Genomic DNA, 71258 nt, shown 5'->3' on the forward strand with positions numbered 1-71258 from the left:
CTACTGCGTGGTTGCTAGTGGGTGGTGGTGGTGGAAAACATTTATCTACAGATACACTTCAGGAGGTTCTGCACGAGCTGACCCAGGGGGGGCCAGCCCTTAAAAGTACTAGGTGGAGGTCCCTAGTTAGGGACCCCAGTAGCGTCGGCCGCCGCCCGGGCTCACGCGCCCAAGGCCCGTTGGGCCTGCAGGTCAGAGCAGCCGAGCAGGGTCGCCTCCCAGTCCTCCCGGGTTGGGTTGGGGTGAGGGGAGATAGCAGGGTTGGAGGGGCAGGCCCACACCATGTGATAGATCTCCGAAGACTTCTCCGCACAGTGCGGACAGCTGCCCGAGAAAGAAGGGTCGAAGTGTTTGAGAGCTGCCGGAACCGAAGCTAAGTAGCATTGGGCTCGTTCAGTACTTCGGAGGGAGTGGGTAGCCCGCCCTCGCCTTCAGCGGCAACGCTTATCCCACTAACCCTCACGAGTCGAACTCGTGCTGCCATCGCTCGTCGCGCTTCTGAAACTATTAATTTGAGCAGTAGCTGCGTAGGATCACAACAGTGTCCTCCTCTTCACCAAGAGCACTTAAAGAGACCCACAAGAACTTGCAGCTAAGCGTTTTGGAGAAGAAAACACCACACAATGTAGATATCGTGCCGCATTGTCTGCAGCAGTCTGCAGGAATCTGCGAAGCACGGCAAGGTGTGCGAGAAAGCTGGGGAAGTCTGATCCTACCCGTCCTTGACGTCACTACCCCAGCAGCTCAGTTAGTGGGCCCAGTATTGGAAATATATTGCCATAATGCCGGAGCTACTAAGGACCTGAGTGGAACCAGCCATTTCCGATATTGGGCCGATTAGCTGCGCTGCTTGGGTATCTACTTCCTCGCCTACTCGGCACAGAGCGCTTAAAGGCTTAAACGCAGTCGCGTTTTCAATCCACTATTACGCTACTGTTTCTTCGCGGCTCATTACTCAAATTACCGTTTAGCCAGCTGTGATGCCAAGAAGTGCGACAATTTCAGCATGCTGCGTGTCCACAAAGCCCCTAAGGTAACTAGAAGTGCTTGTTCTCCAATCTTGTCGCCTCACACGTACGGCACATTGCTATAGCTTTCCCCTTCTCTGTTTCCGCATCAACTAGAGTTTCCCTTCTCACACCACATACTTATCGCTATAATCGTTTGGTAGTGGAAAGATCTCGGCCGCGGCGGCTGAATTTCTTGAAGGCGAAATTCTAGAGGCCCGTGTGCTGTGCGATGTCAGTGCACGTTAAAGAACCCCAGGTGGTCGAAATTTCCGGAGCTCTTCACTACGGCGTCTCTCATAGCCTCAGTCGCTTTGGGACGTTAAACCCCAATAAACCAAACCAAACCATTTGGTAGTGCTCGTAGCATGCTCTGTATCCAAGCCCAGCTTCCCAGGGTGCAATGGCGCAAAAAGAAAGCGCAAAAATTTTCCGCTGGCCAGGAGGTGGCCATCAGCAAAGGCATCGACGAGGCGTGCTCATCTGCCACAAGACAATTTGGGATGCAGTGAACTGCTGCGTCCAGCGTGCGCATGAGTTGTGCGACCAAGACAGGCAAAACCAGAGCTTGCGATGAAATCGTCACCGCAGGACCTTTTATATAGTGGCCAGTATCGCCTACAGCACCTACCAAACGGAGCTAAATATTCCCAATACGTCCTTCTCGGTCTTCTACGAGACCCGTCTTCTGGGCACTTGTGGGCCGTGGAAGAAACAGGTGCGCGTTGTCAAGGTTGACATAATCGGTTGGAGTATATTCTTTAAAAAAATGGTCTGTAGACAGTCTGTAGACTTCTCATAGTGTCTATTGCCTTCTTATAGATATTTATTTTTGCCTATTCATGGTCAATAGACTGTCCATGGCATCTGTATTGCCTATAGAGTGTTCTCTAGGATTTCTCTATAGAGAGTCTATAGACTATATATACACAGAAGTCTATGGAGTGCCTAAAAAATGTTTGCAAGAGATAGTAGGTGGCTGTTGCCCGTTTTGAAGGCTCCCGCAACGCACATTGTGAGCACACTATAAGCGCTAGGTATGCTGTCCTCGGCATACAATGTGGCAGGTAAGCCCGTTGGCATCCGACGGTTGTGACCTAGCTCTGATGTTGCTACAACGGAAAAAAATACGAAGAAATCACGGGGCCCCTTCGACTTCTTTACGACGTTCAACTCTACTAGGCATGTGTGACGTGGTAGCTGGAACCACCGATTCGGGAAGCCCAGCATCAGTTTACATCCCGGCACAAGCTAGCTCTATAAAGCAATGTTTGAACGGGCCCAACACATGTCTTAACTATCGATTAGGTCCCACAGCTTTTCTAATGTAAGTGTTCTCATAAGATGTTTAATATCTGCATAAAAACCATAATTGAGATAGTTGCAAGTTACAAATATGGGTATGTGACGTGCTATTGGATCTGTATTAATTGCGACCCAATTATCACTCGTGATGTTGATCAGCGCATGACAAATTAGCGTGCTGGAACTGCAAGCTGCACTTGTGGGCTGTTATGAGCTTGCATAAGTTATACGACTCTTATTGCAAGGCGTAATAGCTAGCTTCATCAAAGAGGTCTATATTAGAATCAGTGAAAATTATATTATGGTGGCTTTTTAATGCGCAAAATTTGCTCTAACTGAATGAAAATTTGAAAGAAAAAATTTAATGGGAGCACTTTGATGATCTAAATTGCGCAGAGGCGAAAGCGTTAACCACTTCTGGCACTGCCATGCACAGTGTGTGCGTTTACTGGGTATCATAAACATTCAACTAATTATCAGTAATCAACTGATTATCTTGAAACTAATTAACTGGTTATAATTCACTAATTAGCCATGATTAAATATTAACTAATTATAATTTACTGTTCATACACCTACTACTACACCAATAACTATCATTACTGACTTTTCAAGTAACTATTCTTAATATCATACTCATGATTGACAGGTGTTAGTCATGAGCCATGACTCGTGAGCCGGTGAGTCATGAGCCATAAAAGGCTTTCGCCTTAAAAGTGAAGGCAAACCACACCAATTATGGCGCAGTCAATCTTTACGAAAAGCCTCTCATTGCGTGATCACTAACAGTAGCAGTTGACAGAACATTATATACTATACTATCATTAACAAAAAAGCAGCACCGCCTCCTAGTGTGCACATGAACACCGTGGTCAAGAAGACAGCTTGTAGGCTGGTGCGGGAAGTGATTCAGTTCCCTTCAGCCACGATGCACAAACAGTGATCAGATCATTGCGAGAAACAGTAGCAATGAGTGAGTTATTTTTCGGAGACTGTGCACATTGCAATGAAACACTGATAACTCGTCCTCATCGTTCGTTAGCTGATCAATTCGACACTAAACAGCACGACAAAAAGGAAGTGCTCTACGAGGTGAAGTTAGAGACAATGACACATACTGAGCAAGACACGCCAGGCCATCCTCGCAACTAATTTGCGAAACAGCCGAGTTTTCAGATTTTCCCATAAAGATTCTCCCCTCCAATAGCCACGCAAATTTCCTGTCTTTAGCAAACTGCGCTTGACATGGCTTTCCCAGCAGCACCTTGTTCTCTGCACGCAGATGCTCACTGATGTTTTGCTGGAAGCATTATGTGTTTGTTGTATGCTGCTTTATAAATTCTCTATGAAATGTTCTTTTAGTGCTGTATTTGTAGTCGCAGCATTTTGAATTCCCCAAGTTCAAAGTTTGTATTTTTTGTCCTGAAAATTGCACTGTTTCCGAACGTAAGGCTTTAGGGACCTAGTCAGGTACACAGTACATTTTGCCCCAAATCCTTTAGCACAAAAAGCTAAGAAAAATAGAAATAAAATAAAATGTACATCGGGTCACTCTTTCCAGAATCCAGGAAACTACTGTCGACCCTAGTCTGGATAGCTGGTGAGAAAAACTGAAATCGCGCAGCACGTGTAGCAAAACGTATCACAAGATTCGCCTCTTCGTTGTTCTTTGAGTGCACGCCACACACGTCGTCTTTGTTGTCGTCAGAGATGGTGGTTCCCAAGAAAGTAGCAAACTTCCCCACACACCGGCGCAGGTCCTCATTTTTGACCACTGCAATACCCTTAACCGCAATGTTTTGGTTGCTCGTGTTTGGTTTTAGTTCAATCATCTCATTTTTTTTGCTCTTTCCACACCTGCCGAGTTTCTTGCCGGCATTGAGAACACTGTATATTAACTTCAGCCAACTCTCATTCACATCCTTCTTGCATTGCTCAAAGCTCATAAAGCCCATAGATTCGTTTACATTCTAAATCAGCATCTCGGATCCGATTCATCGCTGGTGTCCACGTGACACAAACGGGCAGTAAAGAGGAATACAGAGATGCAATTGCCATTTGCCTTCAAAAGCAGGAGATAAACGAATGAAACTGTTTATTGGGTGTCAAAGAAAAAAAAACAGCAGGGAACGGATCGAGTTAATTTAGAAACGCTGCAGCACTGTTTGCTGCCAATGCAGCCGGGCAGTGTCTGCATAGCATTACAAAAATAAGTTAATTTTGCAACAATGCGAGGTTGATTACCAAGTGCATGGTTTGCAGAAAGCTGATACGTTTGTTTCACTCACATATTGCAAACATTTTCAACACTGCCGTTTCATCACACACACACACGCACATGAACTCAGCAATGATCTGCACAACGGAATACAATGCACACACAGACATATAATACCATTATAAACGCTTTCCTAACAAATTCAGGAACCAAAATAAGAAGCAAAAATTTATAAGGGACAACAGTGCCGAGCTAAAATCTGAAGAGAATGATAACTTTACCTTCGCTTAAGAAAAAACAAAGCATAGGAAGAATTGTAATGCGCTTACCCAATGAGACATCTCCAGAATATATGTGGTGAAAAACAAAAGGTTTCAAATCAAATGCAAATATCGCTGCTGATCACAACACAATTTTTCGCATTTTTAACACCATCAGTGTCTGGTGAACAAATGGTATATTTGCTTCCACGCAAAGGACGCACAAAAATATGCACTCAATACAATTTTAAGCATTGTTAACATGAACACACAATGCATGAGCATATGTTTCCATTTGAATTCAGCCGATATTGCATCCTAAACAGATGAGCACGATCTGGCAGCAGTTATTTAAAACTGTTTTTGACTGTGCAGTAACATTCGTGCGAAAAATGTCACATACTCCTGCTAAGGGCAGTTTAAATCACAGACATCAGAAACCTTGAGGTATTTTGCGATGGCAACCAAGCACTCGAAATTGAGCTCGTCTATTTGAGTGCCTTCACCTGCATGACACTCCAGTTTGCGAGATACAATCTTGTTGATGAAGAGATAGTTGTTCCAGATAAACCTCCTTGCCGCCTGAACAGCAGTTTTTGCCTCTGTTTCACTCATCCCTGAGGTTGACTTGACACACGAAATTAGGGATGCCTTTGACTCGAGAAGCTCAAATGCTTCGGCGCACGGTTTTCCGACATCCTGCCTCAGCACAAAACTAGCAGCACGGTGGAGGGACGACACATTACGCTGGATAGCTAACCTGATGGCTGGAGTTATGCAGCCAACGTTCACTTCAGTGATGAAAAGATTCTGAAGTAGTGCTTGGGATATGACATCAAGGCTGTCAGGAGTCAGCCCACGTGGGCATGACAAGACCAGCTTATGAAGGTTTTCGTTTGTCGTGAGAAGTGTCGCAAGCTGCTCTGCAGATTCGGTGCTCATCTCATAGCACACTAGTGCCAGGTCTGTCAGAGATTTGTTCAACAAAAGCCCTTGTAAAGCCATCACAGCGAAACCTTCTTGTCTGCGAGGAGCACACAGGAAAAGAAACCTCAAGGACTCATTTTCCTCAAGCATTTGGCGCAGGCTTGCAACATGCGCTGATGTGCTGCTCCATAGGTACACTGTTAAGTCTTTCACACATTGACTTGAAGCCAGTGCAGAGCACAGAGCCGCGAATGACTCTTTCGATAACTCATTGGTGTGAAGTTGCAGCTCGGTGGGGCACAGCAACGGTTCTGACATGGCAGAAATGAGGCCTTCTCTGTCCATTTCTATCCAAGGAAGCTGCACACGACCGTACCACTGATTTCTGGCCAGGTCGATAGACAAAGCCTCCCTGCGAGAGACAAAGAAATCACAAAAAAATGCAAACTTACGGACAGCCTGTTCGCACATCAAGTCCGGATGCTATCACATGTTCGGGCGCGCGTTAGAGCGAGCATGACATGTAAAAATTGTTTGTAACCCACCAGCCCCGTTTCTTTAAAGGGCAACTGCATGGGTTCAGAAATCGACAAGCTTGAAAGGGTCGAATGTGCGAAACTTGCAGGTAAAGCTTGCGAAGTCCTTTTGGGCTAGCATGTGAAATGGCGACGTAATCGCCTATTCAAATCGCGACGGCCATCAAGCTTCTCCGCAGCACACAATCGCAAGTCATTTATTTATTTATTTATTTACAATACTCCTAAGGGCCCTCGTGCAAGGGTATTACATAGGGGGGGGGGGGGCGATACAAGCATAAAAATATGGCACAGGCATTTGAAACAAAATACACGTAATAATGAATTAAAACTAGTAATGTACACAAATAACACAACAAACAACGCAGAATAAAATAATTATAAATGCGCAAAGGTACCGTACAGTTCAAACGCATAAACTCCTGCTTTGAAGGAAAAAAAAAACATGAAGGCAAAGCCCGCTGAACGTTGCTTGGCAGCATCCAACAAGGCACGGCAGGGTGTGGCTGACGGCAGGGTAATTGAAAATCATACCCTCCGTGACGTCACACTGAACTTCCCAGCACTGCTCTGCTGCTTTGAGGAGAAGACCAAAATTCAATCGTCGATTAGGCCAGTGTTTTAAAAGCTTGTGCAAAAAATTTGGCATGCTTTATCTATAGCCTCTATAGGCTTGAATCCATTAATATCGCCAAATTCGCAAAAAGTAGTGCAGTTGTCCTTTAAGAAAGGGCAAGTCACACTGCACCCAGTATTGAAACTGAAGGCAATGCATATCACACCATACATACAATAAATGGGCAAGACATTACATAGCCTAAAGGGCTTTCAGGCTTAAGCGCATGGCGCAATACCTTAAACATTATATTCAAAGAAAATTTTACTAAAAACCTCGCAGTTACATTCTGTTCAGGAGTCATGTGCGAAACACGGTGACAGCTCTACTCCTATAGACCTTTCCAAAAAGGGCTCCCTGGACGCTGCCATATTGTTCCCTGGACTGCAGTGGGCACCTCCCGCTAGCACGGTGGAAGCGGCGAAACGCCTCCTCTCTGGACTGCTAGAAACCGGTTCCGCCGCCGGAAACAATATGGCAGCGCCCAGGTTGGAAAGGTGTATACACACTTACCTATCAATAAGCAGTGGCAGCTCACCGAACTTTATAAAATTAATTACAAATGACAGATAACTTTCCACTTCTAATGGAGTGTCTCTGAAATTTAAATTATCATATGCGAAAGGTACGCATTGGTTTTGAACAATTACCATAGTAGAGGAGTCCTTATATTTTGATTAGCTTTGTACATGCGGCAAATTTGATCAGGGCAGAAATTACTGCACATGCGCAATTTTACGCAACACTCTTTTAATGAAATGGCTGCGCTGCAGTGGAGAATCGAACTTCTGGTCAACACTGTGGGAGAAACTTAATTTAAAAATCACCCTTTTAATAGCCGGAAAAAGGTATCATTTTATAACTGCAGTTCCTGCAACGGAAGTAGAGAAGCGCAGATGTTTAAAAAGATGCATATTCTAATGCATGCTTCTTCCAGAATAATTTCTATCACTTGGCGTCGAAAAGCTCGAGGTGGCCAGAATTACTGGGCAGTGCTCCACCATGGTGTGCCTCATAGTCAATGTGTCACTTAGGGACCTTAAACCTCATCATCATTAGCAGCCTGGCTACGCCCACTGCAGGGCAAAGGCCTCTCCCACGTTTATCGAATTAACCCTGTTCTTTGGCAGTTGCGGCACCCTATCCCAGCAAACTTCCTAGCGGTGGCGGAGGGCTATAGAACCGGGCGGTCACTAACAATACTTACGGACTCTCAAACAGCCTGCCGAAATTACATGAATGGCAGGATAGGTCGTCACGCGCTCCGTATACTCCTCGCAGCAAGTGACAGAATTAAAAACCGGGAAGAACAAAACGACAAGATCCGACACAAAATTGTGTGGGTACCGGGGCACACGGGGGTGGCAGGGAACCGGGAGGCCGACAGGATAGCTCGAGGATACATTACTTTCCGAGCTTCCGACGAGACCGCGGAACTCGCGCCAGCACCCAGGGAATACTCGGCCATACTACAAAACTATAGAGGCAGAAGAATGCGATATCCCCAACCGCACAAATCTCTCAGCAGAGAGGAAGCTGTCACTTGGAGACAATTACAAACAGGCTGTTTCCCAAACCTACATATACTAAACAAAATGCACCCTACGATATACACGAACAAATGTCCCTGGTGCGACGAAAAACCTACTCTATACCACATCACATGGGCCTGCCAAAACATAGACGTGGTCCCCAAAATACAAAACCCGAGTGCGGAGCAGTGGGAGACTCTGCTGTCCAGCGACCGCTGCGAAGACCAACAAGGTCTGGTGCAGCGAGCTCAACGGGCGGCAGTGGCCAGCGGAGCCCTGGACTGAGGGCAACCGACCACTGATTAGAGGCGGACGACTTCGACAGAGAAGGCTCCTGGGGGTAGAACCAAGACGTCTCTGAAGATGCCCCCAAACCGCATGAAAAACAATTAGTGCATATAAAGTTTTCCCTTCCCTTTTCCCTTCCTTAGTTTCATCCGCCCACCTAACTTCCTGCACCCTCTGCTATGCTTGCCTTCTCTTGGAATCGACTCTGTTACCCTTAAGGACCAGTAGTTATCTTGCATCTTGCAGCAGTTATCTTGGCTGCGCTCGGGTGGATGCCAATGAGTAATTACTCCCTTATTACAAATTTACTCCACCTTGGGAGATTCCCCTAAACATTTGACCAACACTGTTCCCACTTCGAGTTATTGATCAATTCGCTCTCGCCCTACCATAAGCTTGCCGTCCCGGTTAGCTCAGTTGGTAGAGCGACTGCTCCGGTGAAGCGGTGGTCCTGGTTCGAACCCCGGACCAGGACTAATTTTTCTTTTACTACGAAGTTTCTGAGAAAGCTGTACAGCTTTCCTTTGTAGCCGCATGACTATGCTTGGGTGGATGCCAATGAGTAATCACTCCCTTATTATCTTGCATTCGCGTTACATGCCCTGCCCAAGCCCATTTCTTCCTCTTGATTTCGACTAGGATGTCATTAAACCGCGTTTGTTCCCTCACCCACTCTGCCCACTTCCGGTCTCTTAACGTCACGCCTACCATTTTCCTTCTCATAGTTCGCTGCGTTTTCCTTAACTTAAGCTGAACCCTTTTCGTTAGCCTCCACGTTTCTGCCCTGTAGATGAGTACTGGCAAGATACAAGTGTTGTATGCCAACCTGATGCCACCAAAATTATCGTAATCCTACCTACGTCCACTGCATGACAAAGCCCTTCCCCATGTCTCTAATTAAACCTCTCCTTTGCAGCTGGCGCCACTTATCGTCGCAGACTTCCTAATATCATCCATCCGCGTTGCTTTCTCCTGCCTCCTGCTACGGTTGCCTACTCTTCGAATCCAATCTGTTACCTTTGAGGACCAGCGGTTATCTTGCCTTCGCATTATGTGCTCTCCCCCTGCGCTTTTCTTCTTAATTTCCAATAGGATACCATTAAGTTGCGTTTGTTTTCTCTCCCGCATTGCACTCTTCCATAGCTCGCTGCGCTGTACTCAACATAATTTCGAACACCATGTATCTTTCCACACACAATACTTACTACACAGCGCAGCATCGAAAAAGAAGACCAGCCGGGAGCATGCCTCGCACAGAAATTCATACACAAGTTAAATGCAGTTGAACTTTGAGCGTTTTTTTTTTTTTTTCAGATTTTGCGCTGCCATGTTAGGAGTGTGGCCCTTAAACGAGCGAAGGCTTTAATCATTTGTATACGGCATTTATCTGAACTCAATAAGGAAGTAATTACTCATTCGTATCTGCCCAAGCGCAGCCATAAAGCTACGAAGGAAAGCAACACAGCTTTCTCATAAACCTCATAGTTAAAGAAAAATTCTTCCTTGTCCAGACCAGGATAAATCTGTCTTTAACTGGAGAAAGCTGTATAGCTTTCCTTTGTAGCCGTATGGCTGCGCTTGGGTGGATGCGAATGAGTAATTACTGCCTTATTACAAATCCTTGGGGGATTCCGCTAAATAATTGATCAAGTTAAATATTTTAATGCGAAATATTACTAAGCTATGTCGGCGGGGTCGTGCCACCAAAAGGTGTCCACTAAACGCGTCCACAGCAGTTGTGACGTTCTCAGACGAGGTAGCATCAAACGAGTGGTTGTAATCGAGAGAGGATGATGTGAGGATGCTGCGTAAAAAAATAATTATGTTGACACGATGATTAGTTAATTAATTAGAGCCTAAAATGTCGGAAAAAACCTCGAAATAGTGCGGACGTCAATATAGTGAGTGGACGGGAAAACAGCCATGGACGGCAAAATAGTGCAATAATAGGCAGAGGAGTGAAAATAAAGTTTGAAATGAATTAAAATGTATTTGATGAGTGATAATTAATCGAACAATAAAGTTTCATTGACATAGATTAATTTGTTAATTATCAGCAAAAACCATTGGACGGTTGAATAGGCTGGACGGGGATATAGTAAGTGGGTGGGAAAGCAACTAATGCGCCAAATCTGAAACACCAAAATGGTTGATTGAGGTAAAAGAAGGTATAATTCGAGTAAATAAATCTATCTTTAATTAAAGCTTAGGATAATTACGCTATTTAACAAAAAATGCTAAAGAGAGGCGACAAGTGCAGAGAAGGCGTCAATGCTTTCGCATTTGCCCCATGTGGGTCGCCTGAATTTTTTTCCGCGCTCTCCCCATATCCCATTTATGTAAATGATCTTTACCAAATTTTCCTCTTAACGTTGGGATTCTTAAAAATTGCTGGTGTTAACACGCAGACAGTAATAAGTATCTTAATAAAAGCTTCCAACTCACTGCTCACTTGAGGCCAAACAGCAGCCGATCTTCAAAAAGCGCAACGAAGTGTTTTCTTTTAAGCTGCTGCAGAGAACTTGCACAGCAGAAAATGTCATGTTGCACGTAGACACATCAAGGCATTCTAGTGTCTCATTATCTCGAAGACCATCAGATAGTTGTCGAGCAAGAACATTGTCAATACTGCAGCTTTCAAGATTCAGTGAACGAAGGCTGCGATTTTTTGACAACAATGATTCAAGGAGAGCACTCTCTGGTGGCTTCAGGTCCGAGCCAGTGATCGTCAGGCACCTCAACGAACTGTTGTTTCGAAGCTCCCTCAGGACAATTCCCAAGGGATACTCAAATATTTGTGGATTAAGCGCTTCGAGAGATGGACTTTCCAAAAAGAGGTCGAAGTCTTCATTTGATGCAGTTGGGCAACCATCACTTGCAGTCCATTCCGCCAGAATCAGTGTGTGCAAGGTCTGTGTTGACCGCAACAACCTTATACAGTCTCGCAACCCAGCACGGTTCAAAGCAAGACCTAATACTAGCTGCTGGAGGTTTTCACACTTCGAAATGCCACTCATAAGAATGTCGGAAGGGAGGGAAGAAATGACTGCTGTTCTCACGTCTACTGACTTTACCGAACTAGAATTGGCCATGAGAATTTGAGCCAACCTTAATGCTAACCTATTGTTCACTTGCGCAAAATTTCCAACTCTAAGCGCTTCCAGCTGCTTTATAGGATATAAATTGTCGAGAACTAAGACTAAGTCCAAGACCGACTCAAAACCTGGATCTCCTTTTATGAAAATGTGATGCAAATTACAAGCACGCTGAAGGATGGATTCAGGAACTGAGGTGACAAGCGGATGTGAATATCCTTGCCCAACGCTGATTGCTTGAATACAACCGTGTTTCTTCGGTAGCCAAAAGAGGAAAAAAGTTCCGCTGTAGTATAAATCATTCCTCTTCTCCAAGACTCCAGAGGGATCTCCTGCTTCAGTGCACAGTTGCAGCTTTCCTGCCTGCCACTCCCTGAGGTTGAGTTGTAGGGGATTCAAGATGCTGTTCCAGTTTTCGAGTTCGTCACACAGCCAACAGCTGCTCTCCGAGGCTGAGCACTCGCGCTCAAGATCCAACTTCGGAAACTGTTGTCCCCAGTATTGCTCGTCCATTCCGCTTGCTCGCCAGTGTTCTCCTCGATGTAACGAACGCCTGCAAAGAAAACATGGTGTCGTGTGGGGAACGCGTGAATAACTGTAGAGGTTAATCAGGCAGACGCACAAATGGCATTTCACAAGTTATTGAGAGTTACATCTGAGGCTAGGTTTTGTTGTCAAAAATACGACCCTCCTCAGCATCTCCTCTCTTCCCTGTTGTTATCTTTGCTCACATAAAGGTGGCGCAGTAGAGGCGTGAGGCCAGAGAGTTGCAAGAAATTGCCCATTGTTATAAGCGCCACAGTGCACCTTTATTTTTTTTTCTTCAAGAACATGGTTTGAATTCCGGTGTCACTGGGGGAGGTTTTATTTATTTATTTATTTCAAAATACTGCAGGCCTATGTGGTCCAGGCAGGAGGGGCAAACAACCTAACAACACACAAAAGAAACGAAAAAACAACACAGCATCATTCGGCGATAACAAAGGGAAGATAAAAACAACAGCATTAAAAAATACAAAATGAGACAACTTAACCAAGGAAATGTTCTTCCAATGTGTTGCTAAAATTGCTATTGTGAAAAAGGGATTCTGGGAGCATGTTCCAATTAGAGATGGTTCTGGGGAAGAAGCTATACTTAAATGAAATTGTTCGTGCGAAGATAGGCTGCAGTGTGTGTTCCTTAGTGTGTCATGTTCGGTGGTAGAAGGTTGAACATAGTTAGGTATTGGAATGTTTACCTCGCGTGAAAGAATCTTACGGAGGAACAAAATTCGGTTTATTTTGCGGCGGTCTGAAAGAAGTGGGATATTATTTTCTGCCATTAGCTTTGTAGGAGAATCAAGTCTGCTGTATTTGTGGAAAATAAACCTGACTGCTTTCCTTTGAATGATTTCAAGGGAGTTAATGTTCTTTTTTGTATGCGGATCCCAAATAATAGATGCGTATTCGAGCTTCGTGCTAAGAAAAGTGTTATATGCCAAAAGCCTAATATTAGAGGGAGCGGAACTGAGTTTTCGTTTTAGGAAACACAATGTTGAGAATGCTGAAGAGCAAATTTGGGACATGTGCGCTGACCAGTTTAATTGATTGGTAAGTATTAGTCCTAAATACCTATGGCTGGCGGCTTCTTGAATGTTGGAGCCTTGAAGAGAATAAGTGAAAGTGCTAATATGTTTTTTTCTTGTTACACGTAGCAGTACAGTTTTCTTGATGTTAAGAGCCATGCTACAATCCACACACCATCGATCAATAGCTGCCAGGGAATCTTGGAGAACTCCATGATCTGAGGATTCCCTTATCTCTTTGAACAATACGCAATCATCAGCAAATAATCGTATGGATACTGAATTTGGAATAACACCAGGCAAATCATTTATATATAGGAGAAACAATAAAGGACCCAATACACTTCCCTGCGGTACACCAGAAGAGACGCCCAGGGAACCGGAAACTGCACCATTTACATCAACAAACTTACTCCTGTTTTCCAAATATGCATCAATCCATTGAATAAGTTTTGTTGTCAAAAATACGACCCTCCTCAACATCTCCTCTCTTCCCTGTTGTTATCTTTGCTCACATAAAGGTGGCGCAGTAGAGGCGTGAGGCCAGAGAGTCAAGATTGCAGAGATTTTGATGGGGAGGTTGCTTGAGCTGATATTAACGGTGTCTTCGACTGGTCGCTTTGGAGTGCTTTCGAGTGCTCTGACACGAGTCTTCGTATTCGGCTGTTCGGTACCAGGCACTCTTTTTCTATTCGGCTGGTTCTTTCGGAGCGCCGAGCTCCAGCGCAGAGCGCTCTTACACGCTCCGAAAAAGTCAGAGCGACCGGACGCTCTGGGTCATGTGAGTATACTTATCAATCTCGCGTCGCCGGCAAGCCGGCGCTGCACGATGCGGCAGGCGCCGGCCACAGTGTGTGACATGTATCAGTGTGTTGATGTTCTGGTGAAGTTCCGCACTAACTTCAATCCAACGAAATTGACCAGTATGTCGAGCCTCGGAACGTTTCGCCACGGTGCGTGGCAGCAGCGGTAACGTCAATGAGCGCACCAGTGGCGTTTGCAAGTACACAAAAGGCTTAGCAAGAAGCGGCTAGTACACTGTATTCACGCTTGCATTTTGGACGATTCATCTTTGCGGCTACGTTGGTGCTGTGCAAATGCGATATGTTGGTATTAGTGCATGCAGCGCAAAAACCTGTGTGTGCACAGCGAAAGTGGAATGCTTTCGTGACTGATAGTGGATGTCAGCTGGCAAACATTTTTGGTGGTGACCACACTGATCAAGCTCGAATGTCGCGTTGCGGTACCAACCAGACCCCTCGTTGTGATCAAGTGCACTGGGGATGGAATATAGATGTACTTCGATGAAAATGTATGATGAATAAATAAAATGCGCTGCACGTTGCTATCTGTAGTGTTTGTAATCGGCATCTAGCCGAATGTTAGCACTCTGTTGGCCACTATGAGAGAATAAAAACATGGCGGCTCAACTAACGGGACCGCTTTATCAGTATCGCCCAATCTAATCAATCGGGCCCTATCACAGTTTCCGGGAACACTAAGATGGTGTCAGAAGTGCTCTTTTATCTCATGTGAGTACCACTACATCAAGAGTCAGTCCGCCCAATCACCCATCAGCAACAAGCGGCTACCGGCAATCGTAGCCATGGCACATGTGCTCCCTGCCTTCCAGAGTTTTGACCTTCGCGCTACCGACGACAACAATATTGGTCACGAATGGACGAAGTAGATAGAAAGGTTCGAAAACTTTCTTTTAGCTTGTGATATCTCGGCAGATGCCCGCAAGAACGCGCTCCTCCTGCACTACGTCGGTGAAGAAGTCTACGACATATATCGCTCGCTCCCCGACAGTGCTGCGCAAGGTGCAACAGCTACAAGCACGACCCAAACCACGGCGAGTACGTCGACGCCGGAATACGATGCCGCTCGAGCGAAACTGAATGCATATTTTGCGCCGCGAGTGAACTCAAAATTTGCTATCTACAAATTTCATCAAGCTCAGCAAAACGTTGGTGAGTCACTGGACGCCTTCTACGCGCGCCTCCGGCAGCTTTCTCGCCACTGTAACTTCGAAAACCTCAACTCTGAAGTCAAGAAGCAAATCATTCTCGCCACAACATCGTCTCGCCTCCGAAAGTATGCCATGCTTCATTCCCTCACGTTACCGGACTTACTTAAGCAAGGAAGAATGCTCGAGGATGTCGAACGGGATGTGTCCGAAATCGAAAAGCACGTCGATAACAATGCGGCGGTGTTCACAGTGCACAAGGAAGGACAACACCATGGCCAACACCAAAGAAATGAACGACAGATGCCACAGCAGGCCTACACACTGCAACGACCTCGTGTCTCGTCAGCAGATTGTCGCAACTGTGGCGGCAAGTGGCCTCACCAAGGCGGTCGGTCCAGTTGTGCTGCATGGGGCAAGACTTGCAAGGCATGTAACAAGGTTGGTCATTTTGCACGGTTCTGTCGCTCAACCAGGAGAACAGTACATGCAGTGGACTATGACAATGACTCAAACACGCAGTTAGCCTGCAGTAAGAAGAGTTCAAGTACTAGAGAGTCTGCAGCCACCTGTGAGTACGTTTTTGTTGCCATGGCTTCCCCTCAAGCAAGTTCATCTCCAAAGGCTATTGTCACTGTCAACAATGTGCCAGTCACTTTCATAATCGACACAGGTGCTAGAATATCAACTGTTGGTGAAAATGACCTCAAGAGCTGTCGCCTAAATGTGAATCTCCAAGAAACATCCATCAGAGTGTTCCCATACAAATCAACGTCTCCAGTTCAACTTTTGGGCAAAGTCTCTGTTACAATGCGATGCAAAGATAAGTGCATCGAAGACGACATTTTTGTCATTCCAGGAAACTGTGCACCACTCCTAAGCTTCACAGCAGCAACCAACCTGGGGCTTGTCCACATCACGTACCAAGTTTCTGACAATCCAGGTGACAAGTCAATCGTGGAAGCATTCCCCAAATTGTTTAGTGGAGTTGGAAAACTCAAAAACCAGCACATCCACCTTTTTGTGAACGACACAGTCCCACCTGTTGCACAACCACACAGGCGTATTCCATTTGCCTTACGTGACGCCACAGAAAAAGAACTCAAACGCCTCCTGTCAGAAGACATCATAGAGCCAGCCATCGGACCTACACCGTGGGTGTCCCCTGTGGTTATTGTGCCGAAACCATATCAGCCTGATGAAATTCGAATCTGCATTGACATGCGTGTTGTGAACAGTGCCATTCAACGTGAACAACATTTGTGCCCAACAGTGGATGATATCATGTTGCCTTGAATGGAGCAACAGTATTCTCGAACCTTGACCTGAAGAATGGATATCATCAGTTGGAACTCGACACTTCTTCAAGGCAGCTGACAACTTTCTCAACACATGTTGGCTTGTTTCGCTACAAACGTCTCAACTTTGGCATCAGCAGTACGCCTGAAATCTTTCAAAACACCATCCGCCAAGTGCTCAATGGCATCCCCAATGTCCTGAATGTTAGTAACGACATCCTTGTTTTTGGACAAACAAAACCAGAGCATGACGCCTCACTGAAAGCAGTTCTGCAGCGACTCCAAGAAGCTGGACTGACACTCAACGAGAAAAAGTGTCACTTTCATCAACGAGAACTGAACTTCTTTGGACTTATTTTCTCAGCTGACGGCGTTCGTCCTGATCCCAAGAAGATAGCAGCCTTCCTACAAATCAAAACACCAGAGTCACCGCACGAAATGAAGAGCCTGCTCCATTTCGGCAGATTCCTGAGAAACCATTCAGGCAGATTCCTGAGAAACCTAGCTGATCTCACACAGCCATTACGTGAACTGCATTGAAGAAAGTTGCATGGGAGTGGACAGAACGACAGCAGAATGCTTTTGAGAGCTTAAAGCAAGCCATGTCTGATGCATCCACCCTTGCTTACTTTGACCCATCCAAGCCGACAGAACTGGTAGTAGATGCAAGTCCACATGGACTGGGTGCTATCCTCACACAACGTGTCGGTGAACACATTGCAATAATAGCCTATGCAAGTAGAGCACTCACACCTGTTGAAAGCCGCTACTCCCAAATAAAACGTGAAATGCTCGCAGCTGTATGGGCAATGGAACACTTTCGCCTTTATCTTTGTGGAATTCACTTTCTTTTGCTGACTGATCACAAGCCTTTAGTGAGCATACTGGGAAACCCAAGATCATCACCATCGGCCCGCATTGAGCGCCTCGCTCTACACATTCAACAGTACAAGTTTGATGTACAGCACACCGCAGGAAGTAGCAACCCTTCCGATTACCTTTCCAGGCACCCAATTCCTGAGATGAAAATACATGCCCGCATCGACAAAGTACCCAACGAGTATGTTAACTTCATCCAGTGCCACAGCATCCAAATTGCCTTCCCAGTTCAAGAAGTGGCTGAAGTAACTAAAGATGACCAGCAGCTACAATTACTTGTCAGTGCTATCCAGCACCCGACACCTAGCAGCTGGGTCGCAGTAGAACTGAAGCCATTTGCATCCATAAAGAATGAACTAACAACACCTGAGGGCATCGTCCTTCGAGGAACGCGCCTAGTTCTTCCCACTAGCCTGCAGAAGCAAGCAGTACTGCTCACCCACAAAGGTCATCAAGGGATCATCAAAACAAAAGAGATGCTGAGAGAAAAAGTTTGGTTTCCAGGCATGGGTAAACTAGTGCACACTTTGATTAAAAGCTGCCTACCATGTCAAGCAGTCGTTCCCCAAGCAAAGCAAGAACCACTTGCCATCACTGAACCACCCAATGGTCCATGGGAGGAAGTTTCGGTTGACTTTTGTGGTCCGTTCCCAGATGGAAAGTACGCTATGGTGGTAATAGATGACTTCTCGTGATACCCAGTAGTACAAGCCACACATTCCACAAGTGCGAACAATGTGCTCCCCCTTGCTGCGACGAGTGTTTTGCCAGTTCGGAATCCCTGCACAAGTAAAAACTGACAATGGACCACCATTCCAAGGCAGAGAGTTTGCTGCACTCTCGAAAGAGTTAGGATTTCGACACCATCGGATCACACCTTTGTGGCCTCAAGCTAATGGTGAAGCAGAACGGTTCATGAGAACATTGAAAAAGCATGCTCACACAAGTCAGCTTGAGAACACAGATTGGAAAGTAGAGCTTGACTCTTTCCTGATTTCATATAGATCTTCCAAACACCTTACAACAGGAAGATCACCATATGAACTGCTGTTTGGCAGACCAATGAGGAATCTTCTGCCGTGCTACACTGAAGCTCCTTCACACAATGAAGACTTAACAAGGTTGAAAACAACCGTGCTCGAGAAAAAGGCACACAACAAACATCATGCTGACGCACGAAGACATACTCAACCACATCGCTTCTGTATCGGCCAACGAGTCTTGTGCAAGCAAGAGAGACGCGACAAGTTCACTCCATACTATGATCCAGACCCTTATACCATTGTAAGCATTCATGGATCACAAATCAAGGCATCGAGAGAAAACAGAGTAATAACGCGCAACTCAAGTTTTTTCAAAGATGTCTCTGGCCTCAAACAAGCATCAGCCACAACACCACTCCACTGCGATGACATCACATATCCACCACCTGTAGTGAACCAGCCTGCACCTCCTATATTGCACCCGCCTACACCACCTGCATTGCACCAGAGTTCTCCAACACGGCGCTATCCACAGAGAAACAGAAGACCTTCACGTCATCTCTCTGACTTTGAGACCTGACTTTGTGACTGTTTGCCAGTGAGAGACCTCTCTACAGTGAACTGTGACAGTGTGTACACATCCATTTAACTTTCCCCAAGAAGGGTAGTGTAGTGTATGTAATCGGCATCTAGCCGAATGTTAGCACTCTGTTGGCCACTAAGAGAGAATAAAAACATGGCGGCTCAACTAACGGACCGCTTTATCAGTATCGCCCAATCTAATCAATCGGGCCCTATCACAGTCTCCGGGAACACTAAGCTATCGACTGGTACGAGCCAAAAGGCTCTCAGGGTCATCTACTCCAATCACGTGACCGCTCTGAAAACAACTGGCCTATTCGGCTGTGCGGTGCCTCCTGCGACTCAGATTCAGAGATTGCTACCGATCTGCGTGCTCTCGGTCAGGAAATCTAGGCGACCAGACGAAGACACCAGAAATAAAGGCACCCGGGAAACACTTGAGGTGTACATGTGGCGCAGAACTTAACCACAGTGTGTTAACTCGTACTGACGGCAGGAGTGACAACCAAGTTTTAATTGCTTTTATGTTTGATAACTTGCTCGCATGCTTGTGTTCTCCTGTAAATACCATGTATGTAGCGTCTGTTTCTCTGCCCTCTCTCCTCCTACCGCCTCATTTTCATTGCATTAATTCCGCCCACCAGCCGCAGTTTGGTTTGGTTATTGGGGTTTAACGTCCCAAAGCAACTCGGGCTATGAGGGACACCGTAGTGAAGGGCTCCGGAAATTTCGACCACATCGGGTTCTTTAACATGCACTGACATCGCACATCGCGGCCACCTGCTGCAATTGCTCAGTGGTTACGCAGCACCAGACGCCCCGACAATGTTTGGATGGCGTAATGTAATTTCATATGAAAAAACGTTAGCGAGCCGTACAATGTAAATGCATGTTAAAGCACCCCACCCAGCGCTCGAAAGTATTCGAGAGCGCTGCACTACGGCGTCTTTCACAGTCCTTGCGCCGTGCTATTCGTTTTGGCCCAATGCCACTCAGGTGCCCGGCTTGAATGTGGCAATTTCCGCGGCCGATACCTTTCTTTTTCTTTCTTCAAATAAACCAACTATTGACCTTATAAAACCCATGCGCACGCTCACTTAGGTTTGCTGGTGGCCAATTTATCTGCACCGGAAGCATTGCAAAACTACAGAATGGTGCACTAACCATAAAGCGAACCCTGCGGCCGATTACAGCTAAGAACTCCCACTAAATGCTGGCAGCTGTTGTGTTTTGTTGAGGACAGATATGGTGCACCTGGTGATAGTACATTATGCTCCCGACTGCCACGCACGTGGTTCTGTACTAGAGTAGATATGGGGGCAGAGCATATGTACCCAGACTACATTTTGCGAACTACATAACGAATGCCGAGCGTAAAATGACGTCCGACTAGCCATAAATCAGTTGCTATCGGTACTCACCCAAAATGGCAGAGAGAAGCAGGCGCAGTCTAGGCCAGATCGCCGAAAAACATGTTGCGAGAGCTGCACTCCAGCAAGCGCTAATACTGAGCTCAGCGGAAGCAAGCGTGAAATTGTGGGGCTATTTTTTCGCCTAAACAGCCTATATATGCTTACAGTTGGTGACGAAAAAACAGCCTTTTCATCTTGGGAGATAAGATTTCCTTCATGCTTTAGGCAACACTTGGCTGCCGTCATGGAACAAGCGCGCATTGGTAATGCCGTCCGCTGTGGCTGCCGCTTGAAAAATGAGGTCCCAGGATTGCAACACAGAAATTTGGAAAAATTTTCGCAGCCGTTTTTTCGTCAAGACTGCGGCACCAAACGAAACCTGGTCACAAGAATGGCTCATAAACTAGGTTCACCTTCTGATTTGAAACACTACAAAACTACACTGTTAGAAAATTGTGTAAAGCTACGGGAAAAGCTGAACGAATCTCGCCCCGCACGCCAGTTCTTGTTTCGAAACGGGAACTGCTACGCAACTTAGAAGTGCGCAACTGAAGTGCAAAAGCCTTGGTATCTGCATGCAGAGCAACTGCACGCTTATTAGAAGCGTCACACACATGCAGGCTGTTGTTGTTTTGACTGAGAGAAGGATGAAAAGGAAATTGCACGGGCCTGCTACTGGCTCGAGCCAAGCCACCACCGCTGCCACGTGCATACAGAGGAGAGCCAAAAGATCAGAGGAAGGAGAGAGAGGAAAGGAAAGACGCGCGTCGCAGCAACAGGTCCGCCGGAGCGGACGCTTCTCAAAAAACAGATAAGCGGCCGAAGCCGCGCTCGCCGAAGCGAGAACTAGGGCCCCTAGAAATAGCGAGAACAGATACACGCCATCCCTCCCGTTCAGGCTGTTCGCAAACGGAAATGGCGTTTTATATTGTCTTGCGGAGTAATACTACCCCTGGAGCCGATGTACGCAGCGCGGAGTGCCACATACGAAGTAGTAGGGCGCGAAAAGCACATTGTCTTGAGGCGACTCTACAAATACAAGCGCTGCAACTGTGTAGCAAGCAACGCAGCATATCTTGGCCGAACGATGGAGGTGCCGCTTGTTTTCAAGGTATGTATACATTCATTTCTTATCAGTGGTGTCATTATCGAGACGGCACTTTCAGTTCTCGCGGGAAACTCAATCTATACGCATTGGCTGCGGCGAAAAGAAAACTATAAGCAACCCGGCGAATCAGCTATTGTGGCGTGAAGTGAAAAGAAAAGAAAAAACGTGCGCCAAAACGGTCCTCGCGTCGGCGTATCCAGGCTATAATCGAACTGGTCAAGCTGGTTTAATGAACAATTTCCCAGTTCATTCCAGTTGGTTTCCAGTTGGCTGCAACTGGAACTCAGCTGGGAGCCAACTGGAATCAACTGGGAATTGTTCCGAGATCGGTAACATGGGCAGCACGGAATACCAAGGCTCTTTACCGTACAAGCGAGGCGCGGGCGCACGTGGTTTCGATTCCCGGCATTTTACTGATAAGGTGATGGGCAGGTGGTAGACATATAGTGTCATCATGGTTTTTTTTTTCTTTGTGCCTGGGAGGTAATCTGCTCCCTATCCAGTCTTCGACAGATGAGGCAGCTATACTGCTGTATTTACGCATTTTTGTTTGTCCGCTTAATTTCGTGGATCCATCCACTAGTGAAACCAATTGACAATCTCAGCGAATTGAACATATGAACATGTCATTAAGTTCATCAAATAGCTGAAGCAAATTCATTATTTAAGTAATTAATAAATGCATTAAAAGAAGCACATACTCGTCTCCGAGCAAATTGAAAGGAATGCAAATATTCTGCCAGTAACACTGAATTTATTCACTGAGGCTATTTTTCATGTTTAAGCGTTATTTTTATTGTACTTGATACCATTTATGCATGCTGGTGTTGCGACTATTTCTAAACAACTTTAACCTTGTGATACCGTGGCTTGTATTGTTTTGTTTCTCACGCTAGTATCTTCATTGTACATTGCATATTTTTTCATAGCAAGGTGCAATGTGTATTTCCTTTGCCTCTTAATCCTGTATAATATGACGTTGCAAATATTTTGATCTACACACGTCACGATTACTGGAAAAACCTGTTGAGCATTGTTCTTGTGTATCACTTTGCAACTGCTCACTCCCCTCTCGTTGCCTCTGCATGAGCCCCAAGGGAACTTTAAATAAATAAATAAATATGTATATTTGAACCAAATAGTTTAATCTGGTTCTATTCTATTAATTAAAATTAATGGATAAGGGTTGCCACTTTTGTGTTCCTGATTTATTGCCACTTCAGAATTTCCAAGTGCTCAATTGTTTTGTGTTTGGTGCACTATGTACTCAAGTTTCGATGACAGCCTCTACCACTGTTCTCGACAGCAGCAGAAAAATTTAATGAGTACACATTTGAATTGTGTGTCCTGGACCCAAGCTCATTTGGGTAGATCTGCTAAACAGGTTCAAAACAAGTGATCATCAGTTTATTATAGCATGTAGCAGAGCCCCCAAAACGTACCCCCTTTATATGCCCAGAGGCAATAACATTACTTAAAAAGAACACACACACGCACACATGCACGCACACATGCACACACACACACATTTTCCCGCCACAAATTTTTTGAATTCAATTGAAGCAGGTTGAGTGCAAACACTGGTGAATTTGGCATGGAATGACCCATATTTCAAGCAAATTGAGCATGTGGACTGTTTGGCAGAGTTCAAATCCTGAGCCATCTGCAGGCAGGCAGTGGGCAGGCTAGTTCCGGTTTGGTTGCTAGCTATATTTTAAATAATGCATAAGATGCTCTCCTATTGAGGTTTTTTTTTGTTTTTGGAAAGGCAATGCTTTGTTCTTGCTATATAGCCATTTGGTTCATGAATTTTAAATATTCCTTAGAATTAGTGAGCATGCACAGATGACAATGTTTTTTTTTTTTGTCAGATGCGGTACAAGTGCATGGTTTGCGATAAAAGATTTCCTTCTTAAGAGGCCTTCTTCAAGCACACTTTGCTGCATGAGGGAGTGAGAGGGTGTGCATCTTGTGGCATTCACCTCTGTGCAGCAACCTTTCAAAGCTTTGTGGCTTTACAAAGCCGTGTTGTCTGAGTCCATGCGCAGAGCTTGGTTCCTCTGTGGTTCTCTGCAATCACAGTGCCTTATTGGAATACACCCGGGACCATTTGAGGCGTGAAGATGCAGTATGCTGCCCTTATTATGGCTGCTCCAGTCGGCTCACTACACCTGGCTCATTCAAAAATCATCTCTGTTTGTATCACGCCAAGAAAAAGCATGCGACTGTATCACGCCAAGAAAAAGCATGCGACTGATCCTGCTGCTGAAGTTAAGGAAAGTAATATACAGCGCAAAAAAACAAGGACAGCAGAGAAGACGCAAACAACAGGACTGGCGTTGTTTGTGTCTTCTCTGCTGTCCCTGTTTTTTGAGCTGTATATACTTTCCTTAAGACGATGCGTTGACTAGCCCATACCAAAACAGTCAACAAGAGGACATCGCATGCACCAGCCCTGTGCAACCATTAGAAGGCCATAACATCCATAGCTCATGCCTAGAAGAAATTGAAAACAGTGATAATGAAGATGAGGCATTTGATAATGAACCTAGCTTTCTCAAAAGTTTTGCACTATTTTTGCTGAAGCTTGAGGCGAAACATCTGGTTCCCAATGCAGTGGCACAAGAAATTGTCCGAGACCTACAGAGACTTCATGATATGTCTCAACAACAACTACAGAAGGCATTGATTGTAAACATGCAGTCTGCAAGAAATGGTAAAGAGCAACAACTAATAATTTCTCAGACCTTCCAGAAGGACCTCTTCCAGTCTGCTCTCTCAAATACAGGCATGTTGCAATCAATTCATTGCAGGTCAAAATTCTGCTGTGAAAAGTGGCCCCATGTAGTGACAGTTCCACTGAACTTGTGCATGAATGTCGCCAATGAGGAGGGGCACTATCATTATGTGCCAGTTACACAAACATTTCATTCACTCATTGCTAATGTGGAGGTAGCCAGTTGTCTCACATCTATTCCACAGCCTTGTGTAGATGGTGTGTATGTAGACTTCACTGATGGTGAAGTTTTTGCTAAGAAATAGTGCTTTAGTGGCAAAAAGCTTTCCCTCATTCTATACCAGGATGGTTTTGTGGTGACAAATCCTTTTGGACCTAGTCGTGGAACACACAAGATGTTCATTGTGTACTAGAGCTTGGGGAGCCTTCCAAGTTATGTGAGATCAGAGGTAGATCAGCAGCACCTTGTTCTCCTTTGCCACAAGAAAGATATCAAGCATTTTGGGAGTGAGGCAGTATTTCGGAGGCTCACTTATGATTTGAAGACATTGGAAACTGACGGCATTTCAATTAATGGTTGCCACTATGATGTTGGCTAATCTTTTGTTGCGTGTGACAGCCTTGGTAGTCCTTTCATTGCAGGCTTTCTAAAGGATTTCTCAAGAGGTGAAAACATCTGTCGTTGTTGTGACATCACATTTGATGAATTTCAAACAGGTAATTTAGAGGGAAACATGCGAACAGTTGAGTCTTATAATTTCGCTGTGCAGAAGGTTGAAGATGACCCAACCTTGCAGCACTACAAAGGTGTCAAAAAGAACTCACCCTTGAATGCACTGGCAAACTTTCATGTCTGTATGCCAGGGCTGCCACCATGCCTTGGTTATGGCCTTTTGGAAGGTATTGTGAACTATGACATGGCTCTTATGATCAGTAATTTTGTTAAGAAACTGAAATGGTTTTCATACAGCCATTTAAACATGATGATCCAGTCAAAGTTCAAGTACTCTTCTCTTGACATCAAAAGCAAGCCCTCTTGTGTGCCTCCTAGTGGAATATCTCTAAGTAGAAATGCAACACAGAACTACACTCTTCTTCTTCTCTTGCCTGTGATTGTGGGAGACAAAGTGCTTGATGCTATGAATGACGTGTGGCAGCTTCTTTTAGCTCTTCAAGAAATTGTCGAGTTTGTCATGGCACCAACCATTTCTGCTAGCCAGGTGTCTATGCTTCCTCTCCTTATTGTGCACTACATAGAAGAAAGAAGCTGTGTCCAGATGTACCGCTCACGCCGAAGCATCACTACCTTGTCCATTATCCATATAGTTTGGTCCTCTGCTCAAGACATGGGCACTGAGATTTGAGAGCAAGCACCAGTTCTTTAAAAGGTGCGCAAGGTCTGCTGGAAACTACATTAACCTTACAAAGTTGCTGGCTGAAAAGCACCAGCTTCTCCAAACATATCTGCTCAGTGCCGACCTCTGTGACCCACCTGTGTACTACAAAGAGTTGATCCCGCTTTGTGAACTAAAGGACATAGACCAGCCTCAGCGCAAAGCTCTGCAAAGATTTCACCAAGACATTTTGGGTCTTAATTGTGCCCCAATGGTCGCAGTCCAAGGCACGAGCTATAACCTTGGAAACTACATTCTCCTGGGTAAAGAAGCCTTTGAGCTTGGTGAGATCAAAATGAATGTTGCTGGAACAGATGCCACACCTTGTTTTCTTGTTGAAAAAGTTGACTCTTCATTTCTTCCAAACTATCGAGTCTACAAGCTTTCCGACAGGAAATCGAATCACTTCTGCATTGTGCCTCCAAGTTAGCTTCTTGATATACAAGCCAACAGCCTGTATCGTGTCCTTGACTCTCTGGTGATCCGTTTGCGCTCCTCTGTCATCTGGTCTGATTCCTCAAGGTATGTGTGACAGGTAACTTCTCATGATCGGGCTGCTTTTATACAGAGGAAAGGCTCGCAGCACATGCATCTCTCAGCAGTTCAGAACCACTGAAAAGAGGCTCCAGAACAGGAAGTCATCATTCCAAGATGAAGAAGGTGCAAAAGATACAATATGCTTGTTTTTAATAAGTGGGCAGTCACTCATTAGCAATTATGAGTAATTTCTCTCCATCCATGTGCAAAATCCTCCCATAGTGATGTCCGACATGAAAGTGAACCTATCTAGTTGCTATACACAGCCGCAAGTTGTACATCCTCATCTTTTGAAACAATTAATACCGTAATGCAGTCCATAATATATCAGAACTAACAAAGGCAAAAGTGATTTGATGCCATTTTCGTTTGATTTGGGTCTCCTGTACAATTTGCAGCAATTCCTGACCTGGGAAAGAAATAGCTCTATCCACATGATGAAGAGGATCACATTGGTGCTGAAATGCTTGATAACACCTTCTTTTGGGCAGACTTGAAAGTGCTTTTTGATGCTTTATGTTCACAAGGTGGTAGGGGTTTATTTTTAAAAATAAAAAATAAAAAAGGTGAAGCAAAAGAGTGTTGCCAGCCGCGGCAATTGCTATCTATAATATTTTAAGCACCCGAGCTGCAGCCGGCGGAAATGAAAGGGAAAGGGAGAGGATAGTGAGGAGAGTATAGAGGGGAGCGATAGAAATAAAGGACAGGGGAGAGCTTACACTCTGCATATTGTGCTGTAGTTGAGGGCGCAGTCCTCTATTTCCTGTTCAGCATTGTTTCCCAAATATTTCCTTTCTAAGTGCGCCTTGTCAAAATTGATGAAAGTTAACCGTCTTTTTCTCTTCTTTCAAGAGACATACTCTCTCTCTGACATGCAGTTCTTTTTTGTGCAGCGAACTCAGTTTACTTCCGTCTGCTCCTGTACATGTATGTTCCTTGTGACAAATTTGACGATTACTGAAAATTACTACCTCGTTTCCAAGACTGGAGTCTGCAACCATTGGAGGGGGCGACAGAAAGTTAAGTGGGTAAATTAGGTTAGAAAATTTGCGGGGACAAAGTTGTCACAATTCGCACAGGGTCTATTTAATTGGAGAGATATAGGAGAGGCCTTTGCACTGCAGTGGTAGCAGTCGGGATGGTGATGATATGCTTTACCCTTCAACAGAAGTGTGCCGACTCTGACATACAGAAGTGGCTGGAATATGCTACGCAAAAGACTGCTTTGTTTAGGTGGTCCACTGGCAGCTTCTGTGATAGCAGTGTCTGTACATTTTTGGTGATGTAATTCTTCCGATGCACAAAGCACACACCACCATGTTTAAGACATTTATGGGTCTGCAGATATAACATCATATTGTTATTTTGTTTGGCAGATGTTAGTTGAAGTCTGGAGCCAAGATCTGGAGCCAAGCTGAGCATGCGTGAAGCTGCGACGAGTTGGATGGCTTGTGTCAGAAGTCGGGAGTCCGCTGTGGTTTTCAGTGCATGCAACCATGGCTTTCATTCTTTCGCTAGTTTTTTTGTGCCATTCACGTACGGCTGGCAACTGTTGTTGTATCAAAGAAATAAGAAATATGAACGCAAGCAATGCTTGGTGAACCCTGCCGTTTCAGGGAAGGCCAGGAAAATAGTAGGCAGGACTTAATTAAGCCTGCATTCTAACAAGACAGCTAGTAAAAGATATTTGTTTTCATATTCTAAACATCCTTCAGCCCTCCTCCAGAGATGAGTTGTAATTGAATGGGGTGTAGTTGCAAAGTAACCCCCGTGAAAGATGCTAGTCTCTTTCTATTCTCCAAAACCACGAAGAGTTGTGCTAAAGGACGACATGCACACACGTGCACTCAACCTGTCTGCATACTGAGTATCGTCCTTTTGGGCTGTTCTTCATGGCTCTACAGAAGTCTTAAAGGCTAGCATTTATGTGACTATGGCTCAGTTAATAACTTTCTTCAGCTATTTCAATCATTTGGCTGAGTAATAAAATCAGAGCTTGACTGCATTGGCTAGTCATGTGTAAGATCCCTAGTTTTTCACAAAAGAACAATGATTTCAGCATTTTTGTGGAATGGTGTGCTAGCAGCCACATTATCTTTTTTTGGATGATAATGTGTCTGTAGAGATCAGTACAATGACAGAACGATAGGAATGTGATTGTTTTTCATCTGAAATTTCAGGAAGGGTACACCCTAGTAATGAACAAAGTTCTACTGATGCCTTGATATGTTTGCTACTCTTCTGCTCATGCAAGCCAGCACAAGTAGTGCTGCGGCTCTGGCAGCAACACTCTCACACTCTGTATGAGAAATTCACAGTACAGGCACCTGCCAAAAGCAGTACAACCATATATGGATGAATGTAGAATGAGTTTTTTCTTTTTAAATCGTACGCTTCAGAAAGCCTCTCGCGTTATATTGGAGCCAGATATGACTACAGCGCAATTTTTTTTTTTCTCAGTTTGATACACCCACAGCGAGTTCACACGACAGGCTCATGAGCTGCGAGAGAAAGCCAACTTTTTGATGACCAGAAACGTGGAAAGAAAACCATACAAACTATTGAGAAAGAAGCGAAGGGACTGAAAGAGCCTTGACTAGTAGGGAAGAGAAAAAATTCTGAATAAGCACAGCACTGTGCTGTACGGGCCACAAAGCATTAAGACAGGAAGCGATGGCATGCGAGCCACTGCTGTGTGTAAGGCCGTGTATGTGAACGTGTGGGAGCCTTCCTCCAGAATATTGCAGATTCTTCATTTGAAAGTCACAGAATACAAATTTTTTCCCAAAATTAGAAGCTAAGGCATATGGCAGTAACTGCGCTGTGGCTTATGCAAAAGGCATATCTCTTGGGACAGAAATTGGTTGTGTAAAGAATTTCAAATCAGAATGCACTGAGTAACTGCAGTGTCTGGAACAAGTTACTGTTGCCTGCCTAATACTGAGTCACTTGCTTTCTTGGCATCACAGCGTGCCTTACTGTGCGCTTTTATTGCTTTGTTTTGCTTGAAAAGCTAGTATAACCATGTAAATGGTGTTCATATGAACCGTTATTTCCACAGAAGTGGCGCTAAGAGCATATTGGACTGCTGGGAATCCAACTCAACCTAACGGCAGTACTAACAGAGGCAGTTCTGCATTTAGACTAGCCTTAAAATTCTGCGGGTGTAAGCGGGATGATCTAGCTTCTAAATGTGTCTTTTTCTTTCCAGGCAACTGGTGGGCATGAACCCAGAGGAAGGGAGCCGGCAGTTGTCCCGGAGGATAGCCTGAGTCCACCCAAAAGTGCACAGTGCCCTTCGGCAGCTTGACAAGTTAAAAAAAAAAGTGGCAAGATTGCATGGCTCAGATTTAGTGTGCTTATGAACTCTGATATCATCATCATCATCATCAGCCTGACTACACCCACTGCAGGGCAAAGGCCTCTCCCATGTCTCTCCAATTAACTCTGTCCTTTGTCAGTTGCCGCCACTGTATCCCCGCAAACTTCTTAATCTCATCCGCCCACCTAACTTTCTGCCGTCCCCTGCTACATTTGCCTTCTCTTGGAATCCACTCCGTTACTCTTAAAGACCAGCGGTTATCTTTTCTTCGCATTACATGCCCTGCCCAAGCCCATTTCTTCCTCTTAATTTCAACTAGGATATCATTAACCCGCGTTTGTTCCCTCACCCACTCCGCCCTCTTCCGATCTTTTAACGTTACACCTATCATTTTCCTTTCCATAGCTCGCTGCGTTGTTCTTAACTTAAGCTGAACCCTCTTTGTTAGCTTCCACGTTTCTGCCCCATAGGTGAGTACTGGTAGGATACAGCTGTTGTATACTTTCTCTTCAGGGATATTGGTAAGCTACCATTCATGATCTGAGAGAACCTGCCATATGCACTCCACCCCATTCTTATTCTTCTAGTTATTTCCCTCTCATGATCCGGATCTGCGATCACTACCTGCCCTAAGTAGACATAATCTCTTACTACTTCCAGCACCTCGCTACCAATTGCGAACTGCTGTTCTCTCGCTAGGCTATTGAACATTACTTTGGTTTTCTGCATGTTAATTCTTAGCCCCACCGTTCTACTCTGCCTGTCTAACTGATTGATCATGCTTTGCAGTTCTTGTCCTCAGTGGCTTAGCAAGGCAATGTCATCAGCGATAGCAAATTACTCAGGTATTCTCCATTAACTCTTATAACTGTTCCCATTCCAGTCCCCGGAATACCTCCTGTAAACAGGCAGTGAAGAGCATTGGCGAGATCGTGTCCCCCTGCCTGACACCTTTCCTTATTGGAATTTTATTGCTGACTTTATGGAGAACTATAGTAGCTGTGCAATCGTTATAAATATCTTTCAATATTTTCACATAGCACTCTTCCACACCCTGATTCCGCAATGCCTGCATGACAGCTGAGGTTTCCACTGAGTCAAATGCTTTCTCGTAATCAATGAAGGCCATATATAGGGGTAGGTTATATTCTGCGCATTTCTCTATCACCTGATTGATAGTGTGAATGTGGTCTATTGTCGAGTATCCTTTACGAAAGCCTGCCTGATCATTTGGTTGACTAAAGTCCAATGTTTTCCCGACTCTATTAGCAATTACCTTAGTAAATACCTTGTAGGCAACGAACAATAAGCTGATCGGTCTGTAATTCTTCAAGTCATTGACGTCTCCTTTCTTATGAATTAAGATAATGTTAGCATTCTTCCGAGCTTCTGGTACTCTCGAGGTCACAAGGCATTGTGAACACAGGGTGGCTAGTTTTTGTAGCACAATCTCTCCTCCGTCCTTCAATAAATCTGCTGTTACCTGATCCTCACCAGCTGCTTTCCCTCTCTGCATTGTTTCGAAGGCTTTCTTTACTTCCTGCTTCGTTACTGGCGGGATGTCCCATTGCTGTGCTCGACTGCCTCCCTCAGTAACTTGATGATTACATTCGCTACTGTATAGATTTGTGTAGAACTCTTCGGCTACTTCAACTATCTTATCCAAATTGCTGATGACATTGCCGTTTGTCTTTTAGCGTATACATCTGGTTTTACCTATGCCCAGTTTTCTCCTCACTGATTTTAGGCTACCTCTGTTCCTTAGAGCATGCTCGATTTTCTCCATGTTAAGCTTTCTTATGTCGGCTACCTTGCGCTTATTTATTAACTTCGATAGCTCTGCTAGTTCTATCCTGTCTGTGGAGTTAGACGTCCTCATGCTTTGGCGTTTCTTAATCAGATCTTTAGTCTCCTGAGATAGCTTGCTGGTATCCTGTCGAACCGTCCTACCACCTACTTCTGCGGCGCACTCTAACGATAGCTGTGAGATTATCATTCATTGTTTCAACACTTCGGTCGTCTTCTTCAGTTCAAGCGGAAAATCTGTTCTGCAGCGACATTCTGAATTCCTCTACCTTCCCTCTTATTCCCTCTTAATGCTAACTCGTTAATAGCCTTTCGCTTCACCAGTTTCCTCTGTTCCCTCTTCAAATCTAAGCTAATACGAGATCTTACCATTCTGTGGTCGCTACAACGGACCTTACCGAGGACCTCCACATCCTCTACGATGCCAGGTTGAGCACACAGTATGAAGTCTATTTCATTTTTAGTCTCACCATTGGGGCTCTTCCACGTCCACTTCCTGTTTGTTCGTTTGCAGAAGAAGGTATTCATAATCTGTAAATTATTTCTATCTGCGAACTCTACTAATAATTGTCCCCTACTGTTCCTAGAACATATGCCATAGTCACCTACCGCCTTGTCCCCAGCCTGCTTTTTACCTACTTTTGCATTAAAGTCGCCCATTAGTACAGTGTACTGTGATTTTACTTTGGTCAATTTGCCGATTCCACATCCTCATAGAAGCTTTCAACTATCTGGTCATCATGGCTTGATGTAGGCGCGTAGGCCTGCACCACCTTCAGCTTGCGCCTCTTATTAAGCCTAATTACGATAGCTGTCACTCTCTCGTTAATACTGTAAGACTCCTCGATGTTGCCAGCTATATCCTGATTTATGAGGAATCCCACACCTAGTTCTCGCCTATCTGCATGCTAATCCACGATAGCACAATACATGCCCGCCCTTTAGTACTGTATACGCCTCATCTGTCCTCCTAACCTCACTAAGCCCTGTGACATCCCATTTAATACCGGCTAATTCCTCCAACAGCACTGCTAAGCTAGCCTCACTTGATAAGGTTCTTGCGTTAAACGTTGCCAGGTTCAGTTTCCAATGGCGGCCTGTCCGGAGCCAGAGATTCTTAGCACCCTCCGCTGCGTCACAGATCTGACCGCCGCCTTGGTCAGTTGCTCCGCAGCCGCTGGGGACTGACGGCCGAGGGTTAATTGGTTTGTTCATAGAAGGTTGTGGCCAAGTACTACACCAGGGTGGCCAAATCCTGTTCTGGTGAGGAAGTGCGTTGTCGGCTCTGGTCACCGAAATCAGGCCGCACTCCAAGCCTGGTTATGCAATTCCATCGACACGCGAGATTTTTTTTTTTTAATCCGGTGGAGAATTGCGTGCACCAGGATTCGAACCCCGACCCTCTTGCACGCGATGCGGATGCTCCACCTCTACGCCATCGCTGGACTGGGTTGGCGCTTTCACTCAAAGCTGACTTACCACTGCCTTCCAAACTACACAAACTGTTGGTTAATTAATAAACTAGGTGACGTTAAAAATGATAATTGTTGCAGTCGTGCTAACAAAGAATACCTGACGGGCTTGACGCTAGTCGTTAACTATAGGTGTCAAATGCGAGGTCGTTTGCTCTATTATCCAAACATTGCAGTTCGGTGAATGAAAGAAGGGCACTCGGTTAGTACAATAGGCAGTTGAGCTTCGTATTTAGGCATGTATAAAAAAAAAATGCTATGGTAAGCACGAAAGTGACTCTGTGTGATATACAATTCCGCTCATTACAGTTCTGGCAGGCGTTTATCCGCGCAGACAGCCTCTGTAGGTCGTGCCACACGACACTGATTGATGTAGCTAATGTCAGTAATTCAGCAAACCCTGCGCTCACCTTTCCACCCTATATGAGTGCTCTGTGTGCAAGCAACGCTGAAATTCTGCTTACTCTGATATCGGAGCTTAGATATTGGATTATTGCGTAGCTGAGATTTAGTGTGTTCATGAACTCTGATATCGGATTAGATATTGGATTTTGTAGCTTTTGCAGGTAACGGTTTTATTTATATCATTCAGTGTACATTCTCTGTATAGCTTGCTTTTGCTCGTTTTGTATTTTTGTGTTCTTAATTAAAACTTTCTCAAACTATTTCATTTCTATGCAGTATTTATTCCTAGATTGCATTTCTATCTGAATGTTTTTGAAGGAGATGCAAAAAATGTAATGCATATAGGCACATGTACAGAGAATTCCGTTTTTATGTGCGGGAATTTAAAAAATTCCTGTGAGCAAACTACTGGCCTAATCGGGAGCAAACTTCGCTCACGGGGTAGCATATTATGGTCTACGTTATTTGAGATGTAATTAAACGTCGGTACTTGCCTGCATTTCCTGAAATTAAGAAGAAACTGCTGTCAACTGCGAGAAAAGCTGTCGCAGACGAGAGCTATACGCGAGCCGAACAGCTGGTTTGACAGGGCACGCCATCTGCCGGAAGGCGAGGCAAACGCGTCTAGACCGTTTACAGCGCGCAGTTCTTCCGTTTGAGACCAGATGGCGCCACACGTGCGCTCAGAACACGGCACCATTACTCGCCTCGTAAGTCGCCGGCGCGTGCGCCTCGACGCAGCAGTGGAAATATCGCGGGTGGCTGCCGAATGTGTTCTTTCTATTATGTGAATAGGCAGAGGAAACACGTGCTGTGCTGTGGATTTCAATAATTGCGACAGAGAGTTAAAGGTGCGGGATGCGATCGTTTGCGATCGCTTCATGGAACCGAACTGCACAAGTAGGTAATACCAATGTTCACGCCCATTCGACACGCACCCTTTCCTAACTGGCGAGCGCAACAAACACGTTCGCCAGGGCTAGATAGCTAATAAAGAAAGGTTTCGATCTTGGAAAATCTGCGAGGGTAAGTGCTCAACACAGCCGCATGATGAAGCTGTTCCGCCGCCGAAACCATGACGGCGTGCTTTCAGTTGTTGTGCACTGTGCTGAGGCCGCATTGATCGTAAGTGAGTGTGTGTGGCCATTAGTAAAAGGAGCGCCCGAAGCCGAATTAGGAACGAAAAAAAAAAACGACGACTTGCGCTCCTACATGCTGCTGCTGTTTATTATGCACCGCACTGCCGTGCGAGCCGACAACGCTACCGTCAGTCCGTGTATTACACGCCGTCTTGGTGCTACTGTTCAATTTTGCTCCAAGTAGCGCGGTTTCCGTGGACCGTATTCGGATTACAGCATTTGGTTTACGGCTGCTGTGTTGGGCGGTTGTCACTTGCTCGCGGTCCATGCGAGACAGTCACTAAAAGTGACTCCGCACGCTCAGAGTGAAGCTGGTTAATTACAACCAAAGAGACCATGAGCATTTTCATGTCCGCATATCGAGCGTCGAGCGTACCAAAAATTTTTATATGAGGCTGACGTTATTGTGAAATTCGTCTAGCATGAACGCGTTGCCATGCGCGCGTTATAACAATTATATCGCGGAATCCTTCGAAATGATTGTACGCCAGATTATGACGGCTGCTTGATGCATGGTACTGCTACCATGATAGTCAACCTTGGTGTGCCTATTTATATTTGTCGCCTTTCTATGTTTATCCAACCAGTAGGAAATATTTCAGGTTTCCTAAGCACCGTTAACAGGTTGTAAAGAAATGAGTACGATGTGCATGTGAGCGTTTTACAGCAGTGTCTGCATGCAGGTACACGATAGGACAACGACCTATAAGGCCGCAGGAACATTCAACCTTGACGTTTTATATAATAACAAAAAAACATTAAGCAGAGCCTTCAGCGCATGCAAAGACAAGCATTCAGGCGATCCGTCCGTTGGCTCGAAGAGGCGGAGAGCTCAGCGGCTCTATGCGACATGAAGTCCTATCGCGTTTTCACGCCTGAAGTGATCAAATTAGGGTTGTCACATGTCCTTCCAAGCTTTGGCCAAACCATAGTGTCGTCTTCCCTCTCCTTTACAACCGTATCAGCCGAAACACTGCCTGTCGGAACCGAACCATCCGACGCAGGAGCCTTCGCGACGAGGCGCGCGCCGAGCGGTCAGGAGGCGAGTAATGGCGGCGTGATCACGTGATCAAAGATGGCAGCCCCCATGATACGCCGCTGTAAAGCGTCTATAGCTCTCGTCTGCGACAGCTTTTCTCGCAGTTGACAGCAGTTTCTTCTTAATTTCAGGAAATGCAGGCAAGTACCGACGTTTAATTACATCTAAAATAACGTAGACCATAATATGCTACCCCGTGAGCGAAGTTTGCTCTCGATTAGGCCAGTAGTTTGCTCACAGGAATTTTTTAAATTCCCGCACATAAAAACGGAATTCTCTGTACACAAATTTTGTGGCTGCGCGACAGATCACTGTCGTGCTCCTATCGTGCCCCTCAACCACCCACGCAAAAGCCACTGCAGTTGATAGAACAGACGTTTATTAAAACGAGCAAACAAGGTGACATGAGAATCTTACGGCGCTCATAAAGGAAACAAGTATGTCAAAGAATACACAAATAACTTGGCACTGTTCTTGAGAACTAGACGTACGGGACAGCATGCGGATGTGCTCCGCGTCGAGCACCGCGATGTGCAAGCACTCGCTTAGAGCTGAATGAGATTAGAAAAATTGGAGAGGACACTTAAGGGTATGACGCGATAGCGTAGTGGGTTAGGCTTTCCATTCTGAGCAATTTGATACCTTTCAGCGCATTTTTTTTTCAATTGTTTCACTTATTGATGAATTACACTCAATTTTTTTTTAATTAGCACAAAAGCATTGGCTTTTCATTCTGACCATTTTGATAACTTTGAACCCCCTTTTTCCATTTTTTTGATTAATCGATTAATTATTTACAATGATTTCATTAACTTGTCATCGCCTATCACACATCAATCAATCGTCAATAAGTAGAAATACACATTACCATGATGTGATTTTTTTACATGGCCCCGATTATAGGTCGCCGGTTCGAGTCCCTGCCGCAGCTAGGCTCTAACTCGTAAGTTTATGGTTTACGAAGCGCTGAATCTCATGACACCATCCGGAATATTCTGCGGCAAACGGTTGTGATGCAATTTTTTTTACGCAGCCCTCGATTATTTCCAATATGCGATGCCGACTACGCCGATGGCTTTTGCACTGAACGAGCTGTATTTGCTATCGTGTAAAATGTCATGAGTCCTGTGTCCATCTTCCAATAAGCTGACATTTTCGTTTTCAGGACACATGTGCACATAAGTGAGCCTAATCGAAAGGTTCCGTTGCTTTTATGGTGCTTGTTTCCAGTAATACAAATCACCTATTCTCACTAAAAAGCTACAGCAAGTATGTTGTCTGCTTGTCATTGACACTCTTTCAAGTGCTCCGAATGACAGACATCAGAAACCTTCAGGTGTTTTGTGATGGCAATCCAACACTCCAAATTGAGCTTGTCTATTTGAGTGCCTTCTCCTGCATGACACTCCAGTTTGCGAGATACAATCCGGTTGATGAAGAGATAATTGTTCCAGATAAACCTCCTCGCTGCCTGAACAGCAGTTTTTGCTTCTGTTTCACTCATTCCTGAGGTTGACTTGACACACGAAATTAAGGATGCCTTTGACTCGAGAAGCTCGAATGCTTCGGCGCATGATTTTCCGACATCCTGCCTCAGCATAAAACTAGCAGCACGGTGGAGGGACGATACATTACGCTGGATAGCTAACCTGATGGCTGGAGTTATGCAGCCAACCTTCACTTCAGTGATGAAAAGATTCTGAAGTAGTGCTCGGGATATGACATCGAGGCTGTCAGGAGTCAGCCCACGTGGGCATGACAAGACCAGCTTATGAAGGTTTTCATTTGTCTTGATAATCGTTGCAAGTAGCTCTGCAGATTCGGTGCTCATCTCACCGCAAACTAGTGCAAGGTCTGTGACGGACTTGTTACAGTGAAGGCCCTGCGATGCCATTACAGCGAAGCCAGGTTTTCTGTACCCATCACTCAGCGTGAGAGATCTCAGAGAATCATTTTTCTCAAGCATTGAGCGCAGGGAGGCGACGTGCATTGAAGTGGCTTCCCACAGGTGGACTGATAACTCCTTAACGCAATAACTGGAAGCCAGTGCAGAGCACAGGGCGGAGAAAGAGTCTGAAGAGAATTCATAGGTGTGAAGATGCAGCTCAGTGGGACCCAGCAACGGATCCGACATGGCAGAGATGAGGCCCTGGGTGTCCATGTCTATCCAGCGAAGCTGCGCACGACCGTACCATTGGTTTCGGGCTAGCTCCGTGGACAATGCCTGCCTGCAAGACAAAGACAAATCAGCAAAAGAAAAAAAAAACTGGTGAACTGGTAATGTGTACACGCAGGAACGACCAATCAACGGTAAAACATTTACAGTACAACAGGATTGTCCGGATAATAGGCTGCAAAACATTGTAAACCACATAAAGAAGGGACCGCTTAAGAAGTGTACAACACAGAAAACCGATGGTTATGCACAATCACGGCACAAATAAAACAAGGGCGAGAGTTCGAGTGTCCAACTGCACTTTCAATCTGAATACAATAGATATATTGAGTAACTGAGGGAAAGTGAAAAAGTCCTTTAAAAACTCAGGTCAGTGTTTGGACATGTAGAAATCTCCGTCCTTCAAAAAGCAGAATGGAAACTACTGCACTACACACTTCCGTGTAAATAAGCGTCGGCTGAAGATGAAATTCTCTCTAGTTACTTATGCACAAGGGATAAAAGAAGTTGCAAATCTTCTGGAGAATCATTAAAAGATTATCGCGACATGAAGGTTATAAAGATAAAAGCATTGAAGAAAACTCCAAATCTATTTTGAGTGGTTATGGCCAAATGATTTTCGTTCTTCATCTAACCCTTTCTGACACGTATTACACTCTACTACCAAAAAAAATCTCAAAATTTGTATGTCTATACTAGAGTTCTATATCGCAAAATCAGCATAATAGCTCAATTATTTTAATTGGTTTTGGTCAAATGATTTTTATTCTCCATCTAATTCTTTCAAACACGCATTATGTTTTACTATCGAGAAAATTTGTATGCCTGAGCTAGACATCTATATCACAAAATCAGCATAATAGCTCAAAACACACGGCGCACACATTTACGCTCACATATTTTCACCCTCATGCGGTTGTAAGACATTTATGATCAATTAATTATTTTCCTTATCATCCGAAGCTGCTCCCGGAACTAAAATTCAGGAACAGTGCCCTTTATTAAAACGTTCACCCGCGGTCCAGGAAAAATAAACGACAGCACCAGACAGCACTTCAAAGGCGCGTCATAGAACTTTGCAACATCCGTCTCTATTAGCTTGGCTTGGAAAAACGATTATTTTTTCTAAACACTGCATGGCCATGCCATTGTTTCCAGCTGGGATTTGGAATTTAGCTGACATCATTCACTACGTGAAAACATTGCAAGACTTTTTGGGAAAATTTTTGAAAAGTCGCGTGCACGAATCCTAATAAGCCTGGCCGCAAAGGGCTAAATAAGAATGTTTGTACAATTTTGCGCTTCAGCAGAATAGCACTGCTCCAGCTAGGCATCGAATATCAGCTCAACGTAAACGTAGTATACCATAATACAAAACACGCTCACAATCTGTGTCCTACTCGCTAAGTATGTAAGGAAAACAACATGGAATTCAAATTCTTGCGCCACAGTTTAACGGTATAGGGAACACATTTCTGAGCAAAAATACTAAAGGCAAGCATGCTACCGACTGGAAGGCAGAAGAAAACAGCACTATAATCACATACGGCTTAAATCTGCAGTCAAGCTCCATCCACATTCAGGACTGCCGCACACAATTCTTCCTCGACAAAAAAGTAGTCCGCAGTTAAAACTAATCACAAGAAAAAAAATGGTAAGCTCTAGAATTTTGATACCTGGCTCGTTTAATAAAGTCGCACATTAAAAAGCCGATTTCATTTACTGCTGTCATTGGCTATAGTAGGATACAACTTAAAAAAACAGCAGCTGCTAACACTGGGCCGCGGTCCGCGGCGTTCTGTATTACTCCGCTGGCCAATCGCAACAGTAAGCGAAATGAGCTTTTTAATGTTTGACTATATCAAACAATCCAGGTGTCAAAATTATAGAGCTCATAATCTTTTTCAAGTGGTAAGCTTTTTATTTACGTGACAAGAAACGTTTAAGCAGCTGACTACTTTTTCGTCGTGGAAGAATTCTGCGCGCAGAGGCTGAATGTGGGAGGAGCTTCACTGCAGACTTAAGTTGTATCTGACTATAGCAGTGTAATGGAGGACGCTGCGGACCATGGCTCAGTGTTAGCAACTGCAGTTTTTTTTTTTAAGTTCTATCCTACTATAATCATTTGCGCACTCTTCGACATCATATTCAGCTCGCTGTTGTGAAAGTCTTCCTTCTCATTTAATGCGTGCTGATAAAAAATGCAGTTGAGCTGCGATTTCCCGACATAGCCATTCTCAGTCCTTATTTTCCTAAAAACTTGGTTTATTCTTTCCTCGAAATGCAACAGATTCTGTAATAACCTTAACTTCATTTGCGTCCAACCATTCTAACTGTTTAAAGAAAGTGCAATAAACGCGTAGACAGTATTAGATTATCTTTAAATAATATCAGACTTACCGTTCACTTGGTGTTGATCTACAGAAGCCGATCTTCAGAAGGCTCAAAGACTTATTTTGCTTCAATGAGCTGCAGAGGATTTTCACTGGCGAAGTCTCCACATCGGAGACAGACACATCAAGACATTCTAGTGTGATGTTCTCTAGAAGCCCTTCAGCTATTTGTTGAGCACCGTCACTGTCAATATAGCAACCTTGCAGTGACAATGAACGAAGGCTTCGATTTTTGGACAACACTGACTTGAGCAGAGCCCCCATGGGAGAGTCAATGTGAATGGGGTCCGTGTCGCAGCCGGATATTGTCAGGCAAGACGCTGCATTGTTGTTTTCAAGTTCTGTCAGAATCTTTGTGAAGGGATCCTCGAAGAAATCGTCATTCAGTACTTCGAGCGATGCATCTTCCAACAGGAAGTCGTCGTCTTCATCTGATTCCGTGGTGCAGCCATTACTTACAATCTCTTCCGGTAGATGCAACGTATGCAACGTCTGTGTAGACCGCAAAAAAGTCACGAAGTCTCTCAACCCGGCAGGTTGTAAACTAAAACCCAATGTTAGCTGCTGGAGGTTCTTGCACTTCGAAATGCCATTCACAAGAATGTCGGAGGCAAGGCAAGACATGATGGCTGCCGACACGGCTATTGTCTTGACCGAACGGGAGTTGGCCGATAGAATTTCAGCCAGCTTTAATGCCAACCTTCTGCTAAATGTGACCATATGTCTAACTTTAAGGGATTCCAGTTGCTGTATAGGAGCCAGAGCATCGAGGACTGTAGCCCAATCAAAAGATGCGTCTCCCGTTATGGAGACGTGACGCAAATTCGATACATGTGCAGTGATGGAGTCAGGAAGAGTGGTGCCATGCGGATGCGGACAGCCTCTTCCCAGGCTGATTGCATCGATACAACTGTGCTTTTTTGGTAGCCATGCCAAGAAAAAAGCTGCATTGTATGAAGTATTCAGCTTCTCGAAGTCTTCCAAGGGGCATCCTTGTGTAGTTCGAAGTTGCAGCTTTCCTACTTGCCACTCATCGAGGTCAAGTTGTACAGCATTTAGGATACTGTTCCAGTCTTTGAGTTCGTCACAAAGCCAACAGGTGCCCTCTGATGCTGAGCACTCGCGTTCAAGATCCAACTTAGACAACCTTTCTTTCCAGCGCCCCTCATTCATACTGCGTGCATGCCAAAGGTCTCCTTCCCACGTACCTCTGCGAAGAAAGCATAGTGACATGTTGGTAAGGCGTTAGATTCAAAGTGAGAACTGCATAGGCTACATGAGGTAAAACAAAAACGGCGTTGACGCCAGTTATTTAATGATATATGTGAGACTAGCTGATGCTGTAAAACATCCCGGTCAAGAGAATCCAAGGAATCCAAGCAATTTGCAAGGATATGGCCACAGAGCATCTATGCTTATATTTTCCGTTTATGATTTTAATTTTTATGCAACTACTACAGGGGCTACTTGTAATTAAAAGCTAATTTCTGATACTTACCCCTAGCAGTGTTTAGGTAAAAAGACCTGTGAAATACATGAGCAATACATGCACAGCACGGTGTGTCAACATTTTTTTTTTAGCTTGTAACCCGTGCCCAATGCATCGGTCAGGCTTTTTGCTACCAAAATGGAGATATTGTTTGGGATGTTTTATTTGTCTCTTCGCTGTGGAGAACGTGGAATTCGGGAAAGTTTCTTTGGATTCCTGGAAGTACTTCACTGTCATATAGGTCCGCACACTTTTTTGAGGGCGATCATTTTTTTTTTGAAGGGGGAGCCATGAAATATGTCTATTGTTCTGCCACGGTGCCAGCCGCCCACCATGGAGCCCAATGAAGGGAAGGGACAGGAACTCGCAAGTCCTACCCATGTCAGCTGTACACCACAACTATATCCAATATGACGAAACTCGGGGTAGTTCATCACTCAAGGTTAACCCCAGCCGCCAGGAAAAAGGAAAAACCAAGACGTGAATAGCAGACAGGAGAGTTGTGATCAAGGGATATGAAAGTGAAAGACGGAGGGGAGGACAGGAAAAGGTGACTGCCAATTTCTCTCCGTCGGGTCAGGCCGAAGGTGCCGTTTACGGGAAGCTGGGAATAAACTGGTGTGTTGCCTTCCCCGAGGGGCCTTAAAGGTCCAAACACTCGGCATCGGCTCAACCACCAGGATCCCCTTTTCCCCGGACATGGCTGAGCCACGCACGGTAAGCGCAGGTGCGCGGGTCCGTGGTGACGCACTGCTCACCATCATCTTCATGCGGGGATGCTCAAGAACCCGTGGTGTTGTAATCACCAACATCAGCACGCTGCAGATGCCACTGTGGGCATTATCATTTATTAACACTTGAGAGCCCTGTTGGCGCATTACATATGGGGGAGAAGAGATGGTAATAATGGGTCACAAAAATAAAGTACGTACATAAAATAAATTGCAAGCACAAGTTGACAAATGTTGACACGAAAAATGTTTTGAGGGAAGGAAAGGGCTCAGTAACTGTCTCACATCCCGGTGGACACCTCACCGGGGCCCTAAGGTAAGAGGAGAAGTCTGGGCAAGCATACAACTTAGGGTGCAATGTCATCGGTTCGAATCCCTGTCGCAAGCTAATCTCCAACTTGACTAGAACATGCAAAGAGAAATCGTATGACATTACGCGGAGTGCTGTGGGACGAGCGGTTGCTCAACATTGTGGTGCGAATGTAGTCTGGAATATTGGCAGAACGTTGCGGTCAACCAGTTGTGGGCTTATAAGAGGGATGGAACGTATACGGCAAGCTGAAATTTCGGCGCTCTGTGTGCGTACTACAGCCGCTTGATGTCACACCATTTTTCTTGCCATCGCTGATATTTTCTGTACCATCTGCAGACGCCGCTGGCTTTTCTCTTAATCGGGCTAGTAAGGCTTTCACCCTAAAATTATCTGGGCCATACCAACGGTGTGATAGCGCCCGCATGTCGCAAAGAGTTGGCGTTTGGAGGTCAGTTTCGCTTTCTGCTACAGTTGTGAGATATAGGGCGAAACGCTTGTCTAGAACACATTTTGGGAGTGTTTCGGGCTGAACACGCGATATAACATTTGATAAAAAATGGTCTGGATATAAGCATGTGCAGTTCAACTCATAGGATTTGATCGTCATTCTTTGCCTTCCTGGTTTCAGAGGCTTTGGGAGCCGCGCAACGCACAGTTCGGTCATTCTAGACATGTGTTTTGCCCTCTGTACGTGCTTTTTTTGGTAGGAATTATTCGTTAAACCCATGGAGCAAAAAAAAAAGTGAGGAGAGAGCGTCCGGCGACAACCTTGAAGCCTAGTCTTAACAAGTTATATATAGTAAAAAAAAAAGTTTGTCCCCCCCCTTCCCCCGTGATCACGCCACGTGATGTCGTGCGGTAAAATCTAACCCAGCTGCGCACGCGCATGAGTCTGACTGTAGGTCAACCTCCTTGCTGTAGACGCTCCGCGCCACGCGGGCACTAAAACATACCAGAATCAAAACATAAAGGGCTGACTGGGAGAACGAAAAACTGAGGGAGAAAACGGCTCCATAAACACTCGGCTTGCGAACTCTAGCCGGGTGACGTCACGCTCCCCCCCGAGTTTTTTTTCCTTTCATGGTTAAAGGGATACTGAAGCAAAATCTTAAAATTGAGCAAAAACACTGAAAATAGATTCTCGGAATGTCATTACACCGAAATCTAGTCGTCACTGCGCATATTTTTCAGCGGATGGTTTTATTTTCGATGTTTCACGAGCGCGCGCCAAGCCCTCCCGCCTGGCGTGATGGCGAGAGCGTGACGTCATGGCACCCCGCTCGCTTGCATTCCCGCGGCGACAAATATGGCGGCGCCCTTCGATGCTTGAAGCCTCGCTTCGGACTTGATTCGTCGTTGTAACTGCCTTCTTCAGTGCGTTCAGTGGCCATAAATGGGCCACTGGTCTTTCGCTTCGTCTCCTTTCGCCGATAAGAAAACGTACGAGTAATAAACTTGCTTTGTTTGTTATTTAGAATGACGATTCTGCCCCCTTTTGGCTTGAGGAGCGTCGGTTTGTTGACAACAATGGTTCCCCACCAGATGGCGCCACTAGTCTAAACATCGTCTAAACGTGCTAATGTTAGAAATGACGTAAGGTCCGGAAAAAAATAGCTGCATTTAGCGTACATAAGCGTGCATACGGTTATGGTATGTAGACAGCATCGATTAACGTCTTGACATATCTGTGTACGCCGTGAGCAGACGACAGACAGACAAGGAGCGGCCGACGCAAAACTAAAACTGGAAAAGCCGCGAGTAGCGATGGCAATCGTGCTTTTGCGGAAACGGTGGGCGCGCGGGTGTAATGAACGTTAATGGAACTAACGTTGGGTGTAATGACGTCTAGTCGCAGCTTCCACAGGCGGCCGCCAGGTGCAACGATACGGCAATAAATCGCGAAAAAAAACGTGTTATCTGCCTTTTTCGCTAAAATGCTTGTCGGATTTATCAATTTTACTAGTCAAGCTCTTGTTTACATGTAAAAGAGCAACTCCAAAAGTTTGGTTCAGTATCCCTTTAAACCCTCTTCGGCTGCGGCGGCAACATAATAAAGCAAGTTTCCACAACAATGGCACCCGTGGCGCCATCTGCCGGCCTTCCGGAGAAACAAGAACTATACCATCTAACAGCGCGCGTTCCTGTGAATGACATCAGATGGCAATACCAACACTATGCACCTGGGGGGGCCCTGTGCTGATCACACATGGGTGTCCGGGCATATACTTGGTACCCCGGTCGCCGTGTGTGTCGTGTACCTAGGCGGGGCAGCAGACCAATATCAAGCGAATTTGAGCATCATTCAATGCATCAAAGCAGATGCAAGCCGCTGGGCACTCGACAAGGAAATTATTGGGTTCGGTGGCTTCAACGGGCACATCCAAGAGCTGGACGGGTACACCGATCCCAATGGTGAGCTCCTGCAGACTCTGGCTCAGGACCTTTCACTGGAGGTCACTAATCTGCGGGCGGACTGCCAAGGTGCGTTCACGTGGTGTGCTCGGGGGAGTCGCACCTGCATAGACTATGCTCTTGTCAGCAGGCGCCTAGCTTCCCTCATGTGTCGCGTGCACATAGATGAAGAGGGCCGCTACAGCCTTGGAAGCGACCATAACCGCATACGACTTGACTTTACAACCTCCGCTAGGCGCAGTACGCCACGGAATCGCAGGCGGTCTCCCAAGCGCTTCCTGCCCATCAAGGCGTACGAGGCTGTCGCAGAAGAATTCGAAGAAAGCCTGGCCCGCGAAGAGTCCGCGACATACGACCAGTACGTGACTGAACTGCGTAGCACCATGGCAAGGCATGAGACTCTGGCCCGCTCGAGAGGAGGACGGTCCAGAAAAATGTGGTGGGATGATGAGGTGAAAGCTGCCTATAAAGCGCGAAGGCTTGCAAACCGCCATCACCGCTATGCTCTGAAGATGCTGACCACGGATGAAGCACTTGCAGCCTGGGGCACCTACCTCGAACGCAAGCACGAAATGCAGGCAATGATACAGCGTAAGATTGCCGAGGCAGATCGGCAGACGCTCGCAGAGATTAAGTCCGCTGGTAATAATGCAGCAGCTAAATTTTGGTCGTACGTAGCGTCTATGGACGGCAGAACACCAGACCCGCTGATCAGAGATGAAGAAACGGGAAAGACAGGCGATCTCCACCGCATACTGACAGACCACATGAGGCAGCTATACGCAACTGATGGCACGCCATACGTCTTCGAAGGCGTGGAAACACCCTCACGACCTCCGGACGACAGGCATTGGACGGTTTAGAGTGGAGCGGTCGACAGGGCCATTGGCAAAATCAGCGCGCGTACAGCCTGCGGTTTGGATGGCATCCCCGCTGGCCTCGTCAAGTGCCTCGGTGCCCAGTCAAGAAAACAAATGGCGAATATCTTCGGGGACATTCTGGAAGGTGCACCGATACCAGCAGACTGGCTTCGTGCAAGAGTGACACTGATTCCCAAGAGGGGTGGAGACAGCGGCCTTCTGCGTGACTACCGGCCTCTGACAGTGACAAGCGTAATGTACAGAGTGTTTACGCAGGTGTTAAAAGTGCGGATGAGTGGCTGGGCGGAGCAAAATGGGCATCTGACGGAGCTCCAAAATGGTTTTCGTCGAGACCGGCGGCTGGAGGATAATATTTTTGTCCTCACCCAGTGTATTGAGGTTGCAAGAAGGGAAGCTCGTGGGCTGACCTGCTGTTTTATGGACGTCGCGAAGGCGTATGACAGCGCACCACATGAGCCTCTAATGCAACGCCTAGAGTCATTGGAAATGCCCTCCGCCTGGATCGACGTGCTTCGTCGCCTCTATGCACGCTGCACAGTGGTGGCCACAGTGTGCGGCGTCAGCTCGGAGCCAGTGGCCGTACAGAAAGGGTTGAGGCAGGGCTGCCCGTTGTCCCCTCTTCTGTATATGTTGTACGCTGCAGGGGTGGAGCGCAAGCTGTTGGAAGCGCAGTTGGGGTTCACGCTAAGCTACATCAGCGGTGGTGTAAATGACCGATGGATATTACCGGGCCTAGTCTTTGCCGATGATGTAGTATTAATGGCAGAGACCAATGCGGACCTCCAGGCTCTCATCAACATATGCGCTGAGACCATGGCGCCACTTGGCCTGAGCTTCAACTCAAAGAAGTCGGCGGTGCTGTGTTTTTCAGCGCCGCTGGACGCCGAGCAGCTGGTCCACCTACCAAACGGGGACGTCCTCGAGATGGCAACGGAATACCGATACCTAGGCATTAGGTTCAGCACGCAGCCAGAATATGCTGCAAAACATGAGGAACACTTGAAACAAGCTTCGCAGCGAGCGGGAAACATATTGAGAAGGCGGTGCCTATGGGGCTGCAATCGATTTGTTATGGTCCGCGAGCTGTGGAAGGCAGTTCATGTGCCCGCACTGTCATTTGCAAACTCAGTTATCTGCGTGACAGCGCCCACAAGTGAATGGCTCGAGCGTGGTCAACGAGCGGTGGGACGTCTGGCGCTGGGGTGTCATGGGCGGGTGGCTAACGAGGCAGTGCAGGGAGACCTCGGTTGGTCTACCTTCGAGGCTCGCGAGGCAAGAAGCAAAATAGCGTACGACGGCCGGCTGCGCCTGATGCACAAAAATCGATGGGCGCGCAGAGTCTTTGACTATGTAAGTCAATACTGCCTGCGGACTACATGGGTGAAGCGGCTCCAACACCTTCGTCGCAAGTTCGGCTTCTTCAGAAGTGAAGTACAAGCCGACAACGCGAGGAAATGGGCCAAGGCAGTTAATACCCAAGTGCATGCGCAGGAGCGAGAGGCGCGGAGGGCTGCCATGGAGGGGAAGTCGACACTGGAAGTGTACCAGGCAGCCAAGCAGGACATCTGCGTTGAGAGCTTCTACGACAACAGTGTAGGCAGCCGCCTGTTGTTTGAGGCACGCGCGGGTGCCATGCAAACGCTTGTGTACCGCAAGCGCTTCGACACTACATTCGAATGCACCCAGTGCAGAGCCTGCGGAGAGCACGACGAAACAACGGAGCACATCATCCTACTCTGCGAGAAGCTGCCAACGCCACCGCACGAGGGCGCTACGTTTCCGCAGGCGCTGGGTTTCCGTTATTCGAACGAGGGCTGCACAGCGGATGCGGCAAACCATGCGGCAGTTGCAGCGACGAAGCGCCGATTGACAGAGTGGTGGACGCTGGTGCGACATTAGACCAGTACTGTTTCGTCGGTATTTGCGTGTGTGTTTGCCGCTTCGCGTGTGATAGTGGTGTTTTTATCCAGCCAGGGCACCTTTGGTAGGCGCCCGCCCGTTACAAAGGGAAGGCTACATCATCATCATCATCATCATCATCATCATCATCATCATCAAGTAAATGTAGCGAAAAGCTTTGAACTTTCCTACACTCCTCCTCTCCTGGCGCGCCGTCGGAGAATTGAGCCTCCCATTGGCCGAGGCGCCGTAGTCACGTGTTAGCGCGCGCTTTTTGGCTCCGCAGCAGACGCCGGCGCCCACCGGCGCCATTGCCGGGGCTGGGAGTCGCGCTTCGTTTTCTTTCTGTGCAACAGTTTTGGCGGGAAGCGTTTTTTTTTTTTTAAGCTTTGACGGCGTCTACGTGTTGCGGCGATGCCGAGCTTCTATTGCGCGTATAGATGCAACAACCGAGGTGGCAGTGGCAAGATTTTTTGTAATTCCTTCCAGAAAAAGCAACGCGGCTCACCGAAAGGTTTGGCAGCACAGGATCGGCCGGGCAAACTGGAATAATGTTGTGGATCCGCGTCTTTGTGAGATAAGTGGTCGTTTTCAGTTGTCAGTCGTTTTTTCGGATGATTTGGTGTGAAGCGCCAGCGGCTGCAGTGTTTCTTCGCACTAAATGCCGTTTGGCATGATTTTAAATTGGCTCGTTCGCTAGCGGGTACGAAAGCCGTGCTGAAGTGCAGGTTTAATGTTGCTCGCATTGCGCGGCGTGTCGGCTTGGTTTCAGTCGGGCTCGTTCGCATGTTGTTTGAGCCCCGCCGTTTACGTTGCTCGCTATGCAGGTCCAGGCTTGATGTTGCGCGCATTGCTAGCCGGCCTAACAAACGTGCGGTTAGGCCGAGATATTTTTTTTTTCGATTTTCTCTGATTTACGCAACACGCGATATGCGAAGTTTCAGCAATCGGTTTAGCGGGGAGGATACCTTGCGACGGCACTCGCGATCGCGACGCACTTTTTCGATAAAAAAACTCAAAGATGCGCACGTTTTTCTGCGCCCAAGACTACAGTTCTCAAATCGTGTGCTCGGAATCGCGACACCCTTGCTTTTAGGTGGCCCGTCCGTCGGAAGCGACTTACGAAAACTCGTTTTACAAACGCGCACGTGGTTCGCGTTTTCACTGCGGCAGAGGGTTTGGACTGTCAAACCGTCACTTCTGGAAGCAGGGGGTAATCTCTGAATTTAAAATGAACACTTACCCAGGCCGTTTGGAAACAACTGGGTCTCTTTGATTATAAACCTCTGGCTGCCGAGACTATAGTGTACTATACCGAGACGTACGCTTTTTTTTCTCGGGTGCTCCTCCCACTTCCGGTTAGCGACCAGCAGGGGGAAGCAAGCAGACGACGGGGAGGGCAGCGAAAGGCTATTGAAGTGAGAAGCGCGTGCGGCCATTTTGATATAGACTGGAAGGACTGCCATTCTTCGTGCGGTTGTATTCGATCTCCATCGCTACGAAGACGCTTGTTTCAGCTGGCCCACAGTGCACATCCTCTGAGCGGCGTAGAATACCGTGAGCCTTTGTTCGCGATATTGTTCGCGATTCAGGAGCAAAATAGTTAGCTTCATATTGCGCCAACTTAATTAGAGCAACAATCCTCACGCAATTATGTGGATTGTGGCGCCTTTCATTCGTAAGCTCTTTCCCTACGGCGGAGCTGTAGCCTACAGATGCGATCTGCAGCTATGGCTATCTCTGCGTTAACGCTACATGGTTTCGCCAGAAAGACATTCAATATCTGTTCGTTCAGATTACGCGTGAACTATGGCAGACGAGAGATTGCGGTTGGGAGGAACATATATCCTTCCTTTTTTTCCTCTCACAACCCACATGAATCACAATTCACGAACGTAAAAATCACAGGGACCGTACCAGAGTCAATCACATGGGTTGTCAGCGGTCGTATCTAATTTACTATACGTAGTCAGCCCACCGAGAACCCGGCGTGTCGTCTGATGAGCAATGCACGCGCAATTTGACCCTCGACACCCTCGATCAGATGAGATGAGGAATGGAAGACTCCAGAGTGCGACTGCTTGTCGCATGCTTTTGAGGGTCTCTGGAAACATACGCGTGCGCTTCACAACAGCACACAACGCACCGAAGGGCACATGTTTCTGTCGTACCGAAGCGTAATAGCTGCTTTTTCTGCAGTAGCGGCTTCGCTGAATAACTTCATTCATTTCTTCAGCATCCAAAGGAGCCTATTCCTACTGTGCAGTGCGCTGCAACGAGACGTTGCTGTTGGCAGCCCGACCCCGGTGTGACTTCCTGTCAGAAACGAATTTGCTGCCAGCCAGCTATAGCAGGCAGCTGGCGGCTCGAGCTTGGTAAATCTAAAAGGCCCACTGTGCTGAATGGGTAGTCCTTGCGTGCAGGTGCTGATGAAGGCCTGGCCTGCCTCTACAGACAACTTTAAGCAGCGACGATGGCACGTAATGCTTCGTAAATCCATGGTCACGTGACTGTTCGTGTTGATGGGATGTCATCGTAATTAAGAAAAAAAGGGTGCGTATTTTGAAGTCCAAAACATATTTTACAATGCGCACGTGAGATGGGCCATTGAAGAGCGAGCTAATAGAAGGGCTGGCTTCCAAGAAAGGGGTGGTTACACGATGGCAACTTCTTGGTTCTTGTGCACCTCAAAATGACCTCGACCATCTCATGCGGAGGATTGGCTTATGCCTGTGCTGTTTGAGCGCTTCATTACGGCGTCCCTCTTAGCCTGAGTCACTTTAGGACTTCAAAAACGTATAAACCAAACCAAAACTTTGTGTTCCGTTTTCTTTTGCATACTTTGACAGTATACATGGGCCGAAGCCATTATTCTTTATTTCATGATTTTCAATGCATTTGAGGTTTTATAGTGATTTTGTATATTAGTAAAAAACATCCTACCGCTGTCCTCCCTACGCTGTCCTTTCCTCGCCCTGCAGAAAAATTGTCATTTTTATGAAGCCCCATCTTATAGTAAAATCGTTCAGTGTAGAAAAAAAAACAACAAAGTTATCATCGAGAGTAAATCCAACTGCTTTCTCAGAATTGTGGCATGAGTTGTCTGATCGTCCCGTAGTTCGTTCGAATAAACCATCCACTAACGTTTTAAAAGCCATGCGTGCGGCCGCTTTGCACCGAAGTCTCGTTTTTGTCCCGTACGTCACAAGCGCTCCAAAATCTTACGACGCAGAACTGCCCATAAGGCTTAGCGCAGTGCTGTGTACAGGAGACAACACCCACTGATAACGCGCAGCTGTTTGTTTTATTCCAAACCAATACGGTGTAACTGGTGACAATAAATCGATGGTAAACAAATTTCCTGACAGGATATCAAATCCCGCTGCTGTTCGCCACTCTCAAGTGGTTCTGTATCACTCTATAGTTATAGAGGCGTAGCTTGAGCACCATGAGTACCCTGCGTACTATTCATATCGGCGCCGAGTGCGAACTAATGTCCGACTACCAGTAAAACAGCTGATATCGATGCTTACCTTAAAAGGCAGAAATTAAAATCAGGAGTAGTCCACAACCAATCCCCGAAATGATTGAGCTTGGATAGTTCAGCGGCAGCAAGCACCTCCTTGGTTCAGCCTACGTGGGTCATCCTTGGCTCAGTCCAAGTAAGCGTGCACCTATGGAGCTCTTTTCATTCGCCTACACTTAGCGGTTATCCACGCATGACGAGAGGTGGGTGAGGTTTTTCCGGTTACTTCACAGAACAGTCCATATACTGATGATGAAATAACCATCTTATCTTTGTGTAAGATAAAGCTTCTCTCCTACCGGACGCCAGGAAACGCCAGTATACCTAGGTGCCGTAACCCACAGGCGCGCCTTGATAACGCTGACCACAGCTGATACCGCTTGAAAAACGGGGTGCCTTGTTTGTGATAACAAACGTCGCTGGGACAAAAAGAATTCACCTTTTTTCTTGTCGGCGCCACGACACCAATCACCTAGCCTTGGTCACATTAGAAGCATATATGTTAGTCTCACATACACATCTGAAAGATTTTCAGGAGACACTTTATCCCGCATGCACCAACTCGGCATTACGCAAGGTTGTTCCGAGGCGATGAATGACATTCAAGTTTAGAAACTGAAAAAAAAAAGGCTACAACTGAACTAATTGAGAAGTTTGAAAGCAGGAAAATCATAGACAGGTGAAGTCCCCATGTGAACTTTGAAGCAAAAGCTAGTGATTAATTCGCCTTAAGTAATAATAAATGAAATTTGAACAGGACGTAAGTTAATTTTCTTGTCCAACGAGACGCCTCCATAGCCTCATATATCCTGTAAATCTATGCTGAGTGCGATGTATTTTGATGGACAGCTTGAGCTGGGATAAGTTAAAGCCACCAGCGGCGCATAAAAGCTATGTGCGCGCAACGCAACACTGTCATACTGCTTTAACATGTAGGACTGTTCAGGTATGATAATTTGGTTTTGTTCGCTTTTTATTTTATGAAAAATAATTAACCGAGCGTACAGATTTTCTTTTCTCGTGCCTAAAATTTTTGCTGAATCCTTGTTTACGTCTGGTCAGCCAAAACCTGCTTAACTCGGGGTGCGAGATTATTCGAATTTTTTTAATAGTAAATTGTATATGCGCCTATAGAATCTGCTTCACGAATATGTTTTGTGCCCACAAAATTAATCTAAATTACTCGAATACGATCTCATGTTTTGAAATGGCTTTCGGATATAGGACTCAAAATTCCAGTAGGGAATCTGCGCTGGAGTTTCATTCGCCAACTAGTAGCGCTATTTCGGTTATAATCGGTATGGCTTGCAGAAAGCAGATACGTCCGTTTAATTCACACATCTGAAAGATTTGCTAGATTATTTTTTCAGCACGCGCGGGCATGCAAACACCAACTAAACAATGAGCTACATAACGGTTATGCAATCCAATTACATAGAAGCATATAAAGTTGGTGCTTATAAAGGCTTTCCTAAGAAGTTGAGAAAGGAGAAAAAAGCATAGAAACTGCTACAGCGCAGCGATGAAATCTTAGAATGACTGCTTTTCCTTCAATTATGAAAAAAAAGAAACATAAAATGAAATGAAACGTTTAATAGCTCGCTTGACCAGTCAGACAACACCTCTATATATATAGTGTACAAAATAAGTCAGAATCAAATGCGAAGATCACCGGTGATCACAACACAACTTTTCAAACTTTGACACCATCAGTGTCTGGTGAATGAATTGCATGTTCGCTTTCACGTGAAGAACGCATAAAAGTATGCGCCCACCAAAAAGTTAAACACTGTGGTCATGTGCACTCAATGAATGAACATGTTTTGACTTGAATCCAGTCGGATGTCGCATCCTAAACAGAAGTGCATGATCTGACTGAATTTATGTAAAACTGGTTTTGAGGAAGAGCCACACTCGGACGAATAATTTCACGGCCTGCTGCTGAAGATGCTATCAAACACTCAATAACAGACGTCAGAAACCTTGAGGTGTTTTGTGATGGCAATCCAACACTCCAAATTGAGCTTGTCTATTTGAGTGCATTCACCTGCATGACACTCCAGTTTGCGAGATACAATCCGGTTGATGAAGAGGTAATTGTTCCAGATAAACCTCCTCGCTGCCTGAACAGCAGTTTTTGCTTCTGTTTCACTCATTCCTGAGGTTGACTCGACACACGGAATTAAGGATGCCTTTGACTCGAGAAACTCGAATGCTTCGGCGCACGGTTTTCCGACATCCTGCCTCAGCACAAAACTAGCAGCACGGTGGAGGGACGACACATTACGCTGGATAGCTAACCTGATAGCTGGAGTTATGCGCCCAACGATCACTTCAGTGATGAAAAGATTCTGAAGTAGTGCTCGGGATATGACATCGAGGCTGTCGGAAGTCAGCCCACGTTCGCATGACAAGACCAGCTTATGAAGGTTTTCATTTGTCTTGAGAAGCGTTGCAAGCAGCTCTGCAGACTCGGTGCTCATCTCACCGCAAGCTAGTGCAAGGTCTGTCATAGATTTGTTCAACAAAAGCCCTTGTAAAGCCATCACAGCGAAACCTGGTTCTTCGTTAGCAGCATGCAGTGAAAGAAACCTCAAGGACTCATTTTCCTCAAGCATTTGGCGCAGGCTTGCGACATACGCTGATGTGCGGTTCCATAGGTACACTTTTAAGTCTTTCACGCATTGACTTGAAGCAAGTGCAGAACACATAGCCGCGAAGGACTCTTCCGAGAACTCATTGGTGTGAAGTTGCAGCTCGGTGGGGCACAGCAACGGTTCTGACATGGCAGAAACGAGGCCTTCTCTGTCCATTTCTATCCAACGGAGCTGCACACGACCGTACCACTGATTTCTGGCCAGGTCCATAGATAATGCCTCCCTGCGAGATACAAAGAAATCATCAAAAGAAAATGTAAACTTTCGGATGGCGCTTTCCTACTTTCAAAAAGACCTGGTGCTTGAACATGTTCAGCGCCAGGGAAGTGGGAAGATAATATGTTAAAACTGATTTTAACCCGCCAGCCCTGTTTCTTGAGGACAGGGTAACATAAACTGCCAATAGCATTAGAACTAATGGCTATCCACAAACATGTCACACATGCAATGTGTGCAAGAATTCATCTCATCCTGATCACCTCACCTCATCATCTCATCCACCAGCCAATTTATGTATCCCGCCGCATTGATCATAATCACAGTCAGAATTGTGTCATGCAACACGAAATGCCTTTCACAGTAATTCCTGCTGCGAACTTCCCGTGACTGGGACCACCTTCTCGCAGAAGCTGCTGGCATTGAAAATTATGAGCAGTTGCGCATAGCATGAGCTTTACATTGTATATTATGATGCTATTTAACATTCATGTAAACACTTGTATTTTTCTCTCAGTTTTTGTAATATTTACCACTCCCCTCTATAATGCCACTGACCCTGAGGGGTAATGTAAACATAAATAAAACGAAAAGACTTTACATAACCAAAAACGCTTTCAGGCTTTAGCGCTGGTGCAAAACATTGATGAGGTTACGTGGGGATTTCTGTCCGATTTTCCTGTATGGTCAGTTGACGCCGGATTTTCGGACCGATGAGTCGTATGTAGTACTGTTGTATTAATAACTGAAAATACACGAGCAAACAAACTGAAGTTGTGCTGTTCTTCTCCGTCCTTGTAGGCGCCACTTGGTGGTCAGCCGGTGCCATACACACTGAATACGGGAGTCTGAATTCTGCTCTATTTGGCACATGCCTGCGCCGTGGGGAAAGCTGTAAGACGCCAGTAATGGTCGTGGTGATAGTAATAATAAGTTGGTGCAGCGCCACCACCTGCGCATGCGGAAGGAAGGAAGGAAGGAAGGAAGGAAGGAAGGAAGGAAGGAAGGAAGGAACATAGGTACCTACCGATCTCAGCGGGTGCGGCCTCTCAAGCGTCCCCCGCGCACATGCAAATAAATGTGGCCACTAACACCACAGTAGTAATCGCAGCAGGCAGCTGTCGTGTGGAAGCTATCAGGGAGCGTGCCACGCGAGGAAATTCATGCGCAGGTAAGCACAGTTGATATTTTTTCTTGATATTTTTTTACAAAATGGTCTCAATGAGGAGGCGCCCATGTAGGGCAAAGGGGCTGGTAGGCGAGTGTGACCCTTAGTCGAGTGTATGTGGAATATAACTGAACTTAGATTTTTGAACTTTCTCCCCGCACAAAATTTAGGCGAAAAAAAGCTAACATTAGCTACACTTCCGCCTTGACGTCAGTATTCTTTAAAAAAAAAAGTATTTAATTGCGTTCAACACGTAGACAATGTAACAATATCTTAAGAGTAGCTTCCCACTCACCGCTGACCTGATGTTGCCCTGTATACGCCAATCTTCAGCAGGCGCAACGAAGTATTGTGTTTTAAGGTGCTGCAGAGAACTCGCACAGCAGAAGACTTGACGTCGCAGGAAGACACATCGAGGCATTCTAGTGTCTGATTACCTCGAAGACCATCAGATATTTGTCGAGCACCAACGCTGTCGATATAGCAGTATTTAAGAATCAATAAACGAAGGGTTCGATTTTCTGACAGCACTGACTTAAGGAGAGTACCCACTGAAGAGGCAATCGGCATGGGCTCCATATCCCAGCCACTAATTTTTAGGCACGTCACTGTTCTGTTGTTTTGAAGCTCTGTCAGGATCTTTCCGAAAGGATCCTCTAATATATGGCGATTAAGCGCTTCTAGCGATGGACTTTCCAGCAGGAGTTCGCCATCTTCATCTGATTTCGCAGTGGAACCATGATTCAAAATTCCTTCCAAAAGATGCAGCGTATGCAAGGTCTGTGTTGACCGCAACAGCCTCGTTAAGTCCCTTAATCCAGCAGGGTATAAGCCAAAACCTAATGTTAGCTTCTCAAGAGTTTCACACTTCGATATGCCACTCGTTAGAATACTGGAGGCGAGGGAAGACATAATGACTTCCGATACGGCCACTGACTTGACCGAACTAGAATTCGCTTCGAAAATATGCGCCAGCCTTAATGCTAGCCGTTTACTGATTTTGACCTCATTTTTAACTTTAAGGCCTTCGAGTTGCTGTATAGGACATAAATCGTCGAGAACTAAAGCCCAGTCCAAAGGTGCGCCTCCTGTAATGGCGATGTGCCGCAAATTAGATGTACGTCTACCTATGGAATCAGGAACGGCGGTGACGTGTGGTTGTGAATATCCTTCCCCAAGGTTGATTGCTTCAATACAACTGTGTTTCTTCGGTAGCCATACGAGGAAAAAAGCTCCAGTGTATAAATCATTCAACTTCTCCAAGTCTGCGGAGGGATGTCCCGCTTGAGTGCGCAGTTTCAGCTTTCCGACTTGCCACTCAATGAGGTCGAGTTGCAGGGCGTTCAGGACACTGTTCCAGTTTTCGAGGTCATCGCACAACCAGCAGGTCTTGTCCGGTGCCGAGCACTCGCGCTCAAGATCCAACTTCGCCAACTTTTCTTTCCAGTATTTCTCGTCCATTTCTCGGGCTCTCCAAGAAACACCTCGACCTCACGCACTCCTGCAAAGAAAGCATGGCGACATGTGGAGAAGCCGTGAAGAACTGTGCTGATGAAATGAGTTCACGCGCGAACGGTTTTAACGCAAGTGACTGGAGGTTTTATCTGAGGAGAGATTTTGCTCTAATATCTCCCCCCCCCCCCCCCCCCCCGTACCCCACCCGACCCTTCCTCTTCATTGCTTTGTCAAAAATCACAAACCCACGAATCCGTGGCATATGAAAGAAACCGCCTAAAGTTGTAAGCACCGCAATGTATACCTTTGTATTTTTCCTCCCGTACATTAAGTCCTTATCGGACTGTGGGAAGGGCTTGTCACGACTACTTAATCCATTTTGGTGACGTGTTTGCTGAGCTGGAATTTGCTGAAAGCATCCGTAAAACGTATCAGCGGCACATGAGCCACGGCACCTAATCACGGTGTGTTAAACCGCACGGAGGGCAGCTTAGGTGTTGTAACCAAGTTTTCAGTACTTTTGTGTTTGCTATCTTGCTTTGTTTTCTTGTTCTCCTGTATATGCGTGTGTATAGCCTCTACGTTTCTGTCCAATCCTGGTGCTGCCAGCGTTTATTCGTTATATTTTCACCCACCCGCGCCGATGTCTCAGTGGTTACTGCCTTCGGCTGTGGATCCAGACAATGAGGGACCAAATCCTGACCGCGGCGTTCGCAGTTGGATGGAGCCGATACGAAAACATGACAATGTGTTGTGCAATGCAATACATGTTAAAGCGTCCCAGGTGGTCAAAATAACTCAGGACCCGGCTTGAATTCGCCGATCTACGAGCCGTTATTGTCATATTTTCCTTCTTCCTATAACCACCCACTGGCCTTTTAAAACCATTGAGCACACTCACGTAGCTCTGCTGTGCATGACACTTTGGTCATTTTATTTTCTGCTGCATCGAAAGTGCTCCAAAAACTATGGAGTGGTGCACATACGCGTACGGCCAACCGCGGGCCGATGACAGCCAACAACGCCCACTGAATGCGGGCAGCTGTTTGCTTTGTGGCGAACAAATGCGTAGCTGGTGAGAGCGTATCATGAGTAAGAAAAGTTCGGGACGGATTTATATCACGCGGTTCTTTACGACTCCCACGTGCTTCGGTCTCGGCTATATATGGCTATGAGGCATGAACCTATAGACTATACAGTGTGTGCACTATTAGTATTGATGCCGACCGCAAAGTGACGTCCGACTAGCAGTAAAGCAATTGCTTTCGATGCTTACCTTTAACTATAGAGATGACAAACAGTGGCCGCATACAACACATCACCCAAAGAACATGTTGAGGGGTTGCACTGCAGCAAGCGCCTGCTTCATTCCGTCCAAGTGGTTAATCCTTGGCTCACCCAAAGCAATCATACTGTTCTGGGGCTGGTCCATGCTGACGAGGGTAAGGTGAGGCTTGTGCGATTACTTGACAGCTCCACCTGACTCCTTAGGTGCAGCCGAACGGACGACAACCCCTTAATATCGCAGCAGAAAACAGCCCATACAAAAAGCCAGCTTATCTTTGCGGGAGATAAGGAATTCCTCCTGCTTAATGCAAGACTTGGCTACCCTCACTGATAAGCGCAGCTTGATAACGCTGTCCGCTGTGGCTGCCCCCAGAAAAAAAAGGGGTTCCGAGTTTGCAACAAGGAAATCTGGGAAAATGTCCGCGGCTGTTTTCTCGTGGGTGGTGGTGGTGGTGGTGAAGAGCATTTATTTAGTAATTTACAGAGAGGTGCTCGGGGGAGAGGCCCCTAATGGGTCTCACACCTTACAATACTAGGCGGAGTCCTTCATTCCGGGATCCCGTTGGTCGAGACCGCTACACAAGTCCGCCGAACCAGGGCCTGTTGGGCCGATAGTTCCTGGCAGCTGAGCAGGGCCGCCTCCCAGTCCTCTCGGGTAGGGGATGGGGTGATTGGGGGGAGAGAAGGATTTTTTCTGCATGCCCAAACCATGTGGAAGGTGTCGGCCACCTCCCCACAGAATGAGCAGCGGCCGTCGAAAGAAGGATTAAAGTGCTTGAGAACCGCCGGGCACAGCAGGGTGTTTGTAAAGAGCCTGAGGAGAATTCGTTCGCCAGCTTTACTCAGTCCATTCATAGGAACTGGGTATCGCTGGTGTTCGGTACGATAGTGCTCAGTAATTTCTTTAAAAGAAAGGAGAGGGCTCTGATCTGGGTTAAGCTCCTCCCAAGGGACGCCTGGTGCCCGGTGAGTGAGTGCGCGGGCTGCCTCATGGGCGGCTTCGTTACCTGGCATGCCTTGGTGGCCGGGGATATGATTGAGCGATGAGTTGGATCGCCGTCGCGAGTACTGCGGTGTAAAATTTGTTGAGCGAGTGGAGTGATCCAACCGAACTCAAAGTTACGACAGGCTCCGCGAGAGTCTGTGAGGATGAATTTAGAGTCGGGATCGGAGGCTGCGAGGGCGATCGCCACCTCCTCCGCATGCGTTGAGTTGGGCGCTCTGAATGAGAGGCCGTCCACCTGTTTTCCCTCGTGCATGGGGATGGCGACATCAAATCGTAACTTGGTCACAACGGTGGCTCATATGGTATGTCCACCTACTTGTTTGGAAGACTGCAGGACGCACGTTTTTTCCTGCACGCTCCAAATAGGCAATATGCTGATGTTCTGAAACGAAGCAATGACCTCTAGACCAACTTAGGAAAAAGGTTATATTTGCATGTTGGTAAATAACCTACATGAACAGAAAAAATTTACGGACGATTACGTTACTTCCTAATGCGAAATTTGAGCGCAGCAAATAAGCTGTTTCACCTTTTCGATAGACTGAGGCAAAGAAATCGAGCAACACATGTATGCGCTATCACAGAATTTTTTTTTTAGCAGACGGAGGACTTCCATCGGTCGTCTCGCTCATGGCTCAGAAAGAACTGGCAGATAATTTCGCAGTGGCGAACGGCAGCGGCAATTTCGGCTCGGGCGGTGCACATATACAGATCCGCCGCCACCGATCTGGCTCTCTGATTGCCACCGCACAGGGCGAACGGCAGCGGCAATTTCGGCTCGGGCGGTGCACATGTACAGATCCGCCGCCACCGATCTGGCTCTCTGATTGCCACCGCACAGGGGTTGCATTGGAGGAGGAGCGAAGAAAGGAATTAAGTTCGAGCCGGCGCTTTGACAACCGGAGACTCGCAGGAAGAGGGGGGAGGGGGGCGGCGTGTACACCCAGCGGCAAACGATGGGGGCAGAAGCGCGCGCAGCAAGCGGACAACACGATAAAGGGAGGAGGGAAGAGAGCAGCGACTGACTGATGCCGCTGACGCCGATAGTGAGTCAACCCCAGCTGCGGATGAAAGGGGGGCGGAGCTGGTTACGAGGCCGACGCCGACGACGACGCGAAACCCAGGAACGGACGCCAAAGAGCTGCGCTCTAAAAAGAATGGACCTCGATAGGCAGTAATGCCGTTCTTCAACGAGGCACCTTGTTGGCCGAGAAGCTGCAATCAGAACCTAATGTTTCACAATTCTGTGCTGAACACATTGCATTTGATATAGGGGGGTTTCACCTAAGATGTTCTGCAATTTTCAAAAATAGGCTTTTTGAGTTACTAGAGCGCTTTTTTCGGTATAGCATTATCAGAGGTGTAGCGCATCAAAATACAGCTAGGGCGCCCTAGCTAGTAGGCTGGTTAACTAACGACACAGCGGCTAGGCGCCTCTTGCGTTCCGCAGTTTGGCTTCTCCGCTTGGCTAGCCGTTCTTCGCGCTCTTCGGGGTCTCGGCTGCTCGCTTGGCTATCCTGAGCTTGTTCTTCCTCTGCATGCCCGCCCAGTACCGAGCGACGACTTCGGGATCCGGCGAGATGATCGTCGTCCGATACCGCCGTGGCGCTGTTGTTGTTGTTGTGACTGAGAGAGGGATGAAAAGGAAATTGCACGGGCCTGCTACTGGCTCCAGACAAGCCACCACCGCTGCCACGTGCAGATAGAGGAGAGGTAAGAGATCAGAGGAAAGAGAGAAAAAGGCAAGAAAAGACGCCCGTCGCAGCAACAACTGCGTCCGCCGGAGCGGACGCTGCTGAAAAAATCAGATAAGCGGCCGAAGCCGCGCTCGCCGAAGCGAGGACAGATACTCAAGTGAAGTACAGTCTTGCCGTGGAGCGGCGGCCGCAGACTCCTTTTATTCTATGGCGAGCGTCTGACGACCCAGCGCATCGCCTCCCGAATACATTGCGAGCCTCGCGCATGCGCACTGCGCACCTGTGGCGAAACTGGTTGACGTGGCTACGGCGCGCTTGCAACACTAACCTTCTGGCACCGGCAAAATCACTGAGGGTAGGCCAGTGTAGCTTTCGCTACAAAAGTTTTGACCACCACCGCCACCAAGGTGGTCGAAATTAATATGGAGCCCTCCACTACGCCACCTCTCTCTCTTCCTTTCTGTTTTCACTTCCTCCTCTATCCATTCCCTTACGGCCCTGTTCGGGTGTCCACCGAGGTATGTGAGACAGTTATTTCCTTTCCCCAAAACCAATTTCCATTTTTTTAGACGGCGCTTGCTAATTGACGCGCACGAGCTACGTGAGTCACGGCCAGAGAAGCTGAGAGGTGCCTCGGAAAGACGCCTGCCGAAAGCTGTCCATGAAAACCTCGGCGCCAAAGCCGCCACCTATGCATCGCCGGCAGACGGCTTCCCTTAGGGGACAGACGACAGTGTGCTGGAGGTATCCGCTCACGAAACAGAGCTACGACGAGCAGCTGCGCAGTGGAGACGAGCCCCGCACTCCGCAGCTTTCAGCACCGGACGGTGTCCTCCCAACCGTGAAGCGGGACGCGGTGAGCATCTGGCGGGCCTGCCTTGCTTTCGTAGTCCTGGCGGTGATCGCGGCTACGTGCTACATTGGTAGGTGTGTTCCCAACCGTGAAGCGGGACGCGGGGAGCATCTGGCGGGCCTGCCTTGCTTTCGTAGTCCTGGTGGTGATCGCGGCTACGTGCTACATTGGACGGTGTGTTTCCAACCGCGCAGCGGGACGCGGGGAGCATCTGGCGGGCCTGCCTTGCTTTCGTAGTCCTGGCGGTGATCGCGGCTACGTGCTACATTAGTAGGTCTGTTCCCAACCGTGAAGCGGGACGCGGGGAGCATCTGGCGGGCCTGCCTTGCTTTCGTAGTCCTGGTGGTGATCGCGGCTACGTGCTACATTGGACGGTGTGTTTCCAACCGCGCAGCGGGACGCGGGGAGCATCTGGCGGGCCTGCCTTGCTTTCGTAGTCCTGGTGGTGATCGCGGCTACGTGCTACATTAGTAGGTGTGTTCCCAACCGTGAAGCGGGACGCGCGGAGCATCTGGCGGGCCTGCCTTGCTTTCGTAGTCCTGGTGGTGATCGCGGCTACGTGCTACATTGGACGGTGTGTTTCCAACCGCGCAGCGGGACGCGGGGAGCATCTGGCGGGCCTGCCTTGCTTTCGTAGTCCTGGCGGTGATCGCGGCTACGTGCTACATTAGTAGGTGTGTTCCCAACCGTGAAGCGGGACGCGGGGAGCATCTGGCGGGCCTGCCTTGCTTTCGTAGTCCTGGTGGTGATCGCGGCTACGTGCTACATTGGACGGTGTGTTTCCAACCGTGCAGCGGGACGCGGGGAGCATCTGGCGGGCCTGTCTTGCTTTCGTAGTCCTGGTGGTGATCGCGGCTACGTGCTACATTGGCCGGTGTGTTTCCAACCGTGCAGCGGGACGCGGGGAGCATCTGGCGGGCCTGCCTTGCTTTCGTAGTCCTGGTGGTGATCGCGGCTACGTGCTACATTGGACGGTGTGTTTCCAACCGTGCAGCGGGACGCGGGGAGAATCTGGCGGGCCTGCCTTGCTTTCGTAGTCCTGGTAGTGATCGCGGCTACGTGCTACATTGGGCGGTGTGTTTCCAACCGTGCAGCGGGACGCGGGGAGCATCTGGCGGGCCTGCCTTGCTTTCGTAGTCCTGGTGGTGATCGCGGCTACGTGCTACATTGGACGGTGTGTTTCCAACCGTGCAGCGGGACGCGGGGAGCATCTGGCGGGCCTGCCTTGCTTTCGTAGTCCTGGTGGTGATCGCGGCTACGTGCTACATTGGACGGTGTGTTCCAACCGTGCAGCGGGACGCGGTGAGCATCTTGCGGACCTGCCTTGCTTTCGCCGTCCTGGCGGTGATCGCGGCTACGTGCTACATTGGACGGTGTGTTCCCAACCGTGAAGCGGGGCCCGGTGAGCATCTGGCGGGCCTGCCTTGCTTTCGCTGTCCTGGCGGTGATCGCGGTTACGTGCTACGTTGGACGGTGTGTTCCCAACCGTGAAGCGGGGCCCGGTGAGCATCTGGCGGGCCTGCCTTGCTTTCGCCGTCCTGGCGGTGATCGCGGCTACGTGCTACATTGGACGGTGTGTTCCCAACCATGAAGCGGGGCCCGGTGAGCATCTTGCGGGCCTGCCTTGCTTTCGCTGTCCTGGCGGTGATCGCGGCAACGTGCTACGTTGGACGGTGTGTTCCCAACCGTGAAGCGGGGCCCGGTGAGCATCTGGCGGGCCTGCCTTGCTTTCGCCGTCCTGGCGGTGATCGCGGCTACGTGCTACGTTGGACGGTGTGTTCCCAACCGTGAAGCGGGGCCCGGTGAGCATCTGGCGGGCCTGCCTTGCTTTCGCCGTCCTGGCGGTGATCGCGGCTACGTGCTACATTGGACGGTGTGTTCCCAACCGTGAAGCGGGGCCCGGTGAGCATGTGGCGGGCCTGCCTTGCTTTCGCCATCCTGGCGGTGATCGCGGCTACGTGCTACATTGGACGGTGTGTTCCCAACCGTGAAGCGGGGCCCGGTGAGCATCTGGCGGGCCTGCCTTGCTTTCGCCGTCCTGGCGGTGATCGCGGCTACGTGCTACATTGGACGGTGTGTTCCCAACCGTGAAGCGGGGCCCGGTGAGCATCTTGCGGACCTGCCTTGCTTTCGCTGTCCTGGCGGTGATCGCGGCTACGTGCTACATTGGACGGTGTGTTCCCAACCGTGAAGCGGGGCCCGGTGAGCATCTTGCGGGCCTGCCTTGCTTTCGCTGTCCTGGCGGTGATCGCGGCTACGTGCTACGTTGGACGGTGTGTTCCCAACCGTGAAGCGGGGCCCGGTGAGCATCTGGCGGGCCTGCCTTGCTTTCGCCGTCCTGGCGGTGATCGCGGCTACGTGCTACATTGGACGGTGTGTTCCCAACCGTGAAGCGGGGCCCGGTGAGCATCTTGCGGGCCTGCCTTGCTTTCGCTGTCCTGGCGGTGATCGCGGCAACGTGCTACGTTGGACGGTGTGTTCCCAACCGTGAAGCGGGGCCCGGTGAGCATCTGGCGGGCCTGCCTTGCTTTCGCCGTCCTGGCGGTGATCGCGGCTACGTGCTACGTTGGACGGTGTGTTCCCAACCGTGAAGCGGGGCCCGGTGAGCATCTGGCGGGCCTGCCTTGCTTTCGCCGTCCTGGCGGTGATCGCGGCTACGTGCTACATTGGACGGTGTGTTCCCAACCGTGAAGCGGGGCCCGGTGAGCATGTGGCGGGCCTGCCTTGCTTTCGCCGTCCTGGCGGTGATCGCGGCTACGTGCTACATTGGACGGTGTGTTCCCAACCGTGAAGCGGGGCCCGGTGAGCATCTGGCGGGCCTGCCTTGCTTTCGCCGTCCTGGCGGTGATCGCGGCTACGTGCTACATTGGACGGTGTGTTCCCAACCGTGAAGCGGGGCCCGGTGAGCATCTTGCGGACCTGCCTTGCTTTCGCTGTCCTGGCGGTGATCGCGGCTACGTGCTACATTGGACGGTGTGTTCCCAACCGTGAAGCGGGGCCCGGTGAGCATCTGGCGGGCCTGCCTTGCTTTCGCCGTCCTGGCGGTGATCGCGGCTACGTGCTACGTTGGACGGTGTGTTCCCAATCGTGAAGCGGGGCCCGGTGAGCATCTTGCGGGCCTGCCTTGCTTTCGCTGTCCTGGCGGTGATCGCGGCTACGTGCTATGTTGGACGGTGTGTTCCCAACCGTGAAGCGGGGCCCGGTGAGCATCTGGGGGGCCTGCCTTGCTTTCGCCGTCCTGGCGGTGATCGCGGCTACGTGCTACATTGGACGGTGTGTTCCCAACCGTGAAGCGGGGCCCGGTGAGCACGTGGCGGGCCTGCCTTGCTTTCGCCGTCCTGGCGGTGATCGCGGCTACGTGCTACATCGTCGGCACGCGGCTGGTTTTAATAGCCCAGCGGCTGCCCGCGCCGATCGTTGCCTTCCATGCATGGGCCCGCGCGATGTCCAGCCGTCCTTGGAACAGTCTGGAGCCCTGCGGATATAGTTGGCCTGCTGTCCCAGCAGTGTGCGCCATGCCAGGTGATCACCGACTGGCGAGGGGCCTGTCGGAACGTCGAACGAGGCGGCATTTCCTTCCTAGCCTATCGAATATACTAAAATTGCATACGGGATACGGACCCCGCACACCGTTACCTCATATGGGCCCCTGCTCATCAGGGGTTGGCAGGAAACGAGGCAGCATACGCAGCTGCCCGCGCGCTCTCTCACCGGGCTGTTTTCACTTTCCCACCTGATCAGGAACCCGATTTTAAACCGGTTTATACGTTCAAAGATATCACAACCTACTATCAAGATAGCCATCGCCTTTACCCTAGCCCATGTTAATGCCTCAAGAAGGCGGATGAGCGGCTCCTTCTCCGCCTCTTCACCAATACATTGCTGTGCCCGGCAGCCCTAAAACATTTCGACCCCTCCTTTAACGGCAACTGCCCGCACTGTAGTGCGGTGTCTTCGGACACCTATCACATGGTGTGGGCCTGCCCCTCCAACCTGGCCATTCCCCCATCCCCAACTCAACCCGGGAGGACTGGGAGGCGACCCTGCTCGGCTGCCACGACTTACAGGCCCAAAAAGCCTTAGTCGGGCGTGCCCGGGCGGCGGCTAACGCCACTGAGGTCCCAAACTAGGGACCTCCACCTAGTGTTTGTAAGGATCGGTCCCTTATGGGCTGATCCAAACACCTCCTGTCCGTTCTGAATAAATGTTTTCACCGCCACCACCCCCACCCATGCCAGGTCCCGCACGAGGCGCCATACCGCGTGCCATGTCAGGCAACAGTTCGTCGTGGCCACAGTCGCCGGCTGCTCTTCGCTGCGTCCGTCTCGTCGCGCGGAAGACTTGTGCCGAGGGCTGGAAACTGTACGCTGAGTACTTCAGTGACAAAAATGTGTATAAAGTAAATATCGCCTACTAAAACTTCATTGCCTGTCTTGAGTTCTTTTTCTGCATTGTCTTCAGCCCATGAGGAACACGAAAGGCTTGAAAACAGAGGAGTCGTTGGTCACATGCCTTTGCGGCCATGGAGAGACTGCATGGTACCTGTGGAATTAGGGTTTTCATGGAAAATAAATGGCGCATTTACACAACTGCCTCCCTTCTTGGTGGACACCTCAACCGCGCAGAGAGAAAGACTGAATGAGGGAGTGAAAAAAAAGCGCCATAGTGGTGGGCTGCGGTATAACTTAGGTTTATGGTTATCTTTAACATGCACTGACATAGCGCAGCACCTTCTACTGGTAAAACCCGACCGCAGCGGCCGCGTTTCGATGGAGGCGAAACGCAAAACGTGTGCGAATCGGAGCGCGTAAAATACCCTCAAGTTTTCGAAATTACTTCGGAGCCACACCCTACGGCTCCTCTTTCTCTCTGTCTCCTTTCACTCCCACCTTCCTCGATTCCCTTACAGCTCGGTTCACTTTTACGAGCAATATGACCCGCCGGGAGGCCGGAGGTTGCGGCGTTCGGCTACTGAGCCTGATGACGCGGGAAGTTGGAAAACGCAAAGTTGTTGTTGTTGTTGTTCACCTCATGGGATGGCGCATACCCACAGAGGGGGATCGGCCAAGAAGAGGGGTGCATAGAGAGTTTTTGAGATTTTTAAATATAACAAAGATTCCCGAGCCCTCGACTTCAGCGCCTCTTTCGCTCTTCTTCGTTTTCCTTGCCCTTCGTACCTTCCCCCACGCCGCTACTCAGGATTAGATAAATTTCGAGTTAATTGGTTTTCGAGGGAAGAAAATGGCGCAGTATCTGTCGCACATCTCGGCGGACACCTGAACCGCGCCGTAAGGGAAGGGAGGAAGGTGGGAGTGAAAGAATAAGAGAAAGAGGTGCCGTAGTGGAGGTCTCCGGAATAATTTCGACCACCTGGGGATCTTTAACGTGCACTGGCATCGCACAGCACACGGGCGCCTCTTGCGTTTCGCCTCCATCGAAACGCGGCCGGCGCGGTCGGATTCGAACCCGGGTACTCCGGCTCGGTAGACGAGCGCCTTACCACTGAGCCACCGCGGCGAAATTTAGAGTTAAAAACTGGCTTTGGGGGAAAGGAAGTTTATTTATTTATTTTTTTATTTAGTTACAAATACTGCTAATCCCAATTGGGATTGTGGCAGGAGGGCTTAGTAAGGTTAACAAAACGCGGTCAAGCATAATCGGAACATTCAACTGGTCAGCATGTTAAGAAAAACAACAAACGGTAAAACAGAGTTATGACGGAAACAATCAAATAGCACATAAAATAAGGCTAATGTCGGTAGTATTATACAAAGAATAACAAAATGAGGAAACAATGCTAGTTGTTATAATATGCAGGAGAATATGTTATAAGTATTCTAGAGCCCCTTTTGCTTAACCTTGAAAACTGGAACAAAAACTTATACGAGAAAAAAAATTGCCGACGATTACGTTATTTCGTAATGCGAAATTTGAGCGCTGTGACGCCACACAGTAGCGGTAGAACGAGCGCGCGCGCGTCTGCGGTGGCAGCTGCACCGCCGCTCCTTCGCCAGACGTCTCATTGCAGTCGAGTGAGTGAGACGCATGGCTCCGAAGCGGCCCAGTGATTCCGCGCCAAGGGGTTCGGGGAAGCGGCAGTGGGTTGACCACAAGGCTTTCACCAAGCACACTTTAGAATTTCCAAAGTGTCTTCGGTTTTTTTTTTTTTTTGAGGAAAGGAAATGCGCAGTATCGGTCACCCACAGCTGCGAAACCAACAGAGCGGGGGCTTGGAAAGCAGAGGGTAAAATTTGTAAATTGCTTTTTGAGGAAAGGAAATGCGCAGTATCTGTCTCACATATCTCGGCGGACACCTGAACCAGAGGGAAGGCGCATAACTGTCCTCTAGGAACAGTGGACACCTCAATCGTGCTTTAAGCTACGTGGCGGTAGTGACTGATGTGCTCTGCATGCTTTGGCATTGACAACGTTGCGCCAGAAACGCTGCAACCTGCCATGTTGGCAGGATGGGTGGGGACTTTAATGTAGATATAGAGACAAGCGGAAATTTCTTACACTTATGCGGGAGAACATCCCGTTCCTCTCGCTCGTAACGGCTCCCACAGCTGTCCCTAACGGGCTGATCCAAACATACCTCCTGTCCCTTCTTAATAAATGTTTTCACCACCACCCCCACAACTGTGACAACCTCGCGAGATACTTGCGCAGACCTCGTGTTTGAGAACCAGGCATTGGTGCAGCAAGTCGAGCATATATCCATCTATTTCTCCGTCCAGAAAGCTTCCTTCATGACAATCAAGAACTGTTAGTGGAGTGTTTCTTGAAGAAGGAATATGTGTGAAAAATAACAAGTTGTCTGTGTAATGGTACATACATGTCTTGCTCGAATTCTTTGCCTCAATCTATTGAAAAGCTGAAACAGCTGAAACAGCTGATGTGCTGCGCTGAAATTTCGCATTAGGAAGTAACTTAGTCGTCGGCAATTTTTTTTTCTTCACAACTGCAGTGTTCCCCTCCACAATGAACTTCGCCGCAACAGCTCCCTTTAGCATTAATGCTTATAGGGTGTGTGTTCTGCGGCACCTGAAATACACTTCCTCTTCCTGGCATCACCCGTGATCGAGAACCGGTTGTAAGGACAATTTATACAGGTAAAGCGATCTGTCTACAGTGCTCTCGAGTTCTTCACACCTCGCTGGACCACCCTGCCTCTCTGTTGACCCCTCCGATATAACAAATGGGTCGAACACCAAGATGTGAGAATGTGTCCCTTGTTTTAAACCGCCTGGAACCTCTGGCTTCATGCTTACAAGCAGATCGGTCGCACACAAGCTTAAGCGCATTCTCCCGGAAGTTGATGGGAAAATAGAGTTAATTTTTTCGCCTTCATGTATACATTGCGCTTTCGCAATAGCCATGCTGTCCAAGAAGAAGAGCACGGCTGGCGAGCTGTTCAGCGACGTGTGTCCCACGCCTGAATGAGCCGAAGTCGTTTATTTGCAAACAGTCCCCCTTAATACGGGATGGGACGCAATGATGCAAGGAAGCGGTGAACAACGGAGACCATCTGCTCACCCCGCCGACAAAGATCAATTTTTAGATTCCGAAAATTAATAAACATTCATTCATACTCGAAGATAACAAGCGCCTTCATGGTTGGAGTAGTCCCACGGTGAAGCACTTATGAAGGACCTTTATTAGCTTCACTTAGTATTAGCGTCCTTCCAATGGCGTTTCTTCGTTATGGTCAAATTTCTCCATGCGATTGGTGTTCTTTGTATAAATATTTCCGCCTGAAATGAGCACTAATGTCTTCTGCGAACGCAAAAGCGTCTATGTGGATGCCCGAAGCATCGGACTGAAAAAAAGAAAGAAACGATCATTCAACCGTACTTCCTGAAAACATTGGTCCAGAAATCAGTAATTCCACCAACATGGTCGCATATTTTGTTACCACAGCACCAAGAAAACATAAAACAAACATAAAACCACTGAGGTGGGACTCCTGACAGCTGAATATGAATCAGAGAGAGAAGGGAGGGACGCCTATATCCGGTGACAAACGTTTCGACACGAGGGCTTACCTTCTGACCGAACACAAATCCTCCCGTCGAAACGTCAAGCGGACCCCCTGCCCTTGTTCATTTCGTGTTGTGAAGAATCCTGTCTTCCCGACTCTCTTCTGTCATGTAGTGCTAGTGACGCACAAAGCTATGCACACATGCACAAAAAAAAAAGCTCTCCTAAAGCAGCAGTTTTAGCCCTCCTCTCCAAGCATCATCATCATCATCAGCCCGACTACGCCCACTGCAGGGCAGAGGCCTATCCCATGTCTCTCCAATTAACCCTGTCCTTTGCCAGCTGCGGCCACACTGTATATGGAGACGTCTTAATCTCATCCGCCCACCTAAATTTCTGCCGCCCCCTGCTACGCTTGCCTTCTCTTGGAATCCACTCCGTTACCCTCAAGGACCAGCGGTTACCTTTCCTTCGCATTACATGCCCTGCCCAAGCCCATTTCTTTCTCTTGATTTCGATTAGGATGTCATTAGCTGTGATTACATGTCCGCTTCCGGTCTCTTAACGTTACATCTATCGTTTTTCTTTCCGTAGCTCGCTGCGTTTAAGCTAAGCTGAACCCTCTTTGTTAACCTCCACGTTTCTGCCCCTTAGGTGAGTGCTGTTAAGATACAGCTGTTATGCACTTTTCTCTTGAGATATATTGGTAAACTGTCATTCATGATCTGAGAGAACCTACCATATGTGCTCCACCCCATTCTTATTCTTCTAGTTTTTTCCTTCTCATGATCCGGATCAGCAGCCACTACCGACCCTAAGTAGACGTATTCCCTTGCTACTTCCAGCCCCTCGCTACCAACTGCGAACTGCTGTTCCCTTGCTGGGCTGTTGAACATTACTTTCGTTTTCTGCATGTTAATTCTTAGCCCCACCGTTCTGCTCTGACTGTCTAACTTATTCATCGGGCTTTGCAGTTCATCTCCTGAATGACTTAGCAAGGCAATGTCATCGACGAATCCCCTCATATAAACAGGCGGTGAATAGCATTGGCGAGATCACGTCTCCTTGCCTGACACCCTTCCTTATTGGAATTTTATTGGTTACTTTTTGGAGGATTCTGGCGCCTGTGCAGTTGTTATAGACATCTTCCAATATCTTACCATAAGACTGTTCTACATCTTGATTCCCGATTGCCTTCATGAAAGCTGAGAAAGCATTATCATATCATATTATGTTTTGAAGTGTTAAGCGGGGTGCTCAAGCGATGAAGTAACCATTAGGAGAAATTATCTTCATATTCTATTTTATTTAGCTTGTGTACAAAGAAATTTAAATTTCATTTCTATAAAAAAAGATGTGTGAGTGAAGGGGAGGGATTGTGACCGTTTCCGTTGAGATTTTACGGATTTAGAAACATCTATCAAATAATAACTCCGAGAAGCATGGTGGAGAAAATAACATGCTACTGATCAATGATGCAAATAATCCTTTACTCCCTCGAGATCTCTTTGAATGGAATCCATGTGCGCGCTACGGACGATTTCCAGATGTGTTTTTTTTTTCATCTGGATTTACTAAACGGTGATTTTTCTTTCTGCGCGAATGAAAACACTTGTAGTACTCACGGTTCTCGAGACATGGACACTGGTCATGATAGAGATCTCCTTTAGCTGGGCCGCCCACAGAGC

General features: G+C 47.4%; 3 protein-coding genes and 1 pseudogene across 8 annotated transcripts; 1 reads left to right on the forward strand and 3 right to left on the reverse strand.

Annotated features, from left to right (window-relative positions):
- Positions 1-3202: 3202 nt before the first annotated feature.
- On the forward strand, positions 3203-19003 carry LOC149335204 (uncharacterized; annotated as a pseudogene).
- Positions 4370-21357, reverse strand: LOC149335205 (uncharacterized). 6 transcript variants are annotated; one of them, XM_089551878.1, is made up of 4 exons: positions 20638-21356; positions 18042-18276; positions 11135-12337; positions 4370-6129 (listed from the first exon to the last, which is right to left on the reverse strand). In XM_089551878.1, exons 2-4 carry the CDS (start codon positions 18212-18214, stop codon positions 5199-5201), a joined length of 2307 nt encoding a protein of 768 aa, XP_089408004.1. In that variant the 5' UTR covers positions 18215-18276; positions 20638-21356; the 3' UTR covers positions 4370-5198. The 6 variants fall into 6 exon arrangements, with proteins under 6 accessions (XP_089408004.1, XP_089408007.1, XP_089408003.1 ...); XM_089551881.1 differs by having other exon boundaries at positions 18085-18276; positions 20482-21356; XM_089551877.1 differs by having other exon boundaries at positions 20482-21356.
- Positions 21358-35793: 14436 nt separating this feature from the next.
- On the reverse strand, positions 35794-49001 carry LOC149335206 (uncharacterized). The gene is made up of 3 exons (XM_089551884.1): positions 48969-49001; positions 40008-41210; positions 35794-37659 (listed from the first exon to the last, which is right to left on the reverse strand). The coding sequence occupies exons 2-3, from the start codon at positions 41171-41173 to the stop codon at positions 36717-36719; spliced, it is 2109 nt and encodes a 702-aa protein (XP_089408010.1). The 5' UTR covers positions 41174-41210; positions 48969-49001; the 3' UTR covers positions 35794-36716.
- A 3828-nt stretch (positions 49002-52829) lies between these two features.
- Positions 52830-58254, reverse strand: LOC149335207 (uncharacterized). The gene is made up of 3 exons (XM_089551885.1): positions 58024-58254; positions 55588-56793; positions 52830-54131 (listed from the first exon to the last, which is right to left on the reverse strand). The coding sequence occupies exons 2-3, from the start codon at positions 56751-56753 to the stop codon at positions 53213-53215; spliced, it is 2085 nt and encodes a 694-aa protein (XP_089408011.1). The 5' UTR covers positions 56754-56793; positions 58024-58254; the 3' UTR covers positions 52830-53212.
- Positions 58255-71258: the final 13004 nt, after the last annotated feature.

The sequence above is a fragment of the Amblyomma mixtum genome, chromosome 7, assembly GCF_055824585.1.
Source record: "Amblyomma mixtum isolate Tamu chromosome 7, ASM5582458v1, whole genome shotgun sequence".
NCBI classification, from domain to species: domain Eukaryota; kingdom Metazoa; phylum Arthropoda; class Arachnida; order Ixodida; family Ixodidae; genus Amblyomma; species Amblyomma mixtum.

What these genes read in the sequence shown, in the direction of transcription:
- LOC149335205 (XM_089551878.1), bottom strand. Translation starts at nt 18,214, where the DNA reads ATGTGTGGCTTGTACTACTGGGTATCACGAGAAGTCATCTATTACCAC. An exon ending in GGGAACGACTGCTTGACATG is followed by an intron (nt 12,338 to 18,041) that starts GTAGGCAGCTTT and finishes TTTTCTTTGCAG; the next exon opens with GCGTTCGTTACATCGAGGAG. An exon ending in TGTTTGGCCTCAAGTGAGCA is followed by an intron (nt 6,130 to 11,134) that starts GTGAGTTGGAAG and finishes TGTCTCTCGCAG; the next exon opens with GGAGGCTTTGTCTATCGACC.
- LOC149335206 (XM_089551884.1), bottom strand. Translation starts at nt 41,173, where the DNA reads ATGAATGAGGGGCGCTGGAAAGAAAGGTTGTCTAAGTTGGATCTTGAA. An exon ending in AGATCAACACCAAGTGAACG is followed by an intron (nt 37,660 to 40,007) that starts GTAAGTCTGATA and finishes TTTGTCTTGCAG; the next exon opens with GCAGGCATTGTCCACGGAGC.
- LOC149335207 (XM_089551885.1), bottom strand. Translation starts at nt 56,753, where the DNA reads ATGGACGAGAAATACTGGAAAGAAAAGTTGGCGAAGTTGGATCTTGAG. An exon ending in AGGGCAACATCAGGTCAGCG is followed by an intron (nt 54,132 to 55,587) that starts GTGAGTGGGAAG and finishes TGTATCTCGCAG; the next exon opens with GGAGGCATTATCTATGGACC.